At 46.9% G+C, this 72,089-nt stretch overlaps 1 protein-coding gene across 2 annotated transcripts; it reads left to right on the top strand.

The window, feature by feature from the left end:
- The first annotated feature begins 43,738 nt into the window (after positions 1-43,738).
- LOC125512327 lies at positions 43,739-53,793 on the top strand. 2 transcript variants are annotated; one of them, XM_048677416.1, is made up of 8 exons: positions 43,739-44,047; positions 44,555-44,974; positions 45,425-45,477; positions 45,623-46,030; positions 46,535-48,218; positions 48,707-48,795; positions 50,011-50,181; positions 52,828-53,120. In XM_048677416.1, the coding sequence occupies exons 1-8, from the start codon at positions 43,810-43,812 to the stop codon at positions 52,852-52,854; spliced, it is 3,090 nt and encodes a 1,029-aa protein (XP_048533373.1). In that variant the 5' UTR covers positions 43,739-43,809; the 3' UTR covers positions 52,855-53,120. The 2 variants fall into 2 exon arrangements, with proteins under 2 accessions (XP_048533373.1, XP_048533372.1); XM_048677415.1 differs by having other exon boundaries at positions 43,740-44,047; positions 50,011-50,152; positions 52,828-53,793.
- The last annotated feature ends 18,296 nt before the right edge of the window (positions 53,794-72,089 follow it).

Raw genomic sequence — 72,089 nt, 5'->3', positions numbered from 1 at the left:
GCAAAGATTTGGCCTAAAATCTCAAGAACAACATGCATCTCCCCAAAAACCTAGAAACGAAAGAACGAACCAAGGAGAGAGGGATTTGGGGAGAAACCTTGTTCCATAGCAAGAGGAAGTGGTGGGGAACGATCCGACCGGACGGAATCCGAGGAGAGCGGTCGGAGATGGAGATCCGGCGAGGGTATCTGGTGCCGTTCTTGGGCAGGATAGAGAGACGGCATGGGGAGAAAGAGTGAATGGGTATGGGGGAGTTGGAACTCCCCCTGCCCGCTCGTAACCCCCACGCGCGACTGCACGGTAGTACCGCGTGTCATCGCGGTAGTACCGCCCGGGCGGAAGTACCGCACCGAGGGCGGTAGTACCACTCCCCCGGGCGGCAGTAAAAAATTGCTGTCGTGCTGGGTGCGGTAGTACCATGCGCAGCTCCTGCAGTAGTACCATGGCAAGCCGTGGTAGTACCGTGTGCCCAAGAAAATGCAAGTTTCAAAAATAGAGAATACCAAAGGGCCTTTGCAAAGCAACCTTCAAGCGAACGGACGCACCAAAACACTGACACGCGAGACAACACACACAAGCTCGGCACAAAGAAAGAGAGACAAGAGACAACAAGGATTAAACATGCAACACAACCTCTCCAAAGAGAGGGCGGTGGCCGGAGCCACCTATGTTTGAGTCAATTGGTATGGCATCGTGAAGAATTATCCTTGGGCCCATGTCCAAAACTCGTCTTTGAAGCACAAGTACCATCAACAATGGCTAATGTGAAAGAGTTGATCAATTTATGCATAATGGGGGGAGGAAGAGTTCATTGAGAGAACAACACACCCCCTATGTCCATGCCTACACCTAAACAAGATAACAAGTTGAGTATGGTGGGGTGTGCAAGGGTTCAAGTAACATTGCTCGAATCAATGATATTTAGCTCATGCCTTAACTCACGAAATCTTGCTTCATCCAAGGGCTTAGTGAAGATATCTGCAAGGTTATCACGAGTGTTGACATAGTTGAGCTCGATCTCCCCTCGCCTAATATGATCCCGGATGAAGTGATACCGAATCTCAATATGCATCGTCTTGAAGTGTTGCACCAAGTTGAGAGAAATCTTGATGGCACTTTCATTGTCACACCAAAGAGGCACTTTGTCACAAATGACACCGTAATCCTTTAAAGTTTGCCTCATCCATAGAAGTTGTGCACAACAACTGCCGGCCGCCACATACTCCGCTTCGGTGGACGAGAGAGATACACAACTTTGCTTCTTAGAAGACCAACTCACCAAAGAGCAACCAAGAAATTGGCACCCTCCAGAAGTGGACTTCCTATCCACTTTGTCTCCCGCCCAATCAGAGTCCGAATATCCTACAAGCTGGAAGTTTGCTCCTCTTGGGTACCATAAGCCAAAGTTTGGGGTATGAGCCAAATATCAAAAGATTCGTTTGACTGCCACAAAGTGGTTTTCCTTAGGTGCAGCCTGAAACCGTGCACAAATTCCCACACTCAACATGATATCCGTTCTAGATGCACAAAGGAAAGCAAGGAGCCAATAGGGAGCAATATACCTTTTGATCCACCGCTTTACCAATGGGATCTATGTCAAGCTGGCATTTGACGGACCATTGGAGTGGAAGCCGGCTTGACATCACTTAGCTTGAATCTCTTGAGCATGTCTTGAGTATATTTGGCTTGGTTGATGAAGGTTCCTTCTCTTCTTTGCTTGACATCGAACCCGAGAAAGAACTTCAACTCTCCCATCGAAGACATCTTGAACTTTGAGGTCATAAGAGCGGCAAATTCCTCGTTGAAAGCTTTGTTAGGGGAACCAAAGATAATATCATCAACATATATTTGGCACACAAACAACTCCCCTTTGACCTTCTTAGTAAAAAGAGTGGGGTCGATTTTCCCAAATTCAAATCCACAATCTTGCAAAAACTCGGTAAGGTGGTCATACCACGCACGTGGGGCTTGTTTAAGGCCATAGAGTGCTTTATCGAGTTGATACACATGATCGGGAAAGTAGGGATCCTCGAACCCGGGAGGGTGCTTACATACACCAACTCATTAATAGGACCATTAAGAAAAGCACTCTTCACATCCATTTGTTGCAACTTAAAGTTATGATGAGAAGCATAAGCAATCAATAAACGAATGGATTCAAGGCGAGCAACGGGAGCAAAGGTTTCACCGTAGTCGATACCCTCGACTTGGGAGTAGCCTTGTGCTACCAATCTTGCCTTGTTGCGAACGATGGTCCCATGAGCATCTTGCTTGTTCTTGAATATCCACTTGGTTCCAATGACATTGTGGTTCCCCGTTGGCCTTGGCACCAATCTCCACACCTTGTTGTACTCGAAGTTGTTAAGTTCTTCATGCATGGCATTGAGCCAATCCGGATCTTCAAGCACCTCATAGACCTTTTGGGGTTCAACACAAGAGACAAACACATGATGTTCACAATAGTTTGCCAATTGTCTACGAGTGCTTACCCCCTTTTGAATGCTTCCAAGCACATTCTTCATGAGATGACCCTTGGTAGAGAGCTTGGATGCAATCTTGGCGGCACAATGCTCTAATTCCTCCTCAGGGGTGAGTTGAGGAGCGGTAACTTGATCATCTTGAGCTTGTTCTTGATCTTGAGCTTGCTCTTGATCTTGAACTTGCTCGGAGGAGAGAACTTGACCTTGGGCATCACTTGGTGATTCATCACCGTCTTGAGATTGATCTTGCCCTTGGTCTTGTTCATGATGTTGAGGGCCTTCACTTTGTTCTTCGGAAGCGTGTGGGCCTTGGGTTGGTGATGGCTCCACATGAGTGGAGCATTGTCCTTCTCCTTCGGCCACAAGGGGTTCCTCAATGGGTAGGATAAAACCAACTCCCATTCTTCTTATGGATTGGGGAGGAATTTCATCACCTACATCACAAGTGCCACTTTGCTCCACTTGGGAGCCGTTATTCTCATCAAACTCCACGTTACACGTCTCCTCAATAAGTCTCGTGGATTTATTGAGGACACGGTAAGCATGAGAGTTAGTAGCATAACCAACCAATATGCCCTCTTGAGCTCTAGCCTGGAATTTAGACAAACGAACACCTTTCTTGAGAATGAAGTACTTACACCCAAACACCCGAAAGTACTTGAGGTTGGGCTTGTTAGCGGTGAGTATCTCATATGGAGTCTTGTTCAAGCCTTTGCGGAGATAGAGCCGATTTGATGCATGACACGCGGTGTTGATGGCTTCGGCCCAAAAGTTGTATGGAGACTTGAACTCCGCCATCATGGTCCTTGCCGCATCCATCAACATCCGGTTCTTCCTCTCCGCTACACCATTTTGTTGAGGGGTGTATGGTGCGGAATATTGATGCTTGATCCCCTCATCACGAAGAAACTCATCCAAGGTGTAGTTCTTGAACTTGGTGCCGTTGTCACTCCTTATTGTCAAGATCTTTGCATTGTGTTGACGTTGGGCTTCATTTGCAAAGTCAATGACGGTTTGTTGGGTCTCGCTCTTCCTCTTGAAGAAATATACCCAAGTGTATCTTGAATAATCATCCACAATCACCAAGCAATACTTTCTACCCACTAGGCTATCAAAGGATGGAGGCCCAAAGAGATCCAAGTGAAGAAGCTCCAAAGGCCTCTTCGAGTAAATGACAGTCGTGGGAGGGTGAGCCTTTTCATGTAGATTTCCTTCGATACAAGCACTGCAAGAACGATCTTTAGCAAAACTAACATTTGTTAGTCCATGATGGTCCCCCTTGAGAAGACTTTGCAGAGATCTCATACTGACATGGGCTAAACAGCGATGCCAAAGCCATCCCACGTCAACTTTAGCCATTAGGCATGTCGCGGTCTTAGGGGGTCGCTCTGAAAAGTTAATCACATAGAGACCATTCTCGACATGCCCAACAAAGGCTACTTTAAGAGTCTTGCTCCACAAGAGGGCCACGGTATCAACATCAAAGAAAGTGGCAAAGCCCATGAGTGCGAGTTGACGAACGGAAAGTAAATTGTATGCAAGGGACTCAACAAGTGTAACGCCCCGAGACCGATGTGCCAGGTGTCTTCCAGTTATTCGCCGGCGTTGCCATGTCATTTGCTTGAGTGTTGCATCTTGTCATGTCATCACGTGCATTGCATCATCATGTTTTCGAAACTTGCATGCGTCTCGGCCTCCTCGTTCTCTTCGTTGTCCGTTCTGAGCCCAGCCACACTTGCACGTGCCCGCGGCATGTCCCAAATAGTATTTTATAAGTGGCCAGAAAATGCTCTCAGAATGGTTTGAAAGTTGGCATGTTGTGTTGTTATAGTGTTAGTAGGTCACCTGCCAAGTTTCATCGCATCCGGGGTTCGTTTGACGCCCAATGTTTAACTATAGCGGCATTATAGCCGGTCTAACGTCGGACGTTTTCGGTCTCCGAAAATAGATGCCGGGCCCTCTCTCTCTCTTCTCCCCATCGCAGTCTCGCCATAGCCCACCTAGTCCATCCTCCTTCCCCTCTTCAATTCCGGAGTTGTTCGATGCGACCGCATGGTCTGAAACCCTCTCTGCACAGTGCACCGACCCCTCGCGCGCGCGTCCAAAAATTGTCCCGGACCCGACCCGAGCAGTCGTCACCGTCGTGTCCGGATCATCCCCAAACATCTACAAAACATCACCGTTTTATTATTTGGACTCCCTAACTATTTTATTCGTGACCGTCCGATTGCGATCGTAGGGACGTGATAGTCTCTACCCTAAATCACTTTGCAATATTAATAGTGGGCAACCCTAAAACCTAGGGATCTGTCCCATCCTCCCAGCCGCCGCCGCCAGTCCTCTTCCACATCGGGATCCCTCCCGATCCTTCTCCACCCAACCAAATCACAGCCGAGCCACCAATCAGTCGGCGCTCCCAAGCCCAAGCTCCTGAGCACCTCGTGCTCGTCCTCCTCGCCCGAGCCTCCTTCCAGGGCAGCAAAGGACCGAACCAGCACAGCCGCGCTTGAGCGCTCCTGAGGCCGAGCTCCTCCAATGCCGCGCCGCCCCGGCGAACCTGCCAGCCGGCGACCCCGTCCTCAGGCCGGCCCTGTCGCTCGTCTTCCTCGCCTGTCTCTCTCTCCCTGAACCTCTGTCTGCCCTTGGACAGGCACCACTGCCGGAGTGCCGTACCTCGCCGCCCTATCGCCCCTTCCCCCAGTCTGCCGGCGTCCTGCTTCTCTGGAGCCGCAGCGCCGTCCCCTGCTTCACGAACGAGATGAGCCGTGCGCCACTGCCTCCGTGGAGCTCCCACGCAGATCCTCGCCGTCGTTCCGCGCCAGATACGGCCGGGGGCCGCTGGATCTCGCCGCCTCCGCCATGAACCCGTCCATCTCCGACCTCCTGTGCGCGCCGCTGCGGCCTCTGCATCATCTGCATCGAGCAGGTGGTCGCCTGCTCGAGCCTCTGCCTCGCTCGCCCATGTTGACCTCGTCCCAGCGCGCGTGGACCGGTCAACTCCGTCCCCTGGGCCGGCCCTTCTCCTCCTCTTCTTCCAGCCAGGCCTTGGCCGGATGTGAGACTCCTCCAGCCTGATCCTGTTCGGCCCGATAGCTCAGATTCGGTCCATATTAGTTTTTTTTCCTGTGCGCTGCGAATTTGTCCAATTATTCCAGAGATGGTTGTTTTATAGAAAAGTCCCTGTTCTTCATGCATTTAATAACTCACCAACCATGCATCAAATGTAAAAACTTAAAATATGAAACTTGCTTAGAATTTTGTGTAGATTAATAATATCCAACTTTCATCCATGTTTAAAATGTTTGAAATGATGTTTGATTAAATTTGCTCCTATGCCATGTTAAAATGATTTAATTCATAACTAAATAACCGTAACTCCGAATTTAATAAACTTTATATGTATATGGGGTGGAAAAATGTCTAGTTTAACATGGTGGCATCACTTTGCATGTCTAACAACTCTAAAATATTGTTTAGGGCAGAACAGTACCGAATCTATAATATGCTCACGAGGAGTTTTCCGGAATTGTGTTCGTTGCTTCCGGCCTCATTTAAACTTGCCTATATAGGTAGTTTTCTGTGCTTCACCCTCTTGCCATGTTTAACAACATTTAATATTTTTGGGTACATAAACGAGATCAAACTAAATAACTTAAATGTAGTGTTTCATCAACATGCAACGGAGTTACATATTGAGCTCCACTTAATTTGTAGGGTTGTTTGTGCACTTTGCCATGCCATGCATATTTAAACCGGACATGCATCATACTTGGTTGTGCATCATGCCATGCCTATGTGTTGGTTGTTTACTATGTTGTTTGCTTCTTTTCGGTGTTGCTTCTTCGGGTTGTTACCGATAACGTCGCGTTTGTGAGGATCCGTTCGACTTCGTCCGTTTGTCTTCTTCATGGACTCGTTCTTCTTCCTTGCGGGATTTCAGGCAAGATGACCATACCCTCGAAATCACTTCTATCTTTGCTTGCTAGTTGCTCGCTCTTTTGCTATGCCTATGCTGTGATACCTACCACTTGCTTATCATGCCTCCCATATTGTTGAACCAAGCCTCTAACCCACCTTGTCCTAGCAAACCGTTGTTTGGCTATGTTACCGCTTTGCTCAGCCCCTCTTATAGCGTTGTTAGTTGCAGGTGAAGATTGAAGCTTGTTCCATGTTTGGAACATGGATATTCTTGTTGGGATATCACAATATATCTTATTTAATTAATGCATCTATATACTTGGTAAAGGGTGGAAGGCTCGGCCTTATGCCTAGTGTTTTGTTCCACTCTTGCCGCCCTAGTTTCCGTCATATCGGTGTTATGTTCCCGGATTTTGCGTTCCTTACGTGGTTGGGCTATAATGGGAACCCCTTGACAGTTCGCCTTGAATAAAACTCTTCCAGCAATGCCCAACATTGGTTTTACCATTTGCCACCTAGCCTCTTTTTCCCTCGGGTTCCGCGGACTCAAGGGTCATCTTATTTAAACCCCCCCCCCCCCGGGCCAGTGCTCCTCTGAGTGTTGGTCCAAACAGAGCCACTTGCAGCGCCACCTCGGGGAAACTCGAGGTTTGGTTTTAGTTGTACGTAGTGTTCATCTGAGTGTGCCCTGAGAACGAGATATGTGCAGCTCCTATCGGGATTTGTCGGCACATTCGGGCGGTGTTGCTGGAATTGTTTTGACTTGTCAAAGTGTCTTGTAGAACCAGGATGCCGAGTCTGATCGGAATGTCTCGGGAGAAGGTATATCCTTCGTTGACCGTGAGAGCTTGTCATGGGCTAAGTTGGGACTCCCCTGCAGGGATTTGATCTTTCGAAAGTCGTGCCCGCGGTTATGGGCAGATGGGAATTTGTTAATGTCCGGTTGTAGAAAACCTGAAGTTGACCTTAATTAAAATGCATCAACCGCGTGTGTAACCGTGATGGTCTCTTTCCGGCAGAGTCCGGGAAGTGAAGACGGTGTTGGAGTTATGCTTGACGTAGGTTGTTCTAGGATCACTTCTTGATCATAGTTTCTCGATCGCACTTTGCCTTCTCTTCTCGCTCTCATTTGCGTATGTTTAGCCACCAAATATGCTAGTCGCTTGCTGCAGCTCCACCTCATACCTTTACCTTACCCATAAGCTTAAATAGTCTTGATCGCGATGGTGCGAGATTGCTGAGTCCCCATGGCTCACAGATTACTTCCAAAACCAGCTTGCAGGTGCCGATGAGTCCGTGCAGATGACGCAACCAAGCTCAAGGAGGAGCTCAATGAAGATCTTGTCCTTTGTGTTGTTTCCTTCTAGTTGATCAGTAGTGGAGCCCAGTTGGGGTCGATCGGGGACCTTGTCGCATTTGGGGTTCTTCTTTTATTTTGGTTCCGTAGTCGGACCTTGATTGTATCTGGATGATGTAATGCTTTATTCATGTAATTTTGTGAAGTGGTGATTGTAAGCCAACTATGTATCCTTTCCCTTATTGTATTACATTGGGTTGTTTGCGAAGATTACCTCACTTGCGACATTGCTTTCAATGCGGTTATGCCTCTAAGTCGTGCTTCGACACGTGGGAGATATAGCCGCATTGAGGGCGTTACAAGTTGGTAATCAGAGCCTTCCCCGACCTTAGGAGCCCCCCTGCTTGATCGAATTAGCTGACATTGTTGAGTCTAGAAAAATGTTTTGAGTCATTTAGGAATTATATATCAGAGAGTTTAGGAATTCTTTTACTCCCCAGTCCCTTCATCGCTCTGGTGAGGCATCCTGACATAGAGTTTTGACTCTTCTCTTCTCAAATTCCACTAAAAAAAATTTAGGATCACGCGGGTATCTTGGAATCGTTCCGATCGATTTGTGACGAGAACATTGTTCTTGGTGCCTCCTGTCATTTAGGGGTTGTGGCAGTGTCCCGGGGAGTTGAGCTCCGAGGTGTTGTCGTCACAATTTTATCGTTGCAGTTCTGGAATACCTGAGTTTAGTTTTGCCGACATCAAAAATCTCTTTTATGCAGTTGTTGGTGAGATAACCTCGACGCCACCCAGTACTGGGGCGGGAGTTCGGGAGTATTGCCATAACTCGTATAACGGATGCTTTTCGATGGTTGAGGTAGATGATTTCCGAAGGTTTCTTGGTTATGTGTTGAAGGATGGATACAGCTGGATGTAGGATTTGTTAGTTCTGGGTGAGATATTATGCTTCCCCTGTATCCCCAACACCTGATTGCATAATCGGAAAATTTCGGGAGTTTATAAGTGGGAATTCAAGTAGCTCTTAGGATATCTTTCCGACAGATGTATGATATGAAATTGGGGTTCGACGTCTAGTGGTCCGCCTATCCACGGTTGGTTTTACAGTGGTCTCGTTGTGTCTTAAAGAGCCCTTGGCTGTGCCGACTCGGGGACGCTTCGTATGTCATGTGCACTACCTTGTACATGATGGTGCTGTACGATCGAGCCCGTGTAGGCCCCACCACAAAAACTTCGGATGAAATCTCTATCATATGTTTGTTCCGGCTTATTCCGCAAGCCAATCCTTTGTTTTGTTTTGACTTGTGGTATTCGAGTTGCTTCGATGTCAAGTGTTGATTCCATACCTTCCCCAAATGTTGTTCTCATACTCCGATGCGAATACTAATCCTTCTCGATAATCGAGATTGTCATGTCAAACCTTTTCAACTGGTGTGCTTCTCTTCAAGCGGATCCGTCCATTTTCAACATCCGCAAGATCTAGTATCAGTTCTTCTCAACGGTGTTTGTTTCATCCGTCTCCAAGTTGCCTTTGTTTTTCCCGCCCACCCACCCTTTTTCTTGAAGGACTAAGATTTCTTTATCAAGTATCCATGTTATCGATGGGAGTCTCTCCATTCTTTTCTTTCAATGTTCGCATCCGGTGATTCTCATGAAGATTCTAACGGAGCTTCAAGTTCGTCACTCCTCACTCATTTTTCTTCTCCGGTGGTTTAAATTCAAGCGTTATTGATCATATTTTTTCCTCGTTAAAAATACCTTCTCATGCTGGTGCACCTCATATTCATTCACTTCTCGCTATTTAATTGTTCTGGAGTGCTCAAGATATCTCGAAGATTCATGTTTTCCACTCTGCATTCATTCAAGATCTTTCGAGGTTGTTATCTCATTCAAGTCATTTAATTCAACCGGTGCAATCTCTCCTTCAAATCGTTCAACGGTGTTTCTTTTGAGTGGGCCCTAACCCACAAGTCTTTTCCCAGGATCTTACCTGATTCTTCTTATTTTCCCGGAGCTATCCTCAAATTTATTTTCAAAGTTTGACGTAAGAATGATTTATCATCAGTCAAAAGCCTTCTCCTAGATCTTTCACAATTCTTTTCATCGTTGGCTCAACCTATTCGTTTTGATTCTTCCGGAGTGTCTAAATAATTCATGGTGGTGTTTCTCGTCGTCATTCTCGGAATTTTGAAGACCGGAGAAGAGTTTCTCTTTAATCTTGCTCCATTATCTTCAAGATTCATGGTGCTAGCCTTATGCCATCCTCTCATAATTGTTTTCGTTCGTGATAATTCTTTTCACCCATCCGGGGCAATTCAAGAGTCTTTTCACTTTGATTCTTCGGAGCCCATCATCTCATAATTATTCATTCCAGCTTTCAGCTCTCGTTCTCCAAATCTTACCGGTGCATCATTCAAGTATTCTCTTATCGGCTCGTGATCTCTTCATTCTCATGTATCTAAATTCTCTCAAGCATCTTCGTTCATTTGCTAAATTCTTACCGGTGTCTTCCTTATCTTTTCTTTGTTCATTTTTAATTCTTACGGTGGTTCGTTCAAGACTTCTCGTCATTCGTTTATCATATCCATTATTTCGTTGTTTCATCCTACCGGTGGTTCGTGGAAGACCTTCTCAAGTTTACGCTATATCTATCTTAATCCTTTCTACGAGAATAAGTAATATGTCAAATCCATTGTTTGTCATCAATTTAAATTGGTGAAGGATAAGCATAATGTAATTCTTATTCTTGTTTCATCCATATGTTAATCTTTTCTTCCGGAGTTTGTTCACGATGATTAAATTCTTGGGTTCAAGTGCTCATCTTTCTTTCCCGGAGTTCCAAGCTCTTTCAATTATATCACCACGAGGATCCATCTAAATCATTACAAGGTTTCACCTTGTGTTTCCAACTTCTCTTTATTTTCGTTATTCTTTTTGTTTACCGGAGTTCTTCATGAAGGTTCTACATGATGGTTCATAAAGGATTTAATTCCTTCTCGAAGTGTTCATCAAGTTTCTTTTCGGAGGAGATCAAGTATTCTTCATCTTGCAATCCGGAGTGCAATTCTTCCTTCCGTATCAATAGAGGTGGTATGATGTCATTCTTGATAATTTGAGTTCATGTTTCATGATTCACATGTTGTCAAGGATGAGATATTTTAAATCCATCAATCCCTTCGTTGGAGTTATCTTGGGTTATATTTCACCTAAAGCTTTCCCTAAGGATTGTTGCTATTTATGGTGCTTATAAATCACCCAAGTTCTTCATTTATCCTCCCAGTGAAATAATCTTCTCGTCTCCTTGTTCATATCAATCCAATTTATCGTTTTCGTTAGTGGCAAAATTTCACCTCGTAGTTTTGAGATGTTCTTCATAAGACCACTACAAGCTTACTCTTTTCGTTGTTGGTCTTCCAACTACTCCGTTCGACCATTCTCCTAAGTATGCCTTTTCTAGCTCTTTTGTGGCAGGAGTTGCCATTTTCTTCTCCGTTATTGTGTTCCGACGATCCAACTTCTATTCTTTCATTCCGGAGGCATTGTGCTATTGCTTCCTTCAACCATCATCTCGTTTCATCAAAGATCATGTTCTTTCCTGTGCTTATCCATCTAACCGGAGTGTTGTGTCTTCTCTTCTAGTTCTTTTCATCTTATAAAGTCTTGCATCTCTTTTCAATCGGAGTGATGCCCGAAGTTGTTCTTCCTTGTCCCTCTTTTTCTAACGGAGTGTTTTCAACTTCGTTCATCTCCGTTGTATTATTTTCTCGAAATAGCTTAACCTCTTCAAGGTTCGTGGTTTCACTCGTTTGTCAAAGAAGCAACTTAGTTTTACCTCTTCTCTTTCTCTTCCGTTGTCCCTCCGGTGCCATTCTAGATCTCGGGACGAGATCCTCTCGTAGTGGTGGAGTGTTGTAAAGCCCTGAGACCGATGTGCCAGGTGTCTTCCAATTATTCGCCGGCGTTTCCATGTCATTTGCTTGCGTGTTGCATCTTGTCATGTCATCACGTGCATTGCATCATCATGTTTTTGAAACTTGCATGTGTCCCGGCCTCCTCGTTCTCTTCGTTGTCCGTTCTGAGCCCAGCCACACTTGCACGCGCCCACGGCATGTCCGAAATAGTATTTTATAAGTGGCCGGAAAATGTTCTCAGAATGGTTTGAAAGTTGGCATGCTGTGTTGTTATAGTGTTAGTAGGTCGCCTGCCAAGTTTCATCGCATCCGGGGTTCGTTTGACGCCCCAACGTTTAACTATAGCGGCATTATAGTCGGTCTAACGTCGGACGTTTTTGGTCTCTGGAAACAGATGCCGGGCCCTCTCTCTCTCTCTCTTCTCCCCATCGCAGTCTCGCCACAGCCCACGTAGTCCATCCTCCTTCCCCTCTTCGCTTCTGGAGTTGTCCGATGTGACCGCACGGTCTGAAACCCTCTCTGCACAGTGCACCGACCCCTCGCGCGCGTGTCCGAAAATTGTCCCGGACCCGACCCGAGCAGTCGTCACTGTCGTGTCCGGATCATCCCCAAACATCTACAAAACATCACCGTTTTCTTATTTGGACTCCCTAACTATTTTATTCGCGACCGTCCGATTGCGATCGTAGGGACGTGATAGTCTCTACCCTAAATCACTTTGCAATATTAATAGTGGGCAACCCTAAAACCTAGGGATCTGCCCCATCCTCCCAGCCGCCGCCGCCAGTCCTCTTCCACATCGGGATCCCTCCCGATCCTTCTCCACCCAACCAGATCGCAGCCGAGCCACCAATCAGTCGGTGCTCCCAAGCCCAAGCTCCTGAGCACCTCGTGCTCGTCCTCCTCGCCCGAGCCTCCTTCCAGGGCAGCAAAGGACCAAACCAGCACAGTCGCGCTTGAGCGCTCCCGAGGCCGAGCTCCTCCAATGCCGCGCCGCCCCGGCGAACCTGCCAGCCGGCGACCCCGTCCTCAGGCCGGCCCCGTCGCTCCTCTTCCTCGCCTGTCTCTCTCTCTCTCCCTGACCCTCTCTCTGCCCTTGGACAGGCACCGCTGCCGGAGTGCCGTACCTCACCGCCCTATCGCCCCTTCCCCACCGTCTGCCGGCGTCCTGCTTCTCTGGAGCCGCAGCACCGTCCCCTGCTTCACGAACGAGATGAGCCGCACGCCACTGCCTCCGTGGAGCTCCCACGCAGATCCTCGCCGTCGTTCCACGCCAGATCCGGCGGGGGCCGCTGGATCTCGCCGCCTCCGCCATGAACCCGTCCATCCCCGACCTCCCGTGCGCACCGCCGCGGCCTCTGCATCATCTGCATCGAGCAGGTGGTCGCCTGCTCGAGCCTCTGCCTCGGTCGCCCGTGTTGACCTCGGCCCAGCGCGCGTGGACCGGTCAACTCCGTCCCGTGGGCCGGCCCTTCTCCTCCTCTTCTTCCAGCCAGGCCTTGGCCGGATGTGAGACTCCTCCAGCCTGATCCTGTTCGGCCTGATAGCTCAGATTCGGTCCATATTTGTTTTTTTTCCTGTGCGCTGCGAATTTGTCCAATTATTCCAGAGATGACTGTTTTACAGAAAAGTCCCTGTTCTTCATGCATTTAATAACTCACCAACCATGCATCAAATGTAAAAACTTAAAATATGAAACTTGCTTACAATTTTTTGTAGATTAATAATATCCAACTTTCATCCATGTTTAAAATGTTTGAAATGATGTTTGGTTAAATTTGCTCCTATGCCATGTTAAAATGATTTAATTCATAACTAAATAACCGTAACTCCGAATTTAATAAACTTTATATGTATATGGGGTGGAAAAATCTCTAGTTTAACATGGTGGCATCACTTTGCATGTCTAACAACTCTAAAATATTGTTTAGGGCAGAACAGTACTGAATCTATAATATGCTCACGAGGAGTTTTCCGGAATTGTGTTCGTTGCTTCCGGCCTCATTTAAACTTGCCTAGATAGGTAGTTTTCTTTGCTTCACCCTCTTGCCATGTTTAACAACATTTAATATTGTTGGGTACATAAACGAGATCAAACTAAATAACTTAAATGTGGTGTTTCGTCAATATGCAACGGAGTTGCATATTGAGCTCCACTTAATTTGTAGGGTTGTTTGTGCACTTTGCCATGCCATGCATATTTAAACCGGACATGCATCATACTTGGTTGTGCATCATGCCATGCCTATGTGTTGGTTGTTTACTATGTTGTTTGCTTCTTCCCGGTGTTGCTTCTTCGGGTTGTTACCGATAACGTCGCGTTTGTGAGGATCCGTTCGACTTCGTCCGTTTGTCTTCTTCATGGACTCGTTCTTCTTCCTTGCGGGATTTCAGGCAAGATGACCATACCCTCAAAATCACTTCTATCTTTGCTTGCTAGTTGCTCGCTCTTTTGCTATGCCTATGCTGCGATACCTACCACTTGCTTATCATGCCTCCCATATTGTTGAACCAAGCCTCTAACCCACCTTGTCCTAGCAAACCGTTGTTTGGCTATGTTACCGCTTTGCTCAGCCCCTCTTATAGCGTTGTTAGTTGCAGGTGAAGATTGAAGCTTGTTCCATGTTTGGAACATGGATATTTTTGTTGGGATATCACAATATATCTTAGTTAATTAATGCATCTATATACTTGGTAAAGGGTGGAAGGCTCGGCCTTATGCCTAGTGCTTTGTTCCACTCTTGCCGCCCTAGTTTCCGTCATATCGGTGTTATGTTCCCGGATTTTGCGTTCCTTATGCGGTTGGGCTATAATGGGAACCCCTTGACAGTTTGCCTTGAATAAAACTCTTCCAGCAATGCCCAACATTGGTTTTACCATTTGCCACCTAGCCTCTTTTTCCCTTGGGTTCCGCGGACTCAAGGGTCATCTTATTTAAACACCCCCGGGCCAGTGCTCCTCTGAGTGTTGGTCCAAACAGAGCCACTTGCAGCACCACCTCGGGGAAACTCGAGGTTTGGTTTTAGTTGTACGTATTGTTCATCTGAGTGTGCCCTGAGAACGAGATATGTGCAGCTCCTATCGGGATTTGTCGGCACATTCGGGCGGTGTTGCTGGAATTGTTTTAACTTGTCGAAGTGTCTTGTAGAACCGGGATGCCGAGTCTGATCGGAATGTCTCGGAAGAAGGTATATCCTTCGTTGACCGTGAGAGTTTGTCATGGGCTAAGTTGGGACTCCCCTGCAGGGATTTGATCTTTCGAAAGCCGTGCCCGCGGTTATGGGCAGATGGGAATTTGTTAATGTCCGGTTGTAGAAAACCTGAAGTTGACCTTAATTAAAATGCATCAACCATGTGTGTAACCGTGATGGTCTCTTTCCGGCGGAGTCCGGGAAGTGAACACAGTGTTGGAGTTATGCTTGACGTAGGTTGTTCTAGGATCACTTCTTGATCATAGTTTCTCGATCGTGCTTTGCCTTCTCTTCTCGCTCTCATTTGTGTATGTTTAGCCACCAAATATGCTAGTCGCTTGCTGCAGCTCCACCTCATACCTTTACCTTACCCATAAGCTTGCATGCCTGCAGGTCGACTCTAGAGGATCCCCGGGTACCGAGCTCGAATTCGCCCTATAGTGAGTCGTATTACAATTCACTGGCCGTCGTTTTACAACGTCGTGAGTCCGTGCAGATGACGCAACCAAGCTCAAGGAGGAGCTCGATGAAGATCTTGTCCTTTGTGTTGTTTCGTTCTAGTTTATCAGTAGTGGAGCCCAGTTGGGGTCGATCGGGGACCTTGTCGCATTTGGGGTTCTTCTTTTATTTTGGTTCCGTAGTCGGACCTTGATTGTATCTGGATGATGTAATGCTTTATTCATGTAATTGTGTGAAGTGGCGATTGTAAGCCAACTATGTATCCTTTCCCTTATTGTATTACATGGGTTGTTTGCGAAGATTACCTCACTTGCGACATTGCTTTCAATGCGGTTATGCCTCTAAGTCGTGCTTCGACACGTGGGAGATATAGCCGCATCGAGGGTGTTACAACAAGCATGAACTTCTCGATCGTGAGATCATGAGAAATGATAACCTTGCCAAGTCCCAGTACCTTAGAGGATGAGGCATCACCCCACTCGACATTGGTGGGCATAGATGGAATCTTGTGAACATCCACCACCAAGTCCTTGCTTCAGGTCATATGATTAGTGGCTCCACTATCGAGAAACCACGATCCCGCACCGTAAGCAAACACCTACAAGAGATCAATGCTTGGTTTTAGGTACCCATTTTGTAATGGGTCCTTTGAGGTTAGTAACAAGGGTCTTAGGAACCCAAATAGACCATTCAATGTACTCATAGGAGGAACCAACAAATTTGGCATAAACATGTCCATCACTAGCACGGCATAACACATAAGTAGGGTTAAAGTTGCCGGCTTTGTTGGGAGGGGTCGCATTGCCCTTCTTGGCATCACTACCCTTCACAATGGTCTTCTTCTTCTCCTTGGAAGCACCCTCTCCCTCCTTCACAAAAGTTTGCTTGAGAGGGGGAGGTCGTTTGGCCTTGTCTTCCTTCTTCTTGTTCTTGGACTTGGGTGTGAACCCAATCCCTTCCTTGGCCACAACCTCCTTTTGATTGCTCAAAAGGTCGTTGAGGTTCTTCTCACCTTGTATGCATGACACAAGGCCTTTCTCAAGTTGCTTCTTCAACTTTGCATTATCCTTGACAAGATGCACATGCTCACAACAAGGGTTAGTAGCATTTGCATTATCAATTAAAACCATGTGAGGAAAAGTGGCTTTCTCCTTGGTTAGCTTCACTTGGAGTTGATCATGAGACTCCTTGAGGCTAGCATGAACACCTTTCAAGGCCTTGTGAGCCTTGTCAAGTATATCAAACTCCTCCTTGAGTTTATCAAGATCAACCTCAAGCTTGGCCTTCTCGGAGTTTAGCACACAAGATACAACCAGTGCATGATCAAGATCTTTCTTTAATTTAGCGTGGTCGTCGTTGTATGACTCCTCAAGAGCCAAAAGAAAACCTTGATCTTCCTCAAGAGCATTGGAAAGATCCGAAATCTCATCAGCATAGTCACGACTATGCCCCTCCATCTTAGAGATGGTATCTTCGTGAGCCTCAATCATGTCATTGGCTTCACCAAGTTGTTCCAAGAGAGCAACGAAGTGCTTCTTGGATTTACCCTTGAGTTTACTCATAAAAGACTCAAATTCATTCTCCTCCACATTATACCCCTCATGTTCATCAATGCAATCCGTCAAAGAAGGATTATTGATGATGGTAGTTTTGATGTTGGGGGTTACCTTGTTCGTGGCTTTAGCCATGAGGCACTTGGCGATGATGTTCTTGAAGGAAATATGCCCTAGAGGCAATAATAAAGTTATTATTTATTTCCTTATATCATGATAAATGTTTATTATTCATGCTAGAATTGTATTAACCGGAAACATAATACATGTGTGAATACATAGACAAACAGTATGTCACTAGTATGCCTCTACTTGACTAGCTCGTTGAATCAAAGATGGTTAAGTTTCCTAGCCATAGACATGAGTTGTCATTTGATTAACGGGATCACATCATTAGGAGAATGATGTGATTGACTTGACCCATTCCGTTAGCATAGCACTTGATCGTTTAGTTTGTTGCTATTGCTTTCTTCATGACTTATACATGTTCCTATGACTATGAGATTATGCAACTCCCGTTTACCAGAGGAACACTTTGTGTGCTACCAAACGTCACAACCTAACTGGGTGATTATAAAGGTGCTCTACAGGTGTCTCCGAAGGTACTTGTTGGGTTGGCGTATTTTGAGATTAGGATTTGTCACTCCGATTGTCGGAGAGGTATCTCTGGGCCCTCTCGGTAATGCACATCACCTAAAGCCTTGCAAGCATTGCAACTAATGAGTTAGTTGCGAGATGATGTATTACGGAACGAGTAAAGAGACTTGCCGGTAACGAGATTGAACTAGGTATTGAGATACCGACGATCGAATCTCGGGCAAGTAACATACCGATGACAAAGGGAACAACGTATGTTGTTATGCGGTTTGACCGATAAAGATCTTCGTAGAATATGTGGGAGCCAATATGAGCATCCAGGTTCCGCTATTGGTTATTGACCGGAGACGTGTCTCGGTCATGTCTACATTGTTCTCGAACCCGTAGGGTCCGCACGCTTAAGGTTTCGATGACAGTTATATTATGAGTTTATGAGTTTTGATGTACCGAAGGAGTTCGGAGTCCCGAATGAGATCGGGGACATGACAAGGAGTCTCGAAATGGTCGAGACGTAAAGATCGATATATTGGACGACTATATTCAGACATCAGAAAGGTTCCAAGTGATTCGGATATTTTTCGGAGTACCGGAGAGTTACGGGAATTCGTCGGGGAGTATATGGGCCTTATTGGGCCATACGGGAATAGAGGAGAGAGGCCAAAAGGAAGGAGGCGCCCCCCCCTCTGGTACGAATTGGACAAGGGGTGCAGCCCCCTTTTCCTTGTTCCTCTCCCCCTCTTTCCTTCTCTCCTACTCCAACAAGGGAAGGAGGAGTCCTCCCGGTGGGAGTAGGACTCCCCCATTGGCGCGCCCTCCTCCTAGGCCGGCCGCCTCCCCCCTTGCTCCTTTATATACGGGGGCAGGGGGGCACCCCATAGACACAACAATTGATCATTGATCTCTTAGCCGTGTGCGGTGCCGCCCTCCACCATAATCCTCGATAATATTGTAGCGGTGCTTAGGCGAAGCCCTGCGACGGTAGAACATCAAGATCGTCACCATGCCGTCATGCTGACGGAACTCTCCCGTGAAGCTCTGCTGGATTGGAGTTCGCGGGACGTCATCGAGCTGAACGTGTGCTGAACTCGGAGGTGGCATGCGTTCGGTACTTGGATCGGTCGGATCGTGAAGACGTTCGACTACATCAACCGCGTTGTGCTAACGCTTCCGCTTTCGGTCTACGAGGGTACGTGGACAACACTCTCCCCTCTCGTTGCTATGCATCACCATGATCTTGCGTGTGCGTAGGAATTTTTTTGAAATTACTACATTCCCCAACAGTGGCATCTGAGCCAGGTTTTATGCGTTGATGTTGTGCACGAGTAGAACACAAGTGAGTTGTGGGTGATATAAGTCATACTGCTTACCAGCATGTCATACTTTGGTTCGGCGGTATTGTTGGATGAAGCGGCCCGGACCGACATTACGCGTACGCTTACGCGAGACTGGTTCTACCGACGTGCTTTGCACACAGGTGGCTGGTGGGTGTCAGTTTCTCCAACTTTAGTTGAACCAAGTGTGGCTACGCCCGGTCCTTGCGAAGGTTAAAACATCACCAACTTGACAAACTATCATTGTGATTTTGATGCGTAGGTAAGAACGGTTCTTGCTAAGCCCGTAGCAGCCACGTAAAACTTGCAACAACAAAGTAGAGGACATCTAACTTGTTTTTGCAGGGCATGTTGTGATGTGATATGGTTAAGACATGATGCTAAATTTTATTGTATGAGATGATCATGTTTTGTAACCGAGTCATCGGCAACTGGCAGGAGCCATATGGTTGTCGCTTTATTGTATGCAATGCAATTGCGCTGTAATGCTTTACTTTATCACTAAGCGGTAGCGATAGTCGTGGAGGCATAAGATTGGCGAGACGACAACGATGCTACGATGGTGATCAAGGTGTCGCGCCGGTGACGATGGTGATCATGACGGTGCTTCGGAGATGGAGATCACAAGCACAAGATGATGATGGCCATATCATATCACTTATATTGATTGCATGTGATGTTTATCTTTTATGCATCTTATCTTGCTTTGATTGACGGTAGCATTATAAGATGATCTCTCACTAAATTTCAAGATAAAAGTGTTCTCCCTGAGTATGCACCGTTGCCAAAGTTCGTCGTGCCCAGACACCACATGATGATCGGGTGTGATAAGCTCTACGTCCATCTACAACGGGTGCAAGCCAGTTTTGCACACGCGGAATACTCAGGTTAAACTTGATGGGCCTAGCATATGCAGATATGGCCTCGGAACACTGAGACCGAAAGGTCGAGCGTGAATCATATAGTAGATATGATCAACATATTGATGTTCACCATTGAAACCTACTCCATTTCACGTGATGATCGGTTATGGTTTAGTTGATTTGGATCACGTGATCACTTAGAAGATTAGAGGGATGTTTTTCTAAGTGGGAGTTCTTAACTAATATGATTAATTGAACTTAAATTTATCATGAACTTAGTCCTGGTAGTATTAGCATATCTATGTTGTAGATCAATAGCTCGCGTTTAGCTCCCCTGTTTTATTTTTGATATGTTCCTAGAGAAAACTAAGTTGAAAGATGTTAGTAGCAATGATGCGGATTGGATCCGTGATCTGAGGTTTATCCTCACTGCTGCACAGAAGAATTATGTCCTTAATGCACCGCTAGGTGACAGACCTATTGCAAGAGCAGATGCAGACGTCATGAACGTTTGGCTAGCTCAATATGATGACTACTTGATAGTTTAGTGCACCATGCTTAACAGCTTAGAATCGGAACTTCAAAGACGTTTTGAACATCATGGATCATATGGATGTTCTAGGAGTTGAAGTTAATATTTCAAGCAAATACCTGAGTTGAGAGATATGAAGTCTCCAACAAGTTCTATAGCTAAAAGATGGAGGAGAATAGCTCAAGCAGTGAGCATGTGTTCAGATTGTTTGGGTACTACAATCGCTTGAATCAAGTGGGAGTTAATCTTCCAGATAAAATAGTGATTGACAGAATTATCTAGTCACCATCACCAAGTTAGTAGAACTTCGTGATGAACTATAGTATGCAAGGGATGATGAAAACGATTCCCGAGCTTTTCATGATGATGAAATCGATGAAGGTAGAAATCAAAAAAAGAGCATCAAGTGTTGATGATTAACAAGACCACTAGTTTCAAGAAAAGGGCAAAGGGAAAGAAAGGGAACTTCAAGAAGAACGGCAAGCAAGTCGCTGCTCAAGTGAAGAAGCCCAAGTCTGGTCCTAAGCCTGAGACTAAGTGCTTCTACTTCAAAGGGACTGGTCACTGGAAGCGGAACTACCCCAAGTATTTGGCGGATAAGAAGGATGGCAAAGTGAACAAAGGTATATTTGATATACAGATTATTGATGTGTATTTTACTAGTGCTCATAGCAACCCCTCGGTATTTGATACTGGTTCAGTTGCTAAGAGTAGTAACTCGAAACGGGAGTTGCAGAATGAACAGAGACTAGTTAAGGGTGAAGTGACGATGTGTGTTGGAAGTGGTTCCAAGATTGATATGATCATCATCGCACACTCCCTATACTTTCGGGATTAGTGTTGAACCTAAATAAGTGTTATTTGGTGTTTGTGTTGAGCATGAATATGATTTGATCATGTTTATTGCAATACGGTTATTCATTTAAGTAAGAGAATAAATTGTTGTTCTGTTTACATGAATAAAACCTTCTATGGTCATACACCCAATGAAAATGGTTTGTTGGATCTCGATTGTGGTGATACACATTCTCATAATATTGAAGCCAAAAGATGCAAAGTTAATAATGATAGTGCAACTTATTTGTGGCACTGTCGTTTAGGTCATATTGGTGTAAAGCGCATGAAGAAAATCCATGCTGATGGGCTTTTGGAATCACTTGATTATGAATCAGTTGATGCTTGCGAACCGTGCCTCATGGGCAAGATGACTAAGACTCCGTTCTCCGGAACAATGGAGCAAGCAACTGGCTTATTGGAAATAATACATACTGATGTATGCGATCCGATGAGTGTTGAGGCTTGAGGCAGGTGTCGTTATTTTCTGACCTTCACAGATGATTTGAGTAGATATGGGTATATCTACTTGATGAAACATAAAGTCTGAAACATCTGAAAAGTTCAAAGAATTTCAGAGTGAAGTGGAAAATCATCGTGACAAGAAAATAAAGTTTCTACGATCTGATCGCGGAGACAAATATTTGAGTTACGAGTTTGGTCTTCAATTAAAACAATGTGGAATAGTTTCACAAAATCGTGCCACCTGGAACACCACAGCATAATGGTGTGTCTGAACGTCATAACCGTACTATTATTGGATATAGTGCAATCTATGATGTTTCTTTCCAATTAACCACTATAGTTTTGAGGTTATGCATTAGAGACAGCTACATTCACATTAAATAGGGCACCATCTAAATCCGTTGAGATGACACCGTATGAACTATGGTTTGGTAAGAAACCTAAGCTGTCGTTTCTTAAAGTTTGAGGTTGCAATGCTTATGTGAAAAAGTTTCAACCTGATAAGCTCAAACCCAAATTTGAGAAGTGCGTCTTCATAGGATACCCAAAAGAAAATGTTGGGTACACCTTCTATCACAGATCCGAAGGCAAGATATTCATTGCTGAGAATGGATCCTTTCTAGAGAAGGAGTTTCTCTCGAAAGAAGTGAGTGGGAGAAAAGTAGAACTTGATGAGGTAACTGTACCTGCTCCCTTATTGGAAAGTAGTTCATCACAGAAATCTGTTCCTGTAACTACTACACCAATTAGTGAGGAAGCTAATGATGATGATCTTGTAACTTCACATCAAGTTACTACCGAACCTTGTAGGTAAACCAGAGTGAGATCTGCACCAGAGTGGTACGGTAATCCTGTTCTGGAGGTCATGTTACTTGACCATGACGAACCTACGAACTATGAGCAAGCGATGATGAGCCCAGATTCCACGAAATGGCTTGAGGCCATGAAATCTGAGATGAGATCCATGTATAAGAACAAAGTATGGACTTTGATTGACTTGCCCATTGATCAGTGAGCCATTGAGATTAAATGGATCTTCAAGAGGAAGACAGACGCTAATAGTAGTGTTACTATCTACAAAGCTAGAATTGTCGCGAAAAAGGTTTTCGACAAGTTCAAGGTGTTGACTACAATGAGAGTTTCTCACTCGTATCTATGCTTAAGTCTGTCCGAATCATGTTAGCAATTGCCGCATTTTATGAAATCTGGAAAATGGATAAACAAAACTGCATTCTTTAATGGATTTATTAAAGAAGAGTTGTATATGATGCAACCAGAAGGTTTTGTCAATCCTAAAGGTACTAACAAAATATGCAAGCTCCAGCGATCCATCTATGGACCGATGCAAGCATCTCGGAGTTGGAATATATGCTTTGATAAGTTGATCAAAGCATATAGTTTTATACAGACTTGCGGTGAAACCTGTATTTACAAGAAAGTGAGTGGGAGCACTACAACATTTCTGATAAGTATATGTATGACATATTGATGATCGGAGATGATGTAGAATTATTCTGCAAAGCATAAAGGAATGTTTGAAAGGAGTTTTTTCAAAGAAAGACCTCGGTGAAGCTGCTTACATATTGAGCATCAAGATCCATAGAGGTAGATCAAGACGCTTGATAAGTTTTTCAATGAGTACATACCTTGACAAGAGTTTGAAGTAGTTCAAAATGGAACAGTCAAATAAGGAGTTCTTGCTTGTGTTACAAGGTGTGAAGTTGAGTAAGACTCAAAACCCGACCACGACAGAAGATAGAGAGAGAATGAAAGTCATTCCCTATGCCTCAGCCATAGGTTCTATAAAGTATGCCATGCTGTGTACCAGACCTATTGTATACCCTGCCCTGAGTTTGGCAAAGGAGTACAATAGTGATCTAGGAGTAGATCACTGGACATTGGTCAAAATTATCCTTAGTGGAATAAGGATATGTTTCTCGATTATGGAAGTGACAAAAGGTTCGTCGTAAAGGGTTACGTCGATGCAAATTTTGACACTAATCCAGATGACTCTAAATCTCAATCTGGATACATATTGAAAGTGGGAGCAATTAGCTAGAGTAGCTCTGTGCAGAGCATTGTTGACATAGAAATTTGCAAAATACTTACGGATCTGAATGTGGCAGACCCGTTGACTAAAATTCTCTCACAAGCAAAACATGATCACACCTCAGTACTCTTTGGGTGTTAGTCACATAGCGATGTGAACTAGATTATTGACTCTAGTAAACCCTTTGGGTGTTGGTCACATGTCGATGTGAACTATGGGTGTTAATCACATAGTGATCTGAACTATTGATGTTAAATCACATGGCGATGTGAACTAGATTATTGACTCTAGTGCAAGTGGGAGACTGAAGGAAATATGCCCTAGAGGCAATAATAAAGTTATTATTTATTTCCTTATATCATGATAAATGTTTATTATTCATGCTAGAATTGTATTAACCGGAAACATAATACATGTGTGAATACATAGACAAACAATATGTCACTAGTATGCCTCTACTTGACTAGCTCGTTGAATCAAAGATGGTTAAGTTTCCTAGCCATAGACATGAGATGTCATTTTATTAACGGGATCACATCATTAGGAGAATGATGTGATTGACTTGACCCATTCCGTTAGCATAGCACTTGATCGTTTAGTTTGTTGCTATTGCTTTCTTCACGACTTATACATGTTCCTATGACTACGAGATTATGCAACTCCCGTTTACCAGAGGAACACTTTATGTGCTACCAAACGTCACAACGTAAGTGGGTGATTATAAAGGTGCTCTACAGGTGTCTCCGAAGGTACTTGTTGGGTTGGCGTATTTCGAGATTAGGATTTGTCACTCCGATTGTCGGAGAGGTATCTCTGGGCCCTCTCGGTAATGCACATCACCTAAAGCCTTGCAAGCATTGCAACTAATGAGTTAGTTGCGAGATGATGTATTACGGAACGAGTAAAGAGACTTTCCGCTAACGAGATTGAACTAGGTATTGAGATACCGACGATCGAATCTCGGGCAAGTAACATACCGATGACAAAGGGAACAGCGTATGTTGTTATGCGGTTTGATCGATAAAGATCTTCGTAGAATATGTGGGAGCCAATATGAGCATCCAGGTTCCGCTATTGGTTATTGACCGGAGACGTGTCTCAGTCATGTCTACATTGTTCTCGAACCCATAGGGTCCGCACGCTTAAGGTTTCGATGACAATTATATTATGAGTTTATGAGTTTTGATGTACCAAAGGAGTTCGGAGTCCCGGATGAGATCTGGGACATGACGAGGAGTCTCGAAATGGTTGAGACGTAAAGATCGATATATTGGACGACTATATTCGGACATCAGAAAGGTTCCGAGTGATTCGGGTATTTTTCGGAGTACCGGAGAGTTACGGGAATTCGCCGGGGAGTATATGGGCCTTATTGGGCCATACGGGAATAGAGGAGAGAGGCCAAAAGGAAGGAGGCGCCCCCCCCCCTCTGGTCCGAATTGGACAAGGGGTGCAGCCCCCTTTTCCTTGTTCCTCCCCCTCTTTCCTTCTCTCCTACTCCAACAAGGGAAGGAGGAGTCCTACTCCCGGTGGGAGTAGGACTCCCCCCTTGGCGCGCCCTCCTCCTAGGCCGGCCGCCTCCCCCCTTGCTCCTTTATATACGGGGGCAGGGGGCACCCCATAGACACAACAATTGATCATTGATCTCTTAGCCGTGTGCGGTGCCCCCCTCCACCATAATCCTCGATAATATTGTAGCGGTGCTTAGGCGAAGCCCTGCGACGGTAGAACATCAAGATCGTCACCACGCCGTCCGTGCTGACGGAACTCTCCCGTGAAGCTCTGCTGGATCGGAGTTCGCGGGACGTCATCGAGCTGAACGTGTGCTGAACTCGGAGGTGGCGTGCGTTCGGTACTTGGATCGGTCGGATCGTGAAGACGTTCGACTACATCAACCGTGTTGTGCTAACGCTTCCGCTTTCGGTCTACGAGGGTACGTGGACAACACTCTCCCCTCTCATTGCTATGCATCACCATGATCTTGCGTGTGCGTAGGAATTTTTTTGAAATTACTACGTTCCCCAACAGTTCTCATTGGGTGAGTCGAAGAGAGACACCCATGGAGTTGTTGCACAGGCAACAGAGGCCATGGCAACCGACTCACCGTCTTCATCATCATCATCCTCATGGTACTCTTCTTGAGCCACCAACCCTTTGGGAGGAGTCTTCTTGGTGAAGTTTCTCTTGTTGGGAAAAGACTTGGCCTTGTCCTTTCGGATGAGTTTGCCACCATTGTCTTTCCTCTTCTCATAAGGACATTCCGTAACAAAGTGTCTCACATTGCCACAATTTTAGCAAGTCCTCATTCGTTGCTTGACCTTCGCACCACTTGAGTTGTTCTTGTTGAAGTTGGGCCTTGTGTTCTTCTTGCTCCAAAATTGCCTTGAAGCAAGAGCCATGTGTTCATGATAAGCATACTTTCTATCTTCGGGGTTGCTCTCCTCTTCTTCCTCTTCGTCCTCTTCCTCCACACTAGCCTTGGCCTTCAAGGCAAGATTGGGCTTCTTAGCTCTTTGAGAACGTAACACCGCATTGTCAGTGGTCTTGTCCAAGATACTCATAGCCATAAACTCATCCAACACTTCACTTGAGGACAAAGTGTGAAAGTCCGGCCGTTGACGAATGACGGAGGACATGGCCTTGTGGTAAGGCATCATGGCCTTGAGGAATTTGCGCTTGATCCAATTGTCATCCGTATCCTTGCTCCCATGATCTCAGAGTGAGACCGCGGGAGTAGTTAATCTTTGATAGAGCTCACCAGGTTCTTCATCTTCTTTCATTGCAAACTCATCGGCTTCATCTTACACTACTTCATAGTTGGAGCGTTGAATGCTTGCGCTTCCCCTGTAGAGGGAAACAACATGCCGCCAAGAATCCTTGGCCACGGTGAAGGATCAGAGATGAGCAAGATCTTCGGGTGGAATTGCATCTTGGATGATGAAGAGAGCATTCTCATTGAATTGATTATCCGCGGCTTCTCTAGGGGTGAAGTTGCTTCGGTCATGCGGATAAAAACCTTCTTCTATGATTCTCCAAAGGTTAGTATTAACATGGTTCAAATGACTCTTAAAGCGATAAACCCAAAAATCAAAGTCCTCATTTTTCACAATCTTAGGGGGAGGACCGGCATGATTCAAATGAGTGGAAGGAATCGGTCCACCATAAGTAAGTGGAGGTTCCACATGGGCAAAGATGTCATTGCCAATTTTACCACTAGAAGAAGGAGCCTTTTCACTAGTAGCTCCCCCCTTGTCAGAGTTAGCATCCGTCACCTTGTTAGTGGGATCACCCACTTTCATCGGTGCGGTAGATAGTTTAAGCCCTTCTAAGAATTTACTAAACATGCTTTCAACCTCGGTCATCATGGAGGTTTTCAATGTGTCCAAAGCCACATTGAATTCCTCACGAGAGACCGCGGTTCCCCCATCGGCCGTAGACAAGACCGGATTCACACCGGAGTGCTCCTCCACACCATCTACGGTGTCAACCATACTCTTCAGACGGCAAAGTCCTTAATAAAGAGACAAGGCTCTGATACCAATTGAAAGGATCGATATAGTTGACTAGAGGGGGGTGAATAGGCAACTAACAATTTTTAGCTTTTCTTTACCAATTTAAACTTTGCATCAAAGTAGGTTGTCTAGATATACAACTAGGTGAGCAACCTATATGATGCAACAAGAACAAGTACACAAGCAAGCGAGGGATATAACACAAATAAGCTTGCACAAGTAAAGGCAAGAGATAGCCAAGAGTGGAGCCGATGAAGACGAGGATGTGTTACCGAAGTTCCTTCCTTTTGAGTGGAAGTACGTCTCCGTTGGAGCGGTGTGGAGGCACAATGCTCCCCAAGAAGCCACTAGGGCCACTGTATTCTCCTCACGCCCTCACACAATGCGAGATGCCGTGATTCCACTATTGGAGGCCTTGGAGGCGGCGACCGGACCTTTACAAACAAGGTTGGGGCAATCTCCACAACTTAATGGAGGCTCCCAACGACACCACAAAGCTTCACCACAATGGAATATGGCTCCGTGGTGACCTTAGCCGTCTAGGGTGCTCAAACACCCAAGAGTAACAATATCCGCAAGGGATGAGTGGGGGAAATCAAATTTCTCTTGGTGGAAGTGTAGATCTAGGCTTTCTCAACCAATCCCTAAGGAATCAACAAGTTTGATTGGCTAGGGAGAGAGATCGGGCGAAAATGGAGCTTGGAGCAACAATGGATCTTGGGGATGGAATAGGTAGTCAACTCGGCGAAGAAGACACCCCTTATATAGTGGAAGAACAAATCCAACCGTTATCCACCAACTCAGCCTGCGAAGCACGGTACTACCGCACCGGGGACGCGGTACTACCGCAAGGGCACACGGTACTACCGCAAGGCACTGCGGTAGTACCACCCATGCAACAATATCTATACTAGCCCCGAAGCTGTGAGGCAGAGGGCGGTAGAACCGCTGGCGCGGTACTACCGCTCCCCCTTGCGGTACTACCGCAAGGCACGAATAGCCTAGATTTGGGAAGGCACGGTCGTATAAAAATACATCTGTGGCAACTTCCGCTGAGTTGGGCTCTATGCAAAAATCCGACACGGTAGTACCGTAAGCCAGGAGCGGTAGTACCGCGCGAGACGCGGATGTAAAAAATTACATCCGCCCCTACTGCTGCGCATGTTGCTGAGCTTGGCCATATCACACGGTACTACCGCGCCCCTGGCGCGGTACTACCGCGTAGGACGCGGATGTAAAAAATTACATCCGCCCCTACTACCGCAAAAGCTGCAGCGCCTGGTCCGAGACCACAATACTACCACTCCAAGGAAGCGATGCTACCGTGGGTACTTGCGGTACTACCGCGCCAGAGGCTGGTACTACTGCAAGGGCCTGCAGTACTACCGCTCTTAGGAGCAGTACTACCGCATGCCCAAGTTCAGCAAACATGACATTTTGCATAGACAAGAAAAGACGGACGATGATCCAAAGTGCCAAAGGAAAGGTGGTGCAAAAGGAGAAGATGTGTACGTGATGATTCCACCCAAACCTTTCCAAAGCGGACCCCCTCTTAATAGTACGGCTTTCCTACGACTCAAAACCACCGAAAAGAAAAGTAGAGAAACGCCGTCTTCAATAGTCTTCGAGGGGCACCAAATCGTCTTGTGCCTAGTCATGATATATCTGAAATACTCAATGCACAAGATTAGTCCGTAAAAGCATTGTCATCAATCACCAAAACAACTAAGGGATAAAAATGCCCTTACAACTGTATACTTTTATGCCAACAAGCCTTTTGTTGTATGGCTGTAATTTATTTTGTTGTGATACAACATTTATCGTGCTGCCAAAGGCCGTAGAAATTACGATGCTATTTTTGTATAGTGTAAGTTTATCTTAGTAATGTATTCGGCATCATCGATCTCCTTTGGGCCAAAAGCATCGTAGGAGCCCAACGGGCCAACATTCGTTGGGCCCACAATTTCAACTGGGCTAAAAACGACTATGGGTCGGAAAGGGCATGTAGCCAACTAAAAGTATCTGGGCCTAAATAAGCATAAGATTTCTTATTTTTGATAGAGTTGTGCCCAGAGTGGGCCTTTAACATGCCTAAACATAATTTGGGTCCGTTGCAACAACATGCCATTAACATGTGTAAATATCTCGTAGGCCTAATATGGCCCATAAATAACATGGGCCTTTAATAGGCTGAAAGTCAGATTGGGCCCTAATTGGGCTAGATTGTGCCCCTTGCTTTTAGGAGGCCAAAAGATGATTGGGCCTAAAATGTGCCAGATAACCCAATGGTCATTAGTAGGGAGAAATGTATCTCAGCTCATGGTGGCCCATTTACAATGTGGATCGTTCACAGGCCGAAATCCAGACTGGCCGTAAATGCACCGACCTACTACACGGGCCTTTAGTAGGCCAATAGTGCAACCGGGCTTGATTTGTATCAACGATTATATGGGTCGTTAAATAGGCCCAATGTGACGTTGGGCCACGTATGGCCCATGGATTTCGTCCAACGTTAACAGGCCAAAAAACACAACAGGATGGAAGTGGCCCAAATCTATAGTGGGTCGTTAACACGCCGAATGTCAGACATGGCCGAGTATGACCCAATTCCTTGACGGTCTTTTATGGGCCTAAAGTTTGGAGGCTGACTTGTGGCCCTACTAAGTTGATGTGTACGCAAGGTTTTGTCAACTTAGTCAACAAAACGATTCTAGCAGCAGTGACCGTTGAATGTTAATCCAACCGCCATGTTGCTTCTTCAACATTTGATCTGCTTGCTCCAGCCGCCTAAACTAGCTTCGACCATACCGCCTGCTCCCGCCTCCCATGGCCGGTTGTGCTGCTGCGCAGGCATCACCGCCCCACCCTACTCCCACCACTAGTCGGGCCTTCCCTTTACTCAACCACACCCCGTGTTATTTTTCGGCAACGACAGCCTCACACCACAGCCGAACCAATCAACCCTCATACCCCCTCTTCCGCGAGGGAAACCACTATCGTGTCTTCCCCGACTTTGGTCCGTTCCCTTCCTAGGCTTCGCCGTCGTCCACCGTGTTGGTGCTCTCAGTGCGGTGTTGTCAACGTGGTCAACGAACGACAACCATCAAAAGAGGACTGTATGTGGTAAGGCTGATAACTGGACCCACCAGCTACATCTTCGCATGCAAGAAAGTGCATTCTTATTACGCAAAAAATGATTCCTTCCCCTGATAGCTGGGACCCACTAGTTATATCTTCACACGCAAGGAAGTGTGTTCTTATCCTCCCTGATAGCTAGGACCCACCAGGTCGAAGCGTACGTATCGTTGTCTATGTGGTCGCAGACATGTACGTACATACCAGTCGACCGGCCTGTCTGCCACAATGAACCATGGCCGAGTAAGGAGCAGTAGCAGTTTAGGTTGTCCCGTCTAAATCCTGTACACATATGACAACCACGCTGCAAAAAAGACAGCCACATACATACGGGCATGGTCTCGAACGCATACAGCGACAGTGTCCTGTTCATCGGCAGCCAACCGGCTGGGTCAGAATGGAGAAACAACGGCGTGTACATCGGGGGGCAACCGACTGGGTCAAAATGCGTTCTGTTCAACGGGAGCCAACCGGATTGGACGGAACAGCCGAAACGCGGTCTGACGTATCACAGTACAGAGGAAACGTCCTTCTGTTTGACCACCTACGGTCAAAACAGAATCCTGTTCATTGGAAGGGGTCTGGCGTACCACAAAATGGAGGAAACAGACTTCTTTTTGAGCTCCTATGATCGAAACGGGATCGTGTTGATCGGGAGGGGTCAGGCGTACCGCAAAACAGAGGAAACGGACTTCTCTTCGACCGCCTGCGGTCAAAACGGGGTCCTGCTCATCAGGAGGGGTGTGGCATACCGCAAAACGGGACTCCAAGGGTGAGGGAGTCCTGGATTAGGGGGTCTCCGGACAGCCGGACTATCTCCATTGGCCGGACTGTTAGACTATGAAGATACAAGATTGAAGACTTCGTCTCGTGTCCGGATGGGACTCTACTTGGCGTGGAAGGCAAGCTAGGCAATACGGATATGTGTATCTCCTCCTTTGTAACCGACCTTGTGTAACCCTAACCTCTCCGGTGTCTATATAAACCGGAGGGTTTTAGTCCGTAGGACACAACAACTACAACATACAATCATACCATAGGCTAGCTTCTAGGGTTTAGCCTCTCTGATCTCGTGGTAGATCTACTCTTGTACTACCCATATCATCAATATTAATCAAGCAGGACGTAGGGTTTTACCTCCATCAAGAGGGCCTGAACCTGGATAAAACATTGTGTCCCCAACGTCCTGTTACCATCCGCCTTAGACGCACAGTTTGGGACCCCCTACCCGAGATCCGCCGGTTTTGACACCGACATTGGTGCTTTCATTGAGAGTTCCTCTATGTCGTCGCCGTTAGGCTTGATGGCTCCTACTATCATCGATAGCGATCCAGTCCAGGGTGAGACTTGTCTCCCCGGACAGATCTTCGTGTTCGGTGGCTTTGCACTGCAGGCCAATTCGCTTGGCCATCTGGAGCAGATTGAAAGTTACGCCCCTGGCCACCAGGTCAGGTTTGGAGGCTTAAATTACACGGTCGATATCCGTGGAGACTTGATCTCCAACGGATTCGAGCCTCTGCCTTGTGTGTCACGCGGTCACGATGAGTATGACTTAGCTCTACCATCGGACAGTGTTAAGGAGATCGCACCGGCAGCCGCTCCGACCCTCAATTCGGAGCCAGTTGCGCCTTCCGCGGACAGGTGGATGGACCCCGCCACGGAGGCCTTACCCTCAGCGGCGATCGAGCCGAACATCGACTCTACCTTGCATGAGAGCCGTGTTGTTAAATTGCCGGATACTTCTCCGGCCACGGACTCCGAACCGCCTGCGCCCGTTCCGATCGAATCTGGTTGGGCGCCAATCATGGAGTTTACCTCCGCGGATATCTTTCAACACTCGCCCTTTGGCGATATACTGAATTCATTAAAGTCTCTCTCCTTGTCAGGAGAATCCTGGCCGAACTATGCCCGGCAGGATTGGAATGCGGATGACGAAGAAATTCATTGCCCACCCACCACCCACTTAATAGCCACTATCGATGACTTAACCGACATGCTCGACTCTGACTCCGAAGACATCAACGGTATGGACGACGATGCAGGAGACGAACAGGAACCACTGCCCTCAGGGCACTGGACGCCCACTTCACCACATGACATATACATGGTGGACTCACCAAAAGAAAACAACGACGAGGAACGGAAGGACGCAATGAGGGGTTGTCCCCTCGAGAAGCAGTCAAAACGGCGGCGTAACTGCCGCTCCAAATCCCACCTCGACAGAAACAACGATCAAATAGACCCAGCGTTAGAGCAGGGTGAACCATCGCTGGATCACGGCAATACGGAGAATCAAACCAAACAACCTGACTCTGTCAAAGATAATAGTCCGGATGACCTCACACCGGACAGACACCCGGAGCAACATAATGCCCGTCAAAGGCTTGTTGCCACCGCGAGGAGTCTAAAAAAGTAGAAGCAAAGACTCAAGGCTGCACAAGACACACTCGGAATCAGATGGAGCCAAGTACTCAATGCAGCAGCAAAGTACGGCGGTAATCACCCCACCAAGAGCTACCCGAAGCGGAAGTTGCTACCCGAATTCGATGAGGAGGCCTTAGATCTCCTGCAACCAAAAATCAAAACGGCCACCTGGCCGGATAGACGACCTCACGGCCAACATAGGGCAGCAAACAACGCCACACATAAGCCAATACGCGATCCACACGAGGGCTCGCACCAAAAGGACGGCGCAACCAGATCCATCTACGGACCATGCAAGCGCGCTCCAGCATACGATGCAACACAACAAACATCCGAACACTACGGTACACCCAGATACAGGGGTGCCGCACACCCCCTATGTTTCACCGACGAGGTGCTGGACCATGAATTTCCAGAGGGATTCAAACCCGTAAACATAGAGGCATACAATGGAACAACAGACCCTGGGGTCTGGATTGAGGACTATATCCTCCATATCCATATGGCTCGAGGAGATGATCTCCACGCCATTAAGTATTTACCCCTCAAACTCAAAGGGCCAGCTCGACACTAGCTTAAAAGCCTCCCCGAAAGCTCCATTGGAAGCTGGGAAGAGCTCGAAGATGCTTTTCGGGCAAATTTTCAAGGGACTTATGTCCGACCTCCACACGTGGACGATTTGAGTCATATAACTCAACAGCCCGGAGAGTCAACCCGAAAGCTTTGGAACAGGTTTCTTACTAAAAAGAACCAAATAGTCGACTGTCCGGACGCCGAAGCCTTGGCAGCTTTTAAGCATAGCGTCCGTGACGAATGGCTTGCCAGACACCTCGGCCAAGAAAAGCCGAGAACAATTGTAGCATTAACAAGCCTCATGACCCGCTTTTGCGCAGGTGAGGATAGTTGGCTAGCCAGATGCAGCACCAGCGACCCCAGTACATCCGAAGTTAGAGATGGAAACGGGAAATCACGGCGCAACAACAATAACAAACGCCAGAATAAAGAAGACAACACGAAGAGCACGGCAGTAAACGCCGGATTCAAAAGCTCTCGGCCAAGTCAGCGAAAACCGCCCTCTAAAGGCGCCAGAGACGAACTGTCCAGCCTAAACAAAATTCTGGACCAAGTATGTCGGATCCATAGCACCCCTGGTAAACCTGCTAATCATACCCACAGAGAATGTTGGGTCTTCAAGCAGTCCAGCAAGCTCAACGCTGTACACAAGGGGGAGGATACAGCAAGCAAGGACGAGGATGAGCCTCTCAAGCAAGACACTGGGGAACAAAAGAAATTTCCACCAGAAGTCAAAACAGTAAACGTGTTACACGTGATAAAGGGGATAAACAAAGCGGCACTCCCAGATAAATATGCCCAAGGGCCTATCACCGCGGAGTCCTGCCACTAGTCGTTTCAACCGATCACTTTTGACCATCGGGATTACTCAGCAAGTATCCGACATGCAGGATGGGCTGCCTTCGTATTAGACCCAATAATTGACGGATACCACTTCACACGAGTCCTGATGGACGGTGCCAGCAGTCTAAACCTGATATATCAGGACACAATCCGCAAAATGGGGATAGACCCAACGAAAATTTGCCACAGCAACACTACCCTTAAAGGAGTAACGCCAGGCCCAGGGGCTCATTGCACGGGCTCCCTGCTACTAGAGGTTATATTCGGCTTCCTTGATAACTTCCGTAGCGAAAATTAACATTCCACATTGCTCCATTCCAAAGTGGCTATCAAGCACTACTTGGACGCGAAGCTTTCGCTTGCTTTAATGCAATACCGCATTACACTTCCCTTACGCTTAAGATGCTTGGTCCACGTGGCATCATTACAGTGAATGGAAATATTAAGCGATCCCTGCGCGACGAAGAGAGTGCGACTGCCTTGGTAGCCGCACACTAAAAAGGGCCTCACCAGCTAAAGCATTTGATAGGTCGTCAAGACCACGGACACGGTTAGACGAGTCCGGCACAACTATATGTAACTCATACAGGTTTGATAAGCCACACCCCTATTACAAATACAAGGGGCTCAACGCGCGCAGACAAGTGGCAATTTTTACTCATCTTGAATTATACATGGTTTCTTCAAACCTACCTTTTTGCACGACAACTTTTCACCTAAGTTTCTCTCTTTTACAGATGACCATCGTGCTACACCATCCAGGATACGGCACAACGGAGACACAGGCGCAGACGTGCAGCAGGGACCCGCTCCAAGGATTCTTTTTAGATTAAGACCCTGCGTAAACCTTTTTTACTGTCTCTTGTTGATACACATCCCTCGGATTCTCAAATACAATTGAGAAGGATGCTGACGTCTTGGCATGTGGCCACGTCAGAATAAACGCCCGTACCTAGACACAAGGGGCTTCTTACAAAGGGCACTATTTAGGCCCGGTTTATACCATAAAGACCGAATACCTTAGGGAGTGTTCGGCGTCGTGAGTTTGGCCTTATATGCATCGGCTCCGAATCATGTCTTTGGTCAAATGTTGGGTTTGCCCGGCTCCTATGTTTTGGCACCTTACATTCCGCTCTATCGGCTAAGGTAGCACTAGGAGAACTACTGCGATTGTGCCCTGGGTCATCCAGACGAGCATCTCAGTAGAGAAAGCCGAAAACTGACTGTCATGATATAGCGTGAGACTGGTCAACCACTCGATGACCTATCGGAATGTTAGAATTCCTCCACCTTAACGAAGGGCCGTTTTCCGGCCAGGCACATACGCACCCCGAGTTCGGGAGAGTGCGGAGCCACCAGGGGTTATATAGTAGCCACACCGTCAAACTCCTATGGCTAAGTGAAAGTGTTAAAGCATCATAGTCCGGTTGCCTCGTTCGCTGTGCTATCACCTCCTTAATAGGACCAAGAGTTGGATTAAGTGTGAACATGCGCTTTCTGCGAGCACCTCCGCATTATATGCGTGGGGGTTGAAGCCAACGACTGCAATCTTTCAGGTTATACACATGTATACATAAACGGCCGCACAGGAGGCATCATATTACTTTTAGGCAAAAGTATAAACACAGCCTTAATAAATTTCATAAAAACATTGTGTTTACAATGGGAATACATGTCACTCAAACATAATATTCTTCGAGCACTGGGCCTCTATCAAACGAGCACCCTTGAGAACCTCTCCGAAATAGTGCTCGGCAGCCACCCGGCCTATGGTCGAACCCTGCGCCGCAACAGTGGTAGCATCCATCTCCGCCCAGTATGCTTTAACACGGGCAAGGGCCATCCACGAGCCTTCTATGCACACCGACCTCTTGTCGCATTGATGCGTGGCACCGCACCAAGGAACTGCTGCACTAAGCTGAAATAGCTGTTCGACTTCGGCTTTTCCGGCCATAGCTGATCCACGATAGACCTCATGGCGAGTCCGGACAACCTATTTAGTTCGGCCCATTCGGCTAGCTGATCAGTCAATGGAAGCGGACGCTCTGGAACGTTGAATTGCAACCAGAACAACTTGTCCACTTCACGATCTGTTTGACCTTGGAAGTATTTGGCCGCATCAGCAGCGCTCGCCGCCAAGTCCGTATATGCATCTGCTGAACTCCATAGTCGATCCAGAGGGGCATACCGTGGATCCCCGAACTTTCTCCGTAGCATGAAGGGCTTCCCAGCCGCAATACCCCCGGCTTCATGCAGCTCCTCCTTCTTCGCTCTCATAGCAGAGCGGGTGTCTTTGTTCGCCATCGTGGCCTTTTCAAGGTCCGTTGCCTTCACTCGGTTTTCTTTTTCAAGGAACCGGCAATGGTCGGCCGTGTCTTTTAACTTTACGGCCATCTTGGCCATCTTCTCTTTGCTCTTGCAATGCGCGGCCTTCTCGGCTTTCAACTCTTCGTCCGCCTTCAAAGCAGCCGCATCACTAATCCTTGCTTGTTCTTTGGCTCGGGCAAGTTCCGCCCGCAGGGTTTCCATGATGGCAGCTCCATCTGTAGTCACAGCATATTAAAGATACTGCCATCATGCTGCTCTTACTATGTGGCATTCACCAGAAAATAACACTTACCATGTGCCTCGTCAAGCCTCTTGTTAACAAGCTCGATGTCGGCATCCGCCGCATCCAGTTGCCGCTTCAGTTTGGCAAACTCATGAGTCCGGCTAGCCACCGGAGCTCCCACTACCTGCACATTAAAGCGGTATGGTTATTGCCTGGGACTATGATCCTCTGTTTGCCACCGTTCTCGGCAACAACCAGAGTCTCAGGGGCTACTATATACACAGGGCACACCTAAAAATGTGCGGTACCATCACAAATGTACATCATTTTACGTACCTCAAAGCCCGTCAGTAGACTCATAAAGGCATCATGCAACCCGCTTTCGGCGGATGAGATCCTTTCCATCACCGTACCCATCAATGTACGGTGTTCTTCTGAGATGGCCGCTCGCTCCAACAGCTCTCTCAGTACGTCCGACCGCATACCAGTCGGTGCCGGACTCTTATGTTTGCTCTCTTCGAGAGCCGGACGCTGGGGACTTCGGGTGACTATAGGATTATCTTCTGGCCTCACCAGAACTGGAGAGGCCCTCCATGACAACACTTCAAGGTCGCCTGCTTCTTGAGCGGAGGAGTCCGGGGGAGGCGTTTCGCTCTCCATCATCTCCGGAAGAAGATCCCCCGAAGACGAGCTCTGCTGAGAAGGGCAAAGATCCGAACTGCAAGATAAATACTTTGGTTATTTTCCTTAGAGGTCAGGTAATACATCTTCACTATTAAAGTACTTTTTAATTACTTACAGCTCGTTAGAGGGCTGATCCTCGCGCGGACTTTGTGCGGCAAGAGCACCCTCCAAGGCAGGACCCTCTGGTGGAGATTTCTTCTCCCGCTTGGAAACCTTGGTTTCCGGATCTTCAGAGGTAGTCCTCTTCCTCCCCCGGGGTGAGAGAATGTCCGATTCCTCCCCTCGGTTATCCGCCCTCACGGAGGCGCTCGTTCCCTCGGTCGGAATAGGTAGCGATGGAGGCCCGCTTTCGCCCTCATTATTCCCCCCTTTGTCTTCCTTTGAGGGCTCCGGGCAAGGTGCTAGCTCGAGCATCTTTTCCAGTACCGGATTTTCCAAACCCTCAGGAAGGGGGGCCGAACACCGAATCATATTCGCCTTTGTTATCCAGTCCTGGTCAAAGAGCGATTTCTCAGAATAACGTCATGATAAATGAAAGACGGTGTGTTCGGCTAGAGGATAACTTACTTGGTTGGCGGTGCGGTTGCTGCTCAGGCCCACGTCCTCGGTAGTATCCGGACACTCTATCTGAGGTCTGAAGAATGATCTATACATCTCCTCGTGCGTCAGGCTGAGGAAATCCTGAATAGCACGCGGTCCTTCTGGGTTGAACTCCCACATGCGAAGAGGCCGGCGTTTGCATGGCTGGATTCGTCGAACCAGCATGACTTGCATTACCATAATCAAACTGAAATCTCCTTCGAAGAGATTTTGAATGCGGCTTTGCAGTACAGGCACATCCTTGGCGGGACCCCAGCTCAGCCCTCTGCTAATCCATGACATCAGTTGTGGTGGAGGGCCTGAGCGGAAAGCAGGGGCAGCCACCCACTTGGCACTTCTGGGAGCTGTGATGTAGAACCACTCCTGTTGCCATAATCCATACACCTCTGGAATAGAACCCTTTGGCCATGGAGCTCCGGCAATCTTGCTTATTAATGCGCCTCCGCACGCTACATGCTGCCCCTCGACCATCTTCGGCTTCACGTCAAAGGTCTTGAGCCATAGGCCGAAGTGAGGGGTAATGCGGAGGAAGGCCTCACATACAACAATAAATGATGAGATGTGGAGAAAGGAGTCCGGGGCCAGATCGTGGAAATCTAGCCCGTAATACAACATCAGCCCCCTGACGAAGGGATCCAGAGTGAGGCCTAAACCTCGGAGGAAGTGGGAGATGAACACGACGTCTTTGTTGGGTTCAGTAGGGACGACCTGCCCTCGAGCAGGCAGCCGATACGAAACCTCGGCGGTCAGGTATCTGGCCTCCCTCAACTTCTTGATGTCTTCTTCCGTAACGGAGGAGGGCATCCATCGGCCTTGAAGGCTAGATCCGAACATGACTGAAGATCCGGAGCACCTAATCTAGGCTTTGGGTGTTAGAACTCGAGGCGGGGGAAGGATTCGATTGAGCACGGGAGGGAAAAAAAGTAAAAGCCTTGTCCTTTTATAAAGAGGGTGAATATCAAGCGTCCTCTCCGTAGCCGTTTGGGACTTTCCTATAATCTAGGAGTCCTAGATACGGTTGGGTTACCCACGACCGTATTGATGAGAATCCCGTAATTAGGAGAGCACGATCTTTGCTTTGACAAGACGTGTCAAGAAACCGCCTCGCGCTACGTGTGAGGCTGGTTGAAGAAAAACGGTTCGAATAATTACCGGGCAGTGGCATAATGTCGTGTTGCCAAAACGTGTCAGCAGATTAGATTTGTGGAAATATTATTCTCTCTACGGTGGTATGTGGAACTTATTTTGCAGGGTCGGACACTATCCTTATATTCAAATTCTTCTGTGATGTATTCGGAGGAGGAACCCGCCTTGCAATGCCGAAGACAATACTGTGCGCCGGACTCATCGTCATTGAAGCCTGGTTCAGGGGCTACTAAGGGAGTCCTGGATTAGGGGGTCTCCGGACAGCCGGACTATCTCCATTGGCCGGACCGTTAGACTATGGAGATACAAGATTGAAGACTTCGTCTCGTGTCCGGATGGGACTCTACTTGGCGTGGAAGGCAAGCTAGGCAATACGGATATGTGTATGTCCTCCTTTGTAACCGACCTTGTGTAACCCAAACCTCTTCGGTGTCTATATAAACCGGAGGGTTTTAGTCCGTAGGACACAACAACTACAACATACAATCATACCATAGGCTAGCTTCTAGGGTTTAGCCTCTCTGATCTCGTGGTAGATCTACTCTTGTACTACCCATATCATCAATATTAATCAAGCAGGACGTAGGGTTTTACCTCCATCAAGAGGGCCCAAACCTGGGTAAAACATTGTGTCCCCAGCCTCCTGTTACCATCCGCCTTAGACGCACAGTTCGGGACCCCCTACCCGAGATCCGCCGGTTTTGACAGCGACAACGGGCTACTGTTCATACACCATCGACTTACTCCAGCCTGCACCTGCTACTGTTCATCCACCGTCGACCTCCTCCAGCCTCCACCAGCCACTGTTCATCCACGGGCTACTGTTCAACCAGCCTCCATGGGATCCTGTTCATCCACCCCCAACCGGCTGTGGTGTGTGGCGGCCTCCTTGTGGTCCTATTCATCTAGTGGAAACTGCGTACTACCACGGGTCCTGTTTATCCAGCGGCAACCACCTACACATGGCCGGGTGTTAGGGCATGTCTCTCTCTAAGTGGTTTTGGCGATTGATGGCAATGCTTTTGTGGACTAATCGTGTGCATTGAGCATTTCAGATATTCATTCATTGGCACGAGACAATTCTTTCCCCTCAGAGCTCAAGGTGAAGACGGTGTAGTCTCTTTCGTTTCGGTTTTGGTGGACTTGAGTCGTAGGAGACACCGTACTATCAAGAGGCGGTCCGTATCGGAAAGGCTAGGGTGGAATCAACACGTTCACATCTTTTTCGCACCCCTAGCTCATTCCCTCTTTCTTGGAGTGTACCTTTATCGCGGAAATGACACATGGGAAGAGCCAGCGGTAGTAACGCTGGGCCGGAGCGTCAGCACCGCTGGTAGCCTCAATCGGTAGTACCGCTGCTTCGCAGCGGTAGTATCACTCATGGCTATCAGCGGCAGTATGGCTCCAGTTTCGCGCTGGTACCGCCTCGACTCGAGACCGACGAGTCTCGTGTCGGGTTCAGCGGTAGTAGGAGCGGTAGTACCGCTTGCAAGTGGTAGTACCACACCTACCACCACTGCTAGTGCCGCCCGGGCTCTCTCTCTCTTGTGCCCCTTCCCCTCTGAGGCCCTTGCTCATAGTCTCCGTGGTAGTACTGCTGCGGCCAGTGGTAGTACCGCTCCCCCTCGCGGTAGTACCGCTCTGTGCGGGCTAAAGAGGGGATAACAGTTGGATTGCTTCCCCCACTATAAAAGGGGGTCTTCTTCCCCAAGAAGACCTACCTCTTTTCCCCCAAGCTCCATTGTTGCTCCAAAGCTCACTTTCGCCCAATCTCTCTACCTAGCCAATCAAACTTGTTGATTTTCTAGGGATTGGTTGAGAAGGCCCAGATCTACACTTCCACCAAGAGAAATTTTATTCCCACGACTAATCCCATGCGGATCTTGTTACTCTTGGGTGTTTGAGCACCCTACACCATTATAGGATGCTGCTAACGCGACACTACGATCAGAGACCCTTCGCCCAAACTGTGTGCGATGCATTAATCACAAACAATGGTGTAAAAAACCGTCAAAAAGGTGTAAAACGTCTGTGATGAGAGATGCATCAAACACGGTTCACATTTTAGTTGTGTGTGTGATGCAGGGCATACGGTTCAATTCAATTAACTGTTTGCGATAAGGAGGAACAAAATAAACAGGCAGCCAGATGAAGGTGTGTGCGATATACATCATACGATTCACTCGGATGAATTGTTTGTAATTAGGCAACACAAAAGAAACGGTCAGCCAAATCAAGGTGTGTGCAATATACGGCATACGATTCACTTGGATGAACTATTTGCTTTGAGCAAAGAGAACATAAACGGTTCAATTTAACAGGATGCGTGTGATACGCGGCAAACAGGTCTGTAATCAGAAATGCGTGCGAAGACCGATAATAATACAGACGATTGCTGCTAATAAGCCGTGTGTGTTCTGGGCAAACGCTTGGTGGTATACAATTATGAGCGATTGATGAAATCATCATCGAGGGGTTCCCCGGTATGGTCCGTGTGCGATGTCGTTGCACACAGAACAACAACATATGTACTTATAACTTATAAGTGAAGGTGGTTCTCTCAAGCAACCCTGCAATCAAATACAAGTACTCTCTTGTGTCTCAACACACCCAATACAACTGTGAGTTGTACAGATGCACTAGTTCGGCGAAGAGGTGATGATATATGTGTAATATGGATAGTAGAAATAGGTTTTTGAAATCTGAAGAATAAAAACAAAAAGGTAACAAGTAACAAAAGTGAGTAAAAACAGTGTATCAATGCTTAGAAATAAGGCCCATGGTTCATACTTTTGCTAGTGCAATCTCTCAACATCATTAACATAATTGAATCACATGACAATCCCGCAAAGTGAGGAAAAGAATCACTCCAAAGTTTCTATTTCTATCAGGGAAAGTAGGATGAAATCGCATAGGTAGCAAACCACCTCAAAGTTGCCATTCTAATCAATCTATTGAACCACCCCCAAATTATCACGAATAGTCCTAGAGATCATACTATGACAACACCAAATGATACACATCAATTAACCTTTATGCCACCTAGAACACCCCAATGTCACCGCGGGTATCCGCAAGTTAAGACATGCATCAAGTGATCTCAAATCCAAAGTATTAAATCCCACATAAGAAACTTCAAAGAGCAAGACTCAATTCACCACAAAAATAAAGGAGGTGGACATCATGTGATCCAACTTTATTAACAAAGCTCATGATACATCAAGATTGTGTCAAATCAAGAACACGAGAGAGAGAGAGAGATCAAACACATAGATATTGGTATAAACCCTCAGCCCAAGGATGAACTACCCACGCATCACCATGGAGGCAACAAGGCTGATGAAGATGGCCTCCCTAATGTTTCCCCCTCTGGCAGGGTGCCGGAGAAGGCCTCTAGGCGATATCACTTCAGAACAAAGGCTTGCGGTGGTGGAGGAAAAGTTCTAGGTCTGGGGGTTTCTCTATTTATAGGATTTGTTAGTGTTGGAATCACACCAAACAAGCCACGGGCGCGACCACATCCCTGGGGCACGCCCTAGTGGCTTGTGGACCCCTTGGGCCTCTTTTGGTTGGCTCTTGAAGCTTCTAGATCCAGAAAAAATCGTCGTAAATTTTCGTCGCGTTTGGACCTTCCTAGGTATGGATTTTGCGGAACAAAAAGTAGGAACTGACACTGGGAACTGTATTAATATGTTAGTCCATACAAATAACATAAAAGTGCATCAAAACCATATAGAATTGATATAAATATAGCATGAATACCATTAGGGACGTATCACATAGTAGTGGGTTCAATCTTGCGGTGTCCTATATCCCAGTGACAAAAATGGACAAAATATATTTGCATTGTTGTCATTAAGGATAAATCAACGTGGTTTAATCTTATTGCTAGATTTTCTTTCTGTCTACATCATGTCATCTTTCTTATTACGTTACTCTAATTTTTATTCAACTTAATACTTTCATATGCATGCTGGATAGCGGTTTCGGGCTGAAGTAATAATGCAGTTGGATTATGGTCTACTTATCATGGACGTGATCCCTATACAGGATTATGCCATGAATGATAATAGCTGTGAATGCTGCTTTTCTGTCGATTGCCCAATAATAATTTATTTACTATGCCATTACCTGCTTTCGAGAGAGATGCCACTAGTAAACCTATGGACCGGGTCTATTCTCATTAATCCTTGCGTTTACATAATTGCTCTTTTATTTACTCTCCATTATTTTACCGTTCCACTATATTATTATCATCCACTATTTGCATTTAACCTTGCGACTAGTAAGACGAGGGATTGACAACCCCCTTGCCAAGTTGGGTGCAAGCATTTATTTTATTTGTGTTTGGGTGTCGTTTATCTTGTTAGCTTGTGGACTCCTGCTGTTTTGATTAAACCTCGGTTTTTCACGAAATTACTTTTTGCTATTGTGCTACATCACCCTTTCTATTCGGGGAAATCCAACAACTCCTACAGGAGTAGCAGCCACGCGAGAGGGCCAGCGCCGCCAGGGGTACATCTTATAACATGTGTGCGCCCCACAAAGTTTTGCGAAAAAACATATTTTATTTTTGCCTCCTTGAAAAAGATAAATTTTAGTGCTACTAAATAACTTTCCACGACACATTTTTTGTCTTTTTACACAGGCCAAAAAAGTTGTTTTTTGCTAAACTTTTTGCCCGCACATATAGTGTCAAGATGTGTGCATGAAACACTTTTCACAATTTGTTGTCATTTAGAAATAAGCTTTCCGAGCCATGGGTTCATCCATGTACTTGCCCAAAAACTAATCATACGCTCGGTGTCGCCAAACTTCCTCTTCCCTCTCTCTCTCTCTCTCTCAAAAAAAATGAAAAATCTTCTTTCCGGCCGCGAGGAGCCGAGGACGGCGGCCTCCATGCGCCGTCTTTTCGTCGCGGCATGGCCGCACCTCCTTATCTCCTTCCTCCTCGTCGCGCCACAGTCAAAGGCGGCGTCAAGCTTCGGCGCCACCGCTGGCCGCCCAGAGTGGCAGGTCTTGACCAGGGCTAACTTCTCCTCCCAGATCCGGCTCCACCCCCACATCCTCCTCGTCGTCACCATGCCATGTGAGCCCTCCGACCTATCCTGTCTAGCTGAAAGCTCTGGTTTCTGACTGCATGAGTAGTTGCCAAGGTCAAGTTGTTGAATCAAACAGTCGAGAATTTTCTGTCCATGTTGCATTCGAAATCTAGTAGTTCTGAAGTACATGGAAGGATAAGTAAGCAATCACTAAAATCCATTGCGCCAAGGAAGTATTTGATGCAGCCGACATGACAAGGCAAACCGTGCGATTTCTTACTCCAAAACTCTGCACGATGACACGATCCTGGACAATTTTAGGCAGTCTGTCTTTTCATTTTTTATTTGACCAAATTGACTCGGAGCCGCTTCTTAAACTACGATGAATTTTCCACAATTTCACGTTTTCGACATTATTATTTCCAAATACGTACAAGGTTTGTTCCATAGTCATTACCATCTGGGTAAGCCCCACATGCTCCAGAAAATGAGAATGTGTGCATGAGATTGAGTCCCAACTCACTGTAACCGTTATTTCTTATGATCATTTATAGGGTATGGTGAGTCAAGATCACTGATGGCCGAAATACAGCAGCTGGTCGCAACCGAGGAGATGGAGCTAGGTCGCCTTAAGTTGATGGTTGTGTACAGAAATTCTGAGAAGTTGCTGTCGGATGCTATTGGTGCAACTGAAGGAACAAAGTTCATATACTACCAACAATCCATACAGTTCAAATATCAAGGAAAGCTTCGTGCACGTGATATATTGTATTCAGTACGACATATCATGTCACTTAAGCACGAGGAGGCCCCTTTTGTGGCTTTGCATACAAAAGATGATGTGGAGGAGTTTATTCAATCAACTGACAGAGCTGTACTTCTGTCCGAGTTCTGTGGTTGGTTTACTCGATTGGCTAGTGACAGAAGCAACAGAAGCAGTGGGGTCACTCCATCAAAAACTCACGCAGAGAATGGTTAGTCAACTCTGTGTCATCTGTCCTCGATTCATCCAACATTTTGTATTGTTTTCTGCTTTGTGACGAGGCACTTGTTAAAATTGAGGTTGGTTACTACGATTCATGAATAGCTCTTTGTCTCTCTCCCTTTCTCTCAAAAGTGAGCATGCATTTTTTTAGAACTTTACGGGAAGAAACACCTTAAATTTAGGTTTCCATCTTGACCAACGTTAATGATTAATAAATGATTCAAGATCTCACAAGAACACATGGTGTAAGTTGGTAAAATATCCATAATCGGAAACTCAGGATGACATAGTTTTAGGTGGTCTGCCTTATTCTTTCAAACTGATCTACCTTAATCCTTCTATTTCATGTTCCATGATCACCATAAAACTTCTGAATGGATGATAAATCATGTCAACTCGATTCTGACATTTGGATGCTATACTCATTGATATCATACAGTTGACGTTTCTGGGAAGACAGTGACCAGACAATCAGATGGGCGTCTAGAGCTTGTAAGTTTAGCAAAGAAAGTCGCATTTATCTCTGGTTAATATTCCTGATTTTTTTTTGAGAGGACTCATGTCTGTCTGAACCATGACGGTTGAGCATATTTGAGGACAGATCCCTGAAAATGTACTTATTTGAGATGACAAACAGGTTATAGAAGATGATGAACTGACCTTTGGAGGTGGGAGTCAGCTTACTGGTTCTCCTTGGAAAGGTGGATTTACCACAGCAAATCAAAGTGTCTCAGATCACATTAGAATATCAACTGATGAAAATAGTAAGTTGTGCACAGTGCAAAAGTTCCAACAGTTTGAAAGCTTCTATGCAAAGCTTACTGCCCTGTCAAGAGAACACTTTCTTCCTCCGGAGAAAGTTAGATTTGGCCTTGTTACTGAAAAATTACCATTATCTTCATTGGATATTGCCAATGCAAGCAATTCAGAGACGTGGTTCCTCAGTGTTCATTATCTGGGATGCACATCCTGTTCAGTTATAGCAAAAGAGGAGGATGACCTAAGAAGCCTGCTGCAATCCTATCATAATCTTGACGTTAAAGAGGTCAGTGAAAGTCCGTTTCATGTACGTTATAAATTTACCAAAAGAACATGACATGTGCTAAATATTACTCTGAGACGAAGATAGCTATTCTCTCCATGTATTCTCGGTGTGATTGTCAATTAGTAGGTAATAAAGGAGGAGAATGCATGTCAGAATGGTGTGTTTATTGTATTCTTGTTACTTTGCCCATATCTCCTTTGTTTATCTATTCTTACCAATCAAATCCTTTGAACCAGGTTCTATTTTATTGCAAATATATCTCACAAAAAATGTTCTTAAGCTAAAGATAAAGAGAACAATCCAGTTTATTCATAATTAATATAGTAAGAGTATGTAATTTGTTGATCTCTATAACAGAATATCTTGTTTTATCTGGTAAAAAGGCATTGTCTTTTATGAATTTCTGCTACATTATTTTTTCTCATGGCCTATCCAAAATATCCAATGCTTCTAATTTTACATGCATCATGCCATGACGTTTGGAGTTGCATGTTATATTTGTAGATTGATACTGATGCGAGTGGCGGCGAGGTTACGTTTCCTGCAAATAGGCCCTCAGCTATTCTATTTATCAATAGATTATCTGATTCCTTAAAAATTAGAGATGAAAGCAAGTTATCTCTCAAGTTACTACGAGAGTATGCTCAGAAAAATTATCCACCTTATGTCATTTCTGGTGATCTAAATAGTGGTAACTCCAGAATGCGCACAAAAGCGGATCCTTCTGCACTGAGCACAAGTAAGTCAGATGGCCACTCTGGGACAGCTAGGTTGCATGATTTGGCCTCGAAGTATATGGATTTAGGTGAGAAAATGTCAGTAATGGTTGTTAGAGATGGAGAAAGTATTTCATACAGAAGTGCTAGCGAAGGTAGTACTAATAGTCCTTTATATGAAATTTTAACAAAACTGATTCACAAAACAAGATCAGCACATAGGTCAAAGAAAACAAGGATAAGTTTTGTAACAAAAAATGATGATCTAAAGTTGCTGTCTGACGATCCTGAGGTCCAAGTGGTGGATTCCGTGTCAATTCAAGAAAGTCAAAGAATGGATGATTTATTTGCCAGCTCAGAGAGTGTCAATGATGGTATCGCTGAAGTTTCTGTGCATGAAAACAACAAGGCAACAAAAGTTGAATATATTGATGATGGACAAACACCGACTATACTTGAGAAAACTCCTGCACACTACTGTGGTATCAATGATAATGATCTTCATTGTAGTGATACAGAAATGGAGGAACAACAAGCCGTCGAGGCCTCTGATGTAAGCCCTGATCTTCGGGAAGAGGCCTCCATTGATGTGCATAGCAGCAATGAAGTTCATGGCAAGTTACAAAAGCACAGAGATGAGAAAATTGTTACAGAAGTTCTGGACTTTTTGGAACCTGATGGCAGAAAAGCGAACTCTAACAAAGAGAAATCAGGATTGCCAAATCAGCAAGATGTATTTTCAGTCCTGAGTCAAGAATCTGAAAGAATTGAAAATTTCATTTCCGAGGATGATTTGTTTAATATAGATGAAGAATCAGAAAAAGGTGACAGCAAATTTTCTCCACGTGCAACATTTAGCTCTTCCAGCATCCTTGCAAGTGACAACACTGAATATACGGAGCAGGTAACTTCAAGTATATCAGATAACCACTTTGTTGGTTCATTCTTCTTTGCTGATGGTGGTCATAGGCTTCTGAGAACTTTAACTGGTGGATCAAGAATGCCATCCCTGGTAATAATTGATCCAGTTCAACAAAAGCATTACGTCTTTCCTCAGGAAAGTGAATTTAGCTACCCTTCCTTGGCAATTTTTTTTGATAGTTTTGTGAATCGAAGTCTTTCTCCATATTATCGTTCAGCCTCATCTGTCATAAGTTCAAAGGAGCTTCCAAGGCCGCCTTTGGTCAATCAAGATTTCCACGAGGCAAATTCTATCCCTCTCTTGACAGCAAGTAGTTTTTGTCGCTTGGTCTTTGGATTTGAAGGTTGTGATTCAAAAAATGAAACGCCATTTTTGAATACTGCAACTCTTGGTGTTGCTTGGAAGAAGGATGTGCTGGTGTTGTTCAGCAACTCCTGGTGTGGGTTTTGCCAGAGAACAGAGCTTGTTGTCCGTGAATTGCACCGATCATTCAAAAGTTATATGAGTTTGAATTCTCAGTTTGCGAAGGCTCAAGGTTTGCAGACTGAAGGTACTAACCTGAACTCATCAGTTGAAAGCGGAGAGCCTACATTGCCCCTTTGTCTTTTGAACTGTGCAAACATTTCCTTCTATCTCAGTGAACTTATTTTTTGGGATGTAATGCTAGTAATTCTGTACATATATCCATTTATGCTGGTGAAAATATAATCTTATCTTAGGCTCCTAGGTGTTATGAATCATAACTCACGAGTTAAAAGCAAGAAAAGACTGGAATTGTCCTGCACAATTTGCATTTTCTATAACGAAAGTAATGCCTTAACCTAGTGGACCATGACGCTTTATGACTTCTTTTTAAGGACACTAATACAAGGTACAACTTATAAAGCAGACTGGCAAAGTATATGAACATTAATGGAAAACCATTGTACAGAAAACATTTTATTATAGCCCGTTCATTGCTAAGAATGTATCTTTATTACTTACATTTCAAATGCTATTTATTTATTGTTACAAAAAAGATCATTATATTGTATGCAGAGAATGGCGGAGACTTGGGCCTTCCAACTATTTACATGATGGACTGCACAGCAAATGATTGCCATCATTTACTAAAATCAGCAGACAAGGTAGTAATGAATAACCGATTGCATATTCTATCTATTTAACTTCTCCAAATTTACAAAAAGAACTCTCTTATGAGCCCAGTTTTTTGTCGTAAGGGAAAAACACAGCCCTATTTTTAGCACTGGTAATGAGTTCTCCGCATTGTGTTACCATGCTTTGGCTTGGAATATGTTGTATTAGCTAGTAGTCTAGAGTATGGGGAACATGGTGCTTAGTAAACTCTTTAAACTGTTAGTTAGCTAGAGTAGTAGCACTATTGCACACTTAGTGAAGGCATCCAGCCAGGGCATGTGCTCAAGTTGAAGAGAACAAGTGACCTCATAGCTTGTCATAACCTGTAATAAAGGTGCTTGCACTGATAATAATCATGCAGGAAGTACATTAGCTTCTGGTCTGTCTGAAAAGACCTCGTCATTCAACCATTAGATTCACTCTGATATCTACAGTCTGTTAAGCAGTGGTATGAGCTGTAACTAAAATATAGAGATGGCCAATCTAATTAGCATATTTTGTAATCTACATATGATAGGGCCAACTTGGCATTTGGTTCGTGCAAAATTCAAATCTTCCTTTCTGGCCCATACTCGGCCCAATCCCTTTTGAAAGAGCTAGATGAAATAATGGGATATTTTAACTCCCTCCACCTGTTCAGTTTATGGACATAATGGTGTTAGCAGAATGCTGACCAGGAACTTCAATTCATTTAACACAAGACAATTGTTCTGTATTAAAATGTTTGAATACATTTTTTTTGCGGTACTAGATTTCCACTGGTATGTCCACAACCATAGCACCAGGCAACAATCAAATAAAGATTAGCTACAAAAACAGAGCTAGAGATCGGTTTAGCTTTCCTTGAATTAGAGATGAGATTAGATAAGATAAAACTTGAGAACCAAGTAAGGCATCCCTCTATACACGGATGCATGTATCCATCTATCGTCAGTCAATAAACTGGTCTTCCGCTACCCCCCCCCCCCTGCTACCTTTGCAATGATCCAGTGATCATTACAATATCACACCCAACATTCCTCAGAGTTCCATAGGTATGTTATATGGCTATCGGTGTTTTTTCAACAACCCAGGTTTAAGTGGATATTTTAGGAAACCTTTTCCTCTCAAGCCCACTTGAATTGTTACCTTGCATGACATGACCATTTCTTTTGGTATTGAGTGCTTACTTGACTAATATTGATATTATTTCCATATGCTCACAGGAGGAGCTTTATCCTACGGTGTTGCTTTTCCCGGCAGAGAACAAAAGCGCAATATCATATGGAGGAGGAATGTCTTTGGGTAATTTAATTGAATTTCTGGAGTCGCATGCGAGCAATTCTCGCCATATGTCGGAATATAAAGGTTGGTGCAAAAGCAGCGTCTACTCGTACGTAAGAATTTGGGATCCGCGAAGTACTGTAATCTATGTTTGTCTACTGTTCACAAGAGTTTTCACCCTCCTGTGTTCATTTGCTGTCCAAGCATACAACTGCAGAAGTGCAGATTACTAACATCTTTGAGCATCTCTAGCCGATCCCTTATATCATGGTACCGTAAAACCACTATAAAGGAAACCCAAAACTGTTTTACGATACCGTACAGGCTGCGGTAGAACAGATACCACAAATTTCTGCAGTAAAAAATGAATATTCCTTCCATCGGTGCTTTTTAATTTTTTTTCCTTTCTGTTTTCCCCCCATGGTCATCTTCTTCCCCAAATCACCCACATAAGCAGCCACCCCCAGCCGCGACCGCTCCCGCCGAAGAGCCAAGTCCCCGGGCGGCCGCCTCGCTGCCCGTCGTGTTGAGCTAGCTGCAAGAGTACGATGAGCTTCTGCTGGCCATTCGGCGGCATGCTGGTCGTGCAGTAAAGAGCGCAAGGACGCGCGCTGAGGGGCGCGATGTCCGTCAGGCCCCGGCTGCAACCTCGAGCCCGCATCCATGGTGGAGTTGCCGCAGCCACCCGAGAGCTCGAGAGGCATGATGGCCGTTGAGAATGAGGTGAGGAAGGGCAGGGAACGTCAGCCGGCTAGTCGGCGGCGGCGGGGACGGCTGGAATCAGGAGCTAGCGGCGGTGGCGGTTGACGTGAAACTTTCCTCCCACCTACCGTCTTTTTTGCTTAAGGTGAACTGAAAATTTTGCCCCGAATCCTGAACATATGAGGTATTGGAGGCTCATTTTAAGGTTTCCCTCAAAAAAAAAAAAACAGGCGTAGACACGGACACGGCGACTACGCAACGGGGACACAGGATACAGCATTTTCCAAAAACAGCCATTCGTGGATATGGCAAGTATATATATATAAAAAGATGCCATGTAATATACAGAGTTAAAAATAAAAACAGTACATCAAATGGCAAATGCTAGTATTAGTCTATTAGAGAGTAGAGACCAGGCTGCCTTTCACTCTCACCCACAGACAATTGGCACAGACAGTGGCGCTCCGAAACGCCATGCTCCTTGACAGCCAATGTTCGGGATATCACCATCTCGGTCGGGTGCCGAGTCGGGATTAATCAACAAATCGACCATGTAACTGAATTTATCGGTAACTCATTTATTGGTAGGTTAACTAGAGCCATATCCATATATATCCTAGGCCACATAGCACCATTTAATGTACTAAATTTCTAAATATGCAATCCTAGGTTACATAACAAGGAGAAGTGTTGCAGTGTTAAGTTGAGGCTGTGAGTTGCACATGAGGTCCAGAAGATCTTTGGTCTCAAGTCTTTGAGCAGTGCCTTTGTTCCCATGTTGTTGGAAGCGTTATCCGTGACTACTTGCACAACATTATCAGCACCTACAAAGCAATGAATGATACCAGCAATGAGTGAAAGAAAATTGATGCAAAGCAATGAAAGGAACAATGGAAGTAATGCAGTAGTTAAGATTCAGCTTCATACCAAGTTTGGCAATGCATTCATCCACTTGGTTAAGATGTATAGATTCGTGTGTGCATCAGTCGATGCCTCTTTTGATTCAAGAAAGGCAGTCCCCAATTTGCAATGCACACACAAGTTCATTATGCTCCTTTTCTTGTCCGTCCATGCGTCGGTCATGATCGGCGACGAGTCCTTGCAGTGCTTGGTGGTCGAGGTGGCGCCGGTGGCTGCTCGTCCGTGAGCGGGAGAGGAGAGGAGGACGCGCGGGAGCCCAAATTTCCCTAACCCTAGACGCGGGCGCGGCTGTGAGATGTGGACGGGGTGGATATTTTGGGCTCTAAATAGGCCAAAGTGGCAGCCCAGTTAATCGCTGCGGGCCGATTTCTCGTTCTGACAGCCGATAAATCGGTCTGACAGCCCGATTAACTGGCTGGCCGAGAAACGCAGCGATCGGGGTTTTCTCGTACTGGGCACCCTCTGAGTAGCAGTTAACTCGCCATTTGGAACAATTTGACAGCAAGCAACAATGAAAACAGCAACACCAGCATTCAAGTGAGCGGCAGCTCAACATCAAACAACAATGGCATGGGCACATGGGGAAGGAAGCAGCAGCAACTCAACATCAAGAAATGAGCAAACATATGAAGAGGTTGAGGAGAGGCTGCTGGGTTACCCGCTTGAGCGTGGTTGCCGTCGGGAGGCCGAGTCCAGGTGGCAGTAGCGTCGAGTCCAGGCAGCGGCGGCGCGTTCGTTGGAGCGTGGAGCAGCGCTACTTTTGTGGCGCTGTATTGGGCCGAGACTATTATTGGGCTTTCTGTGTCCCTAACATCGTGTACTTTTTTTTAATTTGGAAATCAGGGGATACTGGGGAATATACGAATCATGGCGTATCGCCGTGTCCCGCCGAACTAACGGCAATTCGGCTGTTTTGGCCGCGTCCATGCTTTGTAGAGTGCCACAACAAGAAAGTTCTGCTCAAACGAAATTTGAGGGAATATTGCCTATGATGTATTACTTGACTGGTTCACAGCTGGCTCATGCATCCCTAACTATCACACAAAAGACAATAAGAAAGTTATTATGAATGTATTGCTTGGTAATGTTGTGGTATGTAATAAACATTCTAAAGCCTTGCTCTTTCTGGCAAACAGGATTTCTGCGAAAGAAGAGGATGGTAATGCAACATGAAGCACCGCAGACTGTCCGGTTTCACATGAAGGACAAGAGTGGCAGCAATGTTGGTTCCGATCCGCCAAGTCAACCTGAAAAGCGCAAGGTGCATATCGTCACGGGGTCCATCCTCGACGCCACCGAAAAGCTTGGTGCTGCAGTTCCATTCGATAATGCTCGAGTGCTCATTGTATCGGCTGATTCTCACGAGGGATTTCATGGACTAATCATCAACAAAAGGTTAAGCTGGGACACCTTAAAGAACCTGGACACCTCCCTGGAGCCTATCAAACTTGCCCCTCTCTTCTACGGCGGACCTGTTGTGGTGCAGGGTTACCACCTTGTGAGTTTGTCCAGAGCCGCCCTGGAGGGCTACACACCAGTCATACCCGACCTCTATTATGGAAACATAATTGCTACAGGCCGGGTAATCGCAAGGATCAGGGCGGGCGAGCAATCTGCCGAGGACCTGTGGTTTTTCCTCGGCTACGCTGGTTGGGGTTACAGCCAACTGTTTGACGAGCTATCTGAAGGAGCGTGGCACGTTAGTGCAGGGCCGATCAGGCACTTGGAATGGCCAGACAGTTAGAAGATTCCTTTTTAGTCCATTTTGCACATATCTGCTGACACTACAGTATGGCATCATACTGCAGTTTCTCCTGGATCAGTCGGTCATTCAGAGGCATAGTGACATTGTGTTTTAACGCCCGTGTCGAGGCTACAGAAATTTTTGATATATCTCTGGTTGTTTTGAGCTAAATTAGTTTCGGCACATTGGTGCACAGTTAGTTGGATGGATAAGGGAAAGCATTGCATTTATGATCTTGTAGATCGTACTCTTGTTTGGAATTTAGAAGTTTGCTATTTATGCCATGCCAGCAATCTCTATCAAAACAAATAGCATGGAAAGCATCAGTGACATGCTGTTAATTTTAGTCACCCGTCCAGCAGAGCTGCCCTTCAGCAGAGGTAGGTAGTACTCCCTCCGTCTGGAAATACTTGTCATCATAATGGATAAAAGAGGATGTATCTAGATGTATTTTAGTTCTAGATACATATCTTTTTATCCATTTTGATGATAAGTATTTTCGGACGGAGGGAGTAGACGAGAAGGGCCCGTTGGTGATGATTTTCATAAAACCATCATACGGAGCACGCCAATTTCTCCACTGATGATTTACTTCTCCCTGGTCACTGCTGTTTGTCTTCTCGAAGTCAGGTCGGGATTCAAGTAGTACAAAACAAGACCGTTTTAAGATAGCACAAGATCAAGCTAAAGGGAGGTAAAGACGAACTCAAGACAAGATGAGTACACAAAGATGATCAAATATTGGTTGTCTTCTAGTACAAGCAAACCAAACCGCCAAGGAAAGGAGAGCACGCGAGCTGGTGGTGCGTGTTGGCTGAGCTCCAGTCAGGCCTCCCCTGTGTCGGCCCTTAGACGACGGCGGGCAGATCGAGATGGCTCTCCGTGAGTGCTCTTGGCTGCGAGAGAGAGTTGGCTTCGCGCTCCTTGTTGATGGTTGGGCGGGCTATCGTTGGTGGCCTCGCATTGAGCTGCATCGGCCGCCACGGTGAGGCGACATAGGGTTGTGTCCGGTGGGGAGTTCTCAGAGGGATGGGAGGCCCTGATGGGCACCCGTCGCCGGTGCGGGGGTGCACCGATCCAGATGCGTCCTCTCCTCCCCCTTTCTTCGGCCGTGTGCCCTTTAACGAGTTCTGATGATATTCGAGGCAGGGCGGTTGTTGGCTGCTCCATAGGCGGGTGCTGCTAGCTAGGCCAAAGCCAAGGCCTTTGGGTGTTTACGGAGTTGCTTGGATGCAGGGTGGCGGCCCTGGCGGCGGAAGACGCGGTGTTCGTGGGCGGAGCGTGCGTCTTGGGTGCCGTCGGGCAGCCATGGTCACAGTGGGTGGCATGGTTGGTGATGTTTGGCGGAGGGTTAACACCAGAGTGCATAACTTGCCTGGTCTTCTCCGGCCGATGGTGGCGACGGCTGCAGACGTCGTTTCCTTCATGAAGGCGCCGTCATGGTTTTCTCTTCTCTCCATGTTGCTCCGGGTGAAAACTTGATCTTCAGGATCGGGCGGTGGCGAGTTTCGATGCCGTGCCCTTCTTGAAGGCACCGCCTTGGATTCCATACTTCGCCATTGTCATGCTTCACTTCTTCTCGGTGGCTAGGTCTCGGAAGGTCCTCGCCGGCCCCAAATGGTTCCTTAGTGTGTTTGGTGGTCGATTGGATAGTGTTGCGGTGCATCGGCACCCTTGTATCTTTTTTTTTCCTTGGATACGCATAGCATGCGTATCTTTCATTAATGGGGAAGAACACCCTTGTATCTTGCTTTGGGTGTATGTGTTGTATGGGTTGGCGACGTGTTGTGTCCGGATTTATATCTCTGGTCATTGCTTTATATATAAAGAGGGGCGGCGAAAGCCTTTTTCGACATTGTGAACTAGCCTACAATCTCTTCTTCATGTGCATTCATCTTTGACTTTCTCTTTTTTTTATCTTCTTTCATCTTTGACTTCCTCTTTTTTATCATGTGCCTTCATAATCAATATGTAGGAACCAGTTAAAACTAGTAGTAGTATACAGTATTCCTTCCGTAAACTAATATAAGAGCGTTTAGAATACTAAAATAGTGATCTAAACGCTCTTATATTAGTTTACAGATAAGAGCGTTTAGAATACTAAAATAGTGATCTAAACGCTCTTATATTAGTTTACAGAGGGAGTATTTGGTAAAATATTCATGACGCTTTTAGAGAAAAGGTTTATCGCCCAGCTTCCATTCAAAAGTTGTCAGGTTTCAGGTTTGGCCCTGTTTACAAGATAGCCATACAAAGCAAAATAAAACTTGGAAAGGCAAGAGTCTTGATCGAAGCTAAGAAAAACTCCCCAAACTCCAATGGCTCCCCCTGATGATGATAGGTTGAATCCCGTCGAAAATGATCTCGAACACCTCCTGTTGCATCTAACTCCAAAACGCACGCCGTTGCTGCAAATTGACGAAGTGCGTCAGCCAGATGATGGATTAGCTTGGTAGCTTCAAAAGATCAAATCGTTTATGGTACGCCCAAGGGCCCAGGAAAGAGCAGCAGCAGCGATCTAAACTAGCGCTGTCCAGCACCCCTGATCTGTTTTATCCAGATCAATAACTCCCCTACAGATTCTCTGAAGTCTGAACACACACCAAGAATACCGAGCAGGAGCACAGATATGTATACACGCTGGATGGATAGAAAGGAATGCAGTATCCTGATAAGGTCATAGAAGAATTAAATATAAGAAAGTATCGAAAGATATTGGCTGGTACCTTGCATGCTTCATCTGCTCTAGTATCAGTTTGAGCGAATCAGAACATCTGCCAGAGTCTTGTTCCTGGCATTGTCCCGCTTGCCTGAAAATGGCTCCTTTTCGTCACAAACGTTTGAAATAGTAACTTTGAACATAGCATCAGCCCACAATACCAAGGTTTTGCTGAGGGGGCATCTGGCCCAGATTACCGGCAGCGAGATGGCTACCGAGGACATCGTGGTGGTCGCGGTGGTAGGAACCGTTATCGCCAACCTCCTCCGCCTGTGGTCGCGGAACCGTCGTCATCTTCTGAGGTGGTTGCTACCGGTCAGGTGTCGGATGTGTCTCGACAGGCTATGGAGGTGGTCACGACGCTGGCCTCTGCTGTGGTTCTTGAGACTGAGACCTTATTGTCGGATGCTGTTGGTACTGCCGATAAGACAGATGCAGATAGAACCTCCAAGTATGCTCGTAAGAAAGGCAAGATGTTGTGCTATCGCTGTGGTGAGAGGGGCCACTTTATTGGGGAATGTGTAACTGAACTTTGTGATACCTGCCTCAAGCCTACGCATGACACGGGGGAGTGCCCTATTCTGCGGGATCAGATGCCGAGTATCACCATCTATGGCGTTTATTGTGCTGAGTTGATGTTTTTTGAGTCTCCTAGTGCGAGGGAGATACCTGACGAACCCCAGAGCACAACTACAGGGATTGTCAAAGTTACTAAGAGTGATGTGTCCGAGGCGCAGATTATGCACAGGCTCACTGAGTTAGTTCTTGGTAACTTTGAGTGGGAGCTCACGCGTCTCGATGCCAATTCTTATAAGGTTGATTTTCCTACTTCGGAGGACTGGGAGCGTATGTTGAGTTTTGGGTTATGCAGAGTATTTGGTACTGAGTGCATCCTCGAGTTCCATGAGTGAAAGCGAGTTGAGCCGCAGGGCAAGCCTCTTACCCAGGTCTGGCTGCGTTTCCCAGGGGCTCCTTACAAGCCGCTTCAGGATGCTCGGGTTGTTGCTAGCTTGGGGTTTCTGGTCTGAAAGACCGAGAAGGTAGATATGGCTTTTACCAGAGCTAATGGAGTGGCACGCTTGCTAGTGAGTGTCCTCGATATTGAGTTTGTGCCTGACATGGTCAAGTGGACTTACAGGGGCATGGTTTTCGATCTTGATATTGAGTTTGAGGATACATATCTTTTTGCTGAGGCTATGGCTGGGATGAATGTGGATATGCATGATAACAATGATGGTTCGGGGAACACGGAGACGCGAGGGGATGATGTTAGGCCTGAGACGGCCAACGGGCCGAGCCCCACCTTGCAGGCGCCTGGGTCTGGGCTGCTCCTTCTACTACGGTACCCATGAACACGCTGAGATTCGGTTCTTTTGAGCCTGCTTCTGCTCCTCCTAGGCTGTGGAGCGATCGGGTGGAGTCTGATGACGTGCTGGAGGGCATGCTTCCCCCTTTAGACTTTGCTGTGGGTGAGGTCTCTACCGAGGGGGTGGAGGATCGTGGGCAGGTGGCCCCTTCTTCCCCTTCTCTTTCTGCTGCTGAGCCATGGTTGGGGACCGCGGATGAGGTGCTTTCTTTGCCGCTCGGTGATGGCCCGAGGTTGAGAGGGAGACCGAGGCAGGAGGCCTCAGTTCCTTCTTCTCCTGCGGTGGTCAGGGTGAACACGCCTGCGCTGTCTGTTGGCTCTGTGGGCCTGCAGTCACCGGTTCTGCCGCAAGAATTGCTCCTGCCGACGTCGGCTTCTGTGGGTGCCTCTCCTGCCGGCGCGACAGCTGTTCTTGGAGAGGAGCAGGGGCAGGCGGCCCCTGTTCTTATCTCCCATCGCCAGCATATGGGCGAGCCGACGACTGAGCTGTCAGCGGCTGTTGGGGAGCGTGGGCAGGTGGCCCAGCGTTCTCCCCCCTACGTTCGCCGGGGCTGGTGTCGGCGGCGGGTCCTGAGGACGCTCTACATCCGCTCGGTGGGGGTGGGGCGGGAGGCCCTACCCCTATCGAGACCACTAGGGAGGAGGTCATCGCCTTTGGAGGTATCCCGGATCTTCAGGACCAGCCGGACGTTGATGACATGCAGCCGAGGTGCGCCAGGCGGGCGGCCAAGCTTCGTGATATTGAGGTCACTACTGGTATGTCGGCCAATACCTTCAATTCTATTTTGCACTTTTCAGATGTTGAGATTATTCATAATGCAAACTAGTTAGGAGTTTCACTAGGTAGCAATGATAATGAGATCTCGCATTCGGTTAATGACATCTTGGATCTTGAAGCAGATCGGGCTTTGGACATGATTCACAATTTAGCTGTCGTTAAACCTATGAACGATTCAGATATTGCTCAGTTGGGTGTCAGGGTGTTAGATACGCTTTGTGCAGATCTTGCCCCTTCCCCTTCTGAGACTGAGGAGGAGGAAGGTTCTTTACCTCTTGGGGAGAGTGAACCTATAGAGGATCCTTGCGGTAGACCCACCGAACCCGGTTGTGAGGACCGGGTGGAGGAAGTTGCTAAGCCGAAGCGCAAGTGGCAACGCAAAACCTACCCAGTTTCGGCGGTGCGTAGAAGTGCTAGGAACCGGATGACCAAAAAATTTCATGACGAGTTATGAGAGGAATTTTTTGGAATAGCAGAGGTCTGAGGGACTTGGCTAAAAGAAGATTTCTAGCAGAGGCTTCTATCGAACATATGTTGGACTTCACTGCCCTTTCTGAAACAGGAAGAGGCAACTTTTCTCCTCAATTCCTAAACACATTGTCGGGAGGTGTTGATTATGACTGGCACTGTCTTCGCCCGAGAGGAAGATCAGGTGGGATCTTACTTGGGGTTAAATGCGAGACGTTGGAAGTCCGAAGTGTGGTCATGGGAGATTTTGCCGTCAAGTTTCGGGTTAGGTCGAAGGTCGATGGGTTTAATTGGGCCCTGGTGGTGGTCTATGGGGCTGCACAACCAGAACTCAAACCTGATTTTTTGGCGGATTTAGTCATTTGCGGGTCTGAGCAGATTCCAATCTTAGTGGGAGGTGATTTCAATATCATTAGAAGGAGAGACCAAAAGAACAATGATAATTTTGATGACAGATGGTCGTTCATGTTTAACACCATTATTGAAAGCTTGGATCTGAGAAAGATAGAGCTTTCGGGAAGAAAATTCACATGGGCTAATTCTGTGCCAACCCCCACTTTTGAGAAGCTAGACCGTGTCCTCGCGAGCATTGACTGGGCACAGAAGTTTCCCCTGGTTACTGTCCAGGCATTATCGCACGGAATCTCGGACCACACCCCCTTACTGGTTGACTCCGGCGAGGCAACGCACATGGGGAATAAGAATTCCTTCTCTTTCGAACTAGCATGGTTCGAGAGAGAAGGATTTTTTGATCTTATAGCCAGGGAGTGGCCTAAAGATGTAGGAGGAAGGTCTCCGATTGAGAGATGGCAGAATAAGATTCGACACCTGCGAAGTTTCTTGCGTGGGTGGGCTAAGAATCTCAGTGAGATTTATAAGGTTGAAAAGGAAAGGCTCCTTACCCTTATTTAGGCCCTAGATGTCAAAGCCGAGTCCATGATCTTAGATTCAACGGAACTTCATGTTAAATTAGATGCGGACATGAGATTGAAAGAGCTCCTGCGAGAAGAAGAATTGAAGTAGGCATTGCAGGCGAAGGTTCGCAGGGTGATCCAGGGGGACGCCAACACTCAATTCTTTCATATGATCGCCAACGGCAAGCATAGAAAGAAAAGGATCTTTCAGCTTGAGCAAGACGAAGGGACGATTGTAGGATAGGAGAATCTTAAATTATACATCACTAATTACAATAAGCAGCTTTTTGGGCCTCCGGAGGATAATTTGTTTCTCTGGATGAGTCACGGATTGAGGATGTCCCTCAGCTTGCTTCCGATGAGAATGATATTTTAACTGCTCCGTTCTCGGAGAAAGAGGTGTTTGAAGCTATTTCTCAGATGAAGAATAATAAAGCTCCGGGGCCGGATGGATTTCCAGCGGAGTTTTATAAGAGATGCTGGCATATCATTAAAGGGGATTTGCTTCTGATGTTCCAGAATTTATTCTCTGGACAGCTTCACTTGTTTCATCTGGATTTTGGAACTATTACCTTGCTTCCTAAGAAAACAGAGGCAGTGCGAATTGAGCAGTTCAGGCCTATCTGCCTTCTGAATGTAAGTTTCAAAATTTTAACCAAGGTTGGGACAAATAGACTCACACAGATTGTGCATTCTATGGTGCAATCGTCCCAAACTGCTTTCATGCCAGACCGAAACATCCTTGAGAGGGGGGGTCCTGCATGAAACGCTCCATGAAATCCATACGAAAAAACTAGATGGGGTTGTTTTCAAAGTGGATTTCAAGAAAGCGTACGACAAAGTCAAATGGCCATTCCTCCAACAAGCGTTGAGGATGAAAGGTTTTGATCCAGCCTGGAGAAAACAGGTGGAATCCTTCACGCAAAAAGAAAGTGTTGGAATTAGAGTGAATGATGATATAGGTCGCTATTTCCAAATGCATAAGGGCTTGAGACAAGGAGATCCAATGTCATCTATTCTGTTCAACATCGTAGTCGACATGTTGACAATTCTTATAGGGAGGGCTAAGGATGCTGGCCAAGTAGGTAGTTTGGTACCTCATCTAGTTGATGGAGGTGTATCTGTCCTATAGTACGCAGATGATACAATCATCTTTATGGAGCATGACTTGGTAAAAGCGAGAAACATGAAGCTGGTGTTATGCTTATTTGAACAATTGACCAGACTAAAAATCAATTTCCACAAGAGCGAATTGTTCTGCTTTGGAAGAGCCAAAGAGGAACAAGAGGCGTGTAAGCAATTGTTCGGATGTGAATTGGGGGCTTTACCTTTCACGTATTTAGGTATACCCATTCATCATCGTAAGATAACAAATAGAGAATGGAAGTGCATTGATGATTGATTTGAGAAGAAGTTGGGATACTAGAAGGGCAAACTGATGTCATGTGGAGACCGTTTAATTCTCATTAATTCAGTGCTCACAAGTTGTAACGCCCCGAGACCGATGCGCCAGGTGTCCTCCAGTTATTCGCTGTTGTTGCCTTGTCATTGCTTGCGTGTCATGCATTGCATATCATGTCATCATGTGCATTTCATTTACATATGTGTTCCTCTCATGCATCCGAGCATTTTCCCCGAGGTCCGTTTTGCATTCCGGCGCTCCTATGTCCTCCGGTGGTCCTTTCTATCTCTTTTCGTGTGCGTGTGTTAAACATTTTCGGATTGGACCGAGACTTGTCATGCGGCCTTGGTTTACTACCGGTAGACCGCCTGTCAAGTTTCGTGTCATTTGGACTTCGTTTGATACTCCAACGGTTAACCGAGGGACCGAAAAGGCCTCGTATGTGTTGCAGCCCAACACCCCTCCAAAGTGGCACAAAACCCACCTAAACCTCTTCCATCATCTCGGTCATTCGATCACGATCGCGTGGCCGAAAACTGCACCTCATTTGGACTCTCCTAGCTCCCTCTATCTATAAATATGTGGCCTTCCCCGAAATTTTCGCGGATGAAACCCTAACCTCCTCTGCGCGCCACCGGACATGTCCACTCCGCCGCCAGACGTGTCCACCCCACCGCCACATCACTCCGACCAATCGGAGCGCGCCACCTCAGCAACGTCGCCGTCCCGCGCCAATCACGGCCCGCCACCTGTCCAGCGCGCCGCCCCCACCGCGCCGGCCCGCGGAGCCCATCGCGGGCCCGCACAGGCCCGGTCGTCGCCGCCGCCACCCGCAGGCGCGGATCCGCACCCGCCGCCATGCGCCTCTGGCCGGAGACGCCGCTCGACGGCCACCGCGCCCGCGCGCCACCCTTCGCCGGAGTTCTCCGCCACTGCCTGCAACCTCGCCGGAGCACCGTGCTCTTGTGTCCTCGCCGCCCGAGCTCCTTGTCGTCCCCATGGCGCCGCCGCCCTCTTGCTCGTCGCCGGATGGGCCGGACCTCACCGGATCTGCCGCCTGTCGTCGGTCCCGGCCTCCCCGCCGTCCTCAGCGTTCTCGACGGAGCTCCATGGTGCGCCGCCGCCGCCCTGTCTCTCGCTCCCGATCGGATCGGGAGGAGGACGAGGAATCAGCCCTGTGGGCCCGCACCGCGATCGGCCCACCTCTAGCCTCAGCCTGTTTCCTCCGGTCCGCGCCGCCTCTCCGCTGAACTGGGCCAGACCCATGGTGAGTAGCCCCGCTAAACCCCGCCTAGCGCGTATCTTAGTTATCTGCCACTCAGTGTGTTCATTTTTTTGTCTAAGTCCTGAGATTTCCTGTTTCATATGCCTCTTTTCATAGCATCATAACTCTGCATCCGTAGCTCCGATTCGTGCGTGTAGCATATCAAAATGTTCGTCTCGACGAGTACATTATTTCATATCATAGCATCATTTTCATTTGAGCTCATCTTGATGCCCAAAATGCTGTTGGAAGAGGGCTATGTGATGAATTTGTCAGATCTGTTTCATCAAATAGCTTTTTGTCATTTTTGCCATGATTAATGTGTGCATGCTATGATCCTGAGCTCTACATGTGTTTTGTGATATGCCATGCTATCTTTACAGAGGTGCTTGCCATGTATTTTTGTGATATGTGTGGTGACTAGCACAAGTTTGCAAAGTAGCGTAATCGGTAATGCTGATTTTAGGGACTTAGAATTTCACTAAGTTCTTGTCCTGATTTTGTCGTTATGCCATATGTTCATGTTGTTTCCTATTGATCCGTGCCTCTTTTGAGGATGATCAGTAAGGATGTTTTGTTAACATTGTGGTGCTCTATCCATCCATGTCTTTGTTTGCAATTATGGAGCATCCTAACTTGAGTCAATCGAGCTCTACTTTTGCTAAATTATGATCCTGACAGATTGTTGACATGTTTAGCGATTTTGCCGAGAATGTTGCTATTGATCCGTGCATGCTATGTTGATGTTCTTGCCATGTCTAACTTCTATGCCATGTATTCTTGATGGGTGTATGCTTAGTTTGTCACGCAATGCTCTGTAGTGAGTGCATCGAGCTCGTTAACATGCCTACTCGTTAACTGATTTGCATGCTCCAGTTTTTCATTAAGTCTGAATCTGTTTATGTTTTTGCTATGTTCACATGCTTGCAACTGTATTTTTGAATCCCTTTTGGCTCAAGGTCACTAAGGGATTTTTGTTAAGTGCTTTGAGTAGCTTCATGCCATGCCTTGCTTTGCCATGATATGTTCCTGTAGTATGTAGTTTTCATGTTCTAAAGTGTGCTTCCTGATAATAAATTCCAGACTTGTGTTAATTTCACTAAGTCTGAAACCTGTTATCGTTTGCCCTTTTGCCATGCTTGTTTGAACCTGTTAATGGATGAATTAGCCGTAGCTCAGTGTTCATCTTTTGTCAAGCATCATGATTGGATCCCTGCCATGTATTTTGTTGTCATGTTTGAGTGCTTTAGCATATTTAACTTGGTGCATTTAGTTGGTCACTCGCTGATTATCGCAGACCGGTGCCATATTTGTTTTGCTTGCCATTTCCAAACTGTGCATCCGATTCCGGTGATCTTTATATCGATTTCAACTGAAATCACCTCACCTTTCCAGTGGCACTCTTGGATTTCCAAGTTGAGGCCATGTTCAATCATTCCTTTGCAAATCATGCATATGCATCGCATACCGCATCCCGCATATCATACCATGTTCATGTGTTGGCTGTTTACTATGTTGTGCGCTTCTTTCCGGTGTTGCTTCGTCGGGTTGGTTCCGATAACGTCGCGTTTGTGAGGATCCGTTCGTCTACGTCCGTTTGTCTTCTTTATGGACTTGTTCTTCTTCCTTGCGGGATTTCAGCCAAGATGACCATACCCTCGAAATCACTTCTATCTTTGCTGACTAGTTGCTCGCTCTTCTGCTATGCCTATGCAGCAATACCTATCTCTTGCTTATCATGCCTCCCATATTGTTGAACCAAGCCTCTAACCCACCTTGTCCTAGCAAACCATTGTTTGGCTATGTTACCGCTTTGCTCAACCCCTCTTATAGCGTTGTTAGTTGCAGGTGAAGATTGGAGCTTGTTCCATGTTGGAACATGGATATTTTGTTGGGATATCACAATATCTCTTATTTAATTAATGCATCTATATACTTGGTAAAGGGTGGAAGGCTCGGCCTTATGCCTGGTGTTTTGTTCCACTCTTGCCGCCCTAGTTTCCGTCATATCGGTGTTATGTTCCCGGATTTTGCGTTCCTCGCGCGGTTGGGTTATAATGGGAACCCCTTGACAGTTCGCCTTGAATAAAACTCCTCCAGCAAGGCCCAACCTTGGTTTTACCATCTGCACTAACAACCTATAACCTTCCCTTGGGTTTTCGCGAGCCCGAGGGTCATCTTTATTTTAAACCCCCCCGGGCCAGTGCTCCTCTGAGTGTTGGTCCTAAACGGGCAGCCTGCGGGGCCACCTCGGGGCAACTCGAGGGTTCGTTTTACTCGTAGCTTGACCTATCCGGTGTGCCCTGAGAACGAGATATGTGCAGCTCCTATCGGGATTTGTCGGCACATTCGGGTGGCTTTGCTGGTCTTGTTTTACCATTGTCGAAATGTCTTGTAACCGGGATTCCGAGTCTGATCGGGTCTTCCCGCTAGAAGGAATATCCTTCGTTGACCATGAGAGCTTGTGATGGGCTAAGTTGGGACACCCCTGTAGGGATTTGAACTTTCGAAAGCCGTGCCCGCGGTTATGGGCAGATGGGAATTTGTTAATATCCGGTTGTAGAAAACCTGAACTTGATCTTAACTAAAATGCATCAACCGCGTGTGTTACCGTGATGGTCTCTTTCCGGCGGTGTCCGGGAAGTGAACACGGTGTTGGAGTTATGTTCGACGTAGGTTGCTCTAGGATCACTTCTTGATCATAGATTCTCGACCGTGCTTTTGCCTTCTCTTCTCGCTCTCATTTGCGTATGTTAGCCACCAAATATGCTAGTCGCTTGCTGCAGCTCCACCTCATACCTTTTACGTTACCCATAAGCTTAAATATTCTTGATCGCGAGGGTGTGAGATTGCTGAGTTCCCGTGACTCACAGATACTTCCAAAACCAGCTTGCAGGTGCCGACGATACCGTGCAGAGGACGCAACCAAGCTCAAGGAGGAGCTCGATGAAGATCTTGTCCTTTGTGTTGTTTCGTTCTAGTTGATCAGTAGTGGAGCCCAGTTGGGGTCGATCGGGGATCTGTGTAGCATTTGGGGTAGTCTTCTTTTATTTTGGTTCCGTAGCCGGACCTTGATTGTATCTGGATGATGTAATGCTTTATTCATGTATTGTGTGAAGTGGCGATTGTAAGCCAACTATGTATCTCTTTCCCTTATGTATTACATGGGTTGTGTGAAGATTACCTCACTTGCGACATTGCTTTCAATGCGGTTATGCCTCTAAGTCGTGCTTCAACACGTGGGAGATATAGCCGCATCGAGGGCGTTATACAAGTATGCTCATGTTCCTATTGTCTTTTTTCGAGGTACCAGTCGGAGTTCGGGAAAGACTTGACTTCTATCGATCCCGTTTCTTCTGGCAAAGTGATGACCTGAAGAGGAAGTATAGACTAGCTAAGTGGGACATTATTTGTAGACCGAAGGACCAAGGGGGTCTAGGTATCGAAAATCTAGAGGTAAAGAACAAATGTCTCCTTAGCAAATGGTTGTATAAACTTTCTTGAGAGACCGAGGCCACCTAGGCACAGATTCTGCACAATAAATACCTCCAATCCAAAACTTTATCCTAGGTGACAGTGAGGCCGATGGATTCGCCTTTCTGGAAAGGACTGATGAGAGTAAAATCGGTTTTCCTCAATCGGACCAAGTTTATAGTCGGTAACGGTACTTCTACGAGATTCTGGGAGGATACTTGGCTAGGGGACACGCCTCTCGCGCTTCAGTATCATTCTCTCTATAGTATTGTTCAACGGAGAGATGCAACCTTGAGTCAGTATGCCAGTCCACGCCTCTAAATATCAGCTTTAGGAGAGCGTTAGCCGGCAACCGTTGGGAAGTTTGACTCCATCTTGTGAGAAGATTGATGGATGTTCAACTCTCTCAACGTCCGGATCAGTTGTGTTGGAAGCTTACTAGGAATGGAGATTTTACGGTTAAATTCATGTATTTGGATGTCATTAGTTCAAGTTCTATTCCTACCTCGAAACATGTTTGACAGGTCAAAGTTCCCTTGAGAGTTAAAGTGTTTATGTGGTTTGTACACAAACAAGTCATTTTAATTAAGAATAACTTGATTAAACGCAACTGGAGTGGATCCTCTCGATGTAGCTTTTGTGATACGGATGAAACAGTCAAACACCTCTTTCTCGATTGTCCTCTGGCAAAGATTCTTTGGCAATCAGTTAACATTGCCTTCAATATTACTCCACCGAATAGTATTAGCACGTTATTTGGGATGTGGTTGGATGGGATTGAGTCCCAAACAACAAGACATATTCGTGTAGGAATATGTGCTTTATTATGGACTATCTGGAATTGCAGAAATGATTTGGTCTTTAACAGAACAACAAACACTCACTTTTTGCAGGTTATCTTCCGAGCCACTGCGTGGATCCGTATGTGGTCGTTACTCACTCCGACGGAGGCCAAGAAGCGTTTGGTTACTAGATCTATCCGATAGAAGATGGTAGCATGGGATATTTTCAGCCGGTTTGGATATCGGTAATGTAATAGGATAGGCAATTAGTTTTCCTATCTCTTTTTTGTCAGCCGGTTGTGGCTTTTATTTTGGTTCCTTAGCTCTTTGTGAGCAGCTTTTGTTTGAGACATTAAGACTATTGTTGAACCTGTTCTTATTCGCTAATAAAGGTGGCCGTATATGCATCATTCTGATGCAGAGGCCGGGATGTCCCCTTTTCTAAAAAAACAATACCAACTCGAAACAGCTTATAACAGTAGAGTTTTCTGTGCACTAAAGATAATAATTGAGTTTTCCTTCCGAAACAAATGAAGAATTTACGTTTTCCAGTAGATCGTCACAGCATACCCATATCCACAGCTTGATGCTGATTAAAGCGGTCAAACTTTTTTTCATGACAACAATATACTATTACTTGAGTAGACTATGGCTCTGTCCAAAGCATTGGAACCTGGCGTCCCTAACCAATCCAGTCTTTTCTCCATAATCAATGACATTCAGGCTCTCCTGAACTCTTTCAGTTCGTTTCAGATTGGATGGGTGAGTAGGAAGCAGAATAAGCTAGCACATAGCCTTGCTGACTTGGCTAGAAGATATGGTGATTTTTTCTTCATGGCAGAAGTTCCTTTGGAGCTGAAAGAAATTCTACTGTCCGATTGCAACCCTGATGGTTGATTTTAATGCATTTCTTTTATCCTAAAAAAACGAAAATGTTAATGCTCACACGTGTGGGTGCTAGCCAACTCGTCCACACGCCTTCATTGCCGTCCAGCGCTTTTTGCACGAATCTTGGCATGAAAAGACTGAATTTGTGTGCCACGTAGGACAACTCGTGTGTGTGGCGTGTGAGGGAGTTCGCCCGCACGCCGTTTTCTCTCCGCGGTTAACGGTTCGTCAGTCGGGGCGTGCGATGAAATTGATGTCGCGCCCGCACGCCACGCACCATTTCTGTTCCCCATCTCCCACGACTGCCCATTCTCCCACTCTCCCACACCCAGGCTGTCATTTGCCATGTCTTTTGAGGGATACATGGCAACTGCCCTATTTGTGATTGTAAACAGATGGCAACTCTCTTTCACCCGAACATGTTATTGTTGCCACGTCTGTTTGTAGCGCTACATGGCAATTGTCTAGTGTTAGTAGGTGGCAACTCCTAAAGATACCACCATCGCTCACATGCCCGTCTCCTCTCCCACACACCAAAGCTATCAGTTGCCATGTGTTTTTGCAGGGTACATGGCAACTGCCTCTAGCGTGCTTGTAAGCAGATGGCAACTCTCTCTTTACCCGAAACATACTTTTTGCCATGTTTTCTTAGTGCTACATGGCAACTGTCCAGTGTTAGTAGGTGGCAATTCCTAAAGTTTTTCAAATCATGGTAACTGTAGTAGACAAGACCATACATGGCAACAACTGCAGTTGCCCAAAAATGACATCCGGCACTTGACCTAAGATGGCAACTGCAGTTGAGAAACCATGGCAACTGTAGTTGTCCGACATGGCAACTGTAGTTCAGCAACATGGCAACTGTAGTTCAGCAACATGGCAACATGGCAACTGAAGAGGGTCCGGACCATGGCAATCGCGACGGGACGCGTGGTTACTGACACGCAGGGCGTGTGACACACGGGACGTGTGGCTCGCAGGCGGGGAGGGGCGACGGCCGAGACGAGTCATGCGAGCCGCGTGCTTGCTCGCCCGTACGTGCTCGTGTGGGGCGATCGTGCTGCACCGGACGTGCGGTCTGTGGCTGTGCGCGCCCGGACGCGGTCGTGCGGGCGGGGTCGTCTCCGTGTCACACAGGGCGTGCAGCACAACCATCCGATACACCACACGTGTGGCAGTTACGACGTCCAAAAAAAAAGCTTGAGTAGTCGGTGAAACAAAGAAAGTATAGATGAATGATTAAGAGGCTATGACATCCTTCATCTAAGACCGAGTGACAAAAAGATGAAAAATGTACAACATACATCAGTAACCTTGAAATTTGGCAGATAACCCCCTAGCCATGCTTTAGACCGGACAACAATTTGGGCTTTGCTAGTTTGACGCAGAAAGTTTTGTGTTCAATACTTAAGTAGAATGTGAACAAAGAAAGTGTAGAGGAACTTCTTATTCCCACACCAGTCAACAAATCGTATCCTTGCGAAGCCAACAACCTTGTTTGATTGAATTAGAACGTAACACCATTCTCATGTTCGAAACAAGCTTGATTACAGTTTGGCCCCTAATTCCCAATATATCAATTTTGGGAGGTTACGCAATCTTTCGCCAAGGCAAATCAAACGCTTCATGCATTTCTAATTCCCAATCAATTAACAAACTTAATAGTTGAGCATTGTACTTAGCCTATGCATGTCAAATGCCCCCCTGAATTTGAGTTCACGCATCATGATTAAGAATTGAACGTACAACTTTAATTGGATCTTATATTATACGTACTACTCCCTTTCTTTCAAATTACTCGTCGCAGAAATGAATGTATGTAAAATTAAAATACATCTAGATACATCCATACCTGCGACAAATAATTTGAAACGGAGGGAGTACTTAGCTATTTTCAATCATGCATTTCAGAAGAATGAGTCATGCAAGTCGATTACCTGCACGAGGAATCCGGCTTGATCCAAGCCACGGCGAGAGCAGAAATGCCCGAAAGAAACCACCATCGGTCATGATTAGACCAAGCTGATGCGCCGCCGAGACAATTACACTAGCAACCACCTTCCCCGTGTCCATGTCCACGGTGACAACATAGTTGCCGATGGTGAGATGCATGATGCTCGCGTTCATGGGGTCGATGACGCCAATCCTTGGTGTCTCCTCCATAGGCAGCCAGGGGTAGCCCCCGTTCGTCCAGAGTGGGCTAAGCGCCACCTCATGCTCCAGTGTCCAATCGTCGTCGCCATTGAGGGCAAACGAACGGAGAACTAAGGGGTCGCACTGGGACACCACGGCGTAACGCAGCCTCCTCTCGCTGATCCCAACGCGCCGGTATCTGCACAGGGTCCGGGGATCAGGGGCCACCCGCTCCTTGCCCTCCGGGAGCTCCACGAAGCGGAGCTCGGGCCGGTCGCTGAACGGGTCCGCGGAGACGGCACCACAGCTCACATCGACCCACCAGAGCCGGCCGCCGAAGGCCACGGCCTCGTGGTCCACCTCCATCCGACGCGCCAGCGGGAGTGGGAGCGGGGACGGCAGGCCCGTGAGCTTCTCCCACTACCCTGTCTCGGAGAGGAAGCGCCTCATGGAGAAGCACCTCGAGGGCTCCTTTTCCTGTAGGAGCTCGGCGATGGCGTACCTGTCGGGCGGGCCGTGACCGCGCCGGGCCTTGGTGAGGAGGCCGAGGCGGTTGTCGCACAGTGTCTCCTTGGTGCCGTCGATGTCCGGAAGGCGGAACAGCTCGCCGCTGAGAGGGCTGCAGACGAACCGCGTGGCCTCGGGAGCGTTGAAAGGGTCGCGTCCCGAAATGGGTCAGCGCGCTGACTATCGAGGACGGGGCCCGTGGTGCGGACGTCGAGGAAGTTGAGGAGGAGGAGGAAGCCGTCGGCGCTCACGGCGCGGACGTCGCAGAAGAGCGCGCCCATGATTCCTCTGTCGACGCCCGGGAGTGGACCCGACCCGAGGAGGTGGGCAGGGACGAGGAGGCGGGAGGCGCGCGGGGGCTCGGCGAGGTGGAATGTCGCACGGAGCGCCGGCGACTTGACCGGACGCGTGCCGGCGATCACACACCACTGAGGATCACACACCACTGAGGGCGCGAGGTGGCCTCCGCGGATGTTAGGATAATCATGATTGAGTCAGTTGATTAGGTTGTGTGTGTCATGCACGTAGGTTGGTTAGACTCCAGAGTTGTTAGCTACGTGCATGCATCGGATGATATGGTTGCATGTGGTTGAGATATGTGTGCGTTCAGGCTGCGGGGTGGCCGGTGAGTCTGGCTATTTAAGCCATGTAATCCAGTCCATTGTAGATGGGGTATTGTGCCCGGTTAAGAGAAAAAGAAAGGCCGTGTGTGCGGCCGTTGCGCCGTTCGTCGGCGGGCATGGCGCCGTTCGTGCGGCGAGGCGTACGTCATCTGAAAATCTATGTCTAGCACTTCTTCTATCTCCGTTTGAGCAAGAGAGACAATAAAAGGTTCGTCCGGCGGTCGTACCGCTGGAGGCTATTCGGCGTTCGTCGCCGGACCAGGTTTGTCCCAATAATTGGTATCAGAGCCTTGTCGATCCGCCGTGAGTCCGCGGCGAACGTGGTGGCGCAGAGGTCGTGGTGGCGCGGCGAGGAAGCTGCGGAGGCGCGGCACAGCGAAGCGGTGTGGAGGCGCTGCACGTCAGCGCTGGGGTGTGCGGTGGCGTCGTTCCCCATGTCGGGCGCGTGCCGGCGGTGGCGGCGTTCGCCGACGGCTGTGCGATGGAGCTCTGGGTCGTGTGTCGGCCCAAGAAGATGCGTGGTATTGCGGCTGTCACCGGGATGTGTCGCCGGAGTCGGAGGAGATGGCATATGTCGCTGCAACCGGAGATGAGGAAGACGATGTATGTCGCCAGAATGTCCGACGTGTGTCGCCGGCTAAGAAGAAGATCGGCGTGTGTCGCCGAGGAAAAGGGTGGAGGCCGCTGTGACGGCCATGGAAACGACGACGACGGGAGCTGCACCAACACGGGCAACGGCAAATCAAGATTAGGGTGAGATTGTTAGGATAATCATGATTGAGTCAGTTGATTAGGTTGTGTGTGTCATGCACGTAGGTTGGTTAGACTCCAGAGTTGTTAGCTACGTGCATGCATCGGATGATATGGTTGCATGTGGTTGAGATATGTGTGCGTTCAGGCTGCGGGGTGGCCGGTGAGTCTGGCTATTTAAGCCATGTAATCCAGTCCATTGTAGATGGGGGTATTGTGCCCGGTTAAGAGAAAAAGAAAGGCCGTGTGTGCGGCCGTTGCGCCGTTCGTCGGCGGGCGTGGCGCCGTTCGTGCGGTGAGGCGTACGTCATCTGAAAATCTATGTCTAGCACTTCTTCTATCTCCATTTGAGAAAGAGAGACAATAAAAGGTTCGTCCGGCGGTCGTACCGCTGGAGGCTATTCGGCGTTCGTCGCCGGACCAGGTTTGTCCCAACAGCGGAGAGAGCCCGGTGGCGGAGGGGGCGTCCGGAGGCGGCGGCGGAGAGGGCAGAGCGGAGCCGGAGCGCCATCGCGGGTGGTGTGCTGTGGACTGGACACTGGACTAGCGGAGCGGAATGAGGAGTTTTTTTTTTGGATCGAGGAGT

This window comes from Triticum urartu, chromosome 6, assembly GCF_003073215.2.
Source record: "Triticum urartu cultivar G1812 chromosome 6, Tu2.1, whole genome shotgun sequence".
Lineage (NCBI taxonomy): Eukaryota > Viridiplantae > Streptophyta > Magnoliopsida > Poales > Poaceae > Triticum > Triticum urartu.
The sequence above is the reverse complement of the archived record's forward strand: the minus strand, read 5'-3'. Positions and strand labels throughout refer to the sequence as shown.

Excerpts from the sequence above, each read along its gene's own strand:
- LOC125512327 (XM_048677415.1), top strand. The coding sequence starts at position 43,810 with ATGAAAAATCTTCTTTCCGGCCGCGAGGAGCCGAGGACGGCGGCCTCC. Across the intron at positions 45,478-45,622 it reads CAGATGGGCGTCTAGAGCTT|GTTATAGAAGATGATGAACT; the intron begins GTAAGTTTAGCA and ends GATGACAAACAG. Across the intron at positions 50,153-52,827 it reads CCATATGTCGGAATATAAAG|GATTTCTGCGAAAGAAGAGG; the intron begins GTTGGTGCAAAA and ends TCTGGCAAACAG.